The sequence below is a fragment of the Leptosomus discolor genome, chromosome 22 (assembly GCF_034619465.1).
Source record: "Leptosomus discolor isolate bLepDis1 chromosome 22, bLepDis1.hap2, whole genome shotgun sequence".
Lineage (NCBI taxonomy): Eukaryota > Metazoa > Chordata > Aves > Leptosomiformes > Leptosomidae > Leptosomus > Leptosomus discolor.
The window spans coordinates 44360-111527 of NC_141412.1; the positions used below are offsets into that span (position 1 = coordinate 44360).

General features: G+C 53.6%; 6 protein-coding genes and 2 long non-coding RNA genes across 17 annotated transcripts in view; 2 read left to right on the top strand and 6 right to left on the bottom strand.

Annotated features, from left to right (window-relative positions):
- LOC147413915 (uncharacterized) overlaps positions 1–2757 on the bottom strand; it is a 3564-nt gene extending 807 nt beyond the window's left edge. Inside the window, exons 1-3 of one of the 2 annotated variants that reach the window (XR_015184009.1) lie at positions 2729–2757; positions 2077–2272; positions 1879–1979 (exon numbers count right to left, since the gene is read on the bottom strand). This is a non-coding gene — a long non-coding RNA (uncharacterized LOC147413915). Of the gene's footprint in view, positions 1–1878; positions 1980–2076; positions 2305–2728 lie in introns of those variants that run through there. The other variant, XR_015184008.1, reaches the window with a different exon arrangement.
- Positions 2758–8775: 6018 nt separating this feature from the next.
- On the bottom strand, positions 8776–25109 carry C2CD2L (C2CD2 like). Of its 2 annotated transcripts, none has more exons than XM_086476784.1 (14): positions 24864–25109; positions 18897–18992; positions 18308–18427; positions 16627–16737; positions 15664–15777; positions 14935–15052; positions 14644–14767; positions 14026–14090; positions 13305–13432; positions 12842–13013; positions 11973–12074; positions 11216–11349; positions 10421–10703; positions 8776–8996 (listed from the first exon to the last, which is right to left on the bottom strand). In XM_086476784.1, exons 1-14 carry the CDS (start codon positions 25107–25109, stop codon positions 8776–8778), a joined length of 2034 nt encoding a protein of 677 aa, XP_086332910.1. The 2 variants fall into 2 exon arrangements, with proteins under 2 accessions (XP_086332910.1, XP_086332911.1); XM_086476785.1 differs by having other exon boundaries at positions 15664–15780.
- A 1847-nt stretch (positions 25110–26956) lies between these two features.
- DPAGT1 (dolichyl-phosphate N-acetylglucosaminephosphotransferase 1) lies at positions 26957–32876 on the top strand. The gene is made up of 9 exons (XM_086476854.1): positions 26957–27111; positions 27210–27330; positions 27416–27629; positions 28143–28289; positions 28429–28513; positions 28979–29167; positions 29694–29781; positions 30147–30302; positions 31395–32876. Exons 1-9 carry the CDS (start codon positions 26957–26959, stop codon positions 31458–31460), a joined length of 1221 nt encoding a protein of 406 aa, XP_086332980.1. The 3' UTR covers positions 31461–32876.
- Positions 29846–31352, bottom strand: LOC147413916 (uncharacterized). The gene is made up of 3 exons (XR_015184011.1): positions 30951–31352; positions 30263–30338; positions 29846–30157 (listed from the first exon to the last, which is right to left on the bottom strand). It is a non-coding gene; the product is annotated as an uncharacterized LOC147413916 (long non-coding RNA).
- A 1407-nt stretch (positions 32877–34283) lies between the features above and the next one.
- Positions 34284–34739, top strand: H2AX (H2A.X variant histone). The gene has a single exon (XM_086476780.1). It carries the CDS (start codon positions 34308–34310, stop codon positions 34737–34739), a length of 432 nt encoding a protein of 143 aa, XP_086332906.1. The 5' UTR covers positions 34284–34307.
- Positions 34740–35056: 317 nt separating this feature from the next.
- Positions 35057–45722, bottom strand: HMBS (hydroxymethylbilane synthase). Of its 5 annotated transcripts, none has more exons than XM_086476962.1 (14): positions 45694–45717; positions 45554–45607; positions 43633–43705; positions 42894–42943; positions 42739–42794; positions 41506–41583; positions 41105–41182; positions 39692–39767; positions 38867–38980; positions 38316–38354; positions 37268–37387; positions 36978–37031; positions 36330–36416; positions 35057–36105 (listed from the first exon to the last, which is right to left on the bottom strand). In XM_086476962.1, the coding sequence occupies exons 1-14, from the start codon at positions 45715–45717 to the stop codon at positions 35932–35934; spliced, it is 1077 nt and encodes a 358-aa protein (XP_086333088.1). In that variant the 3' UTR covers positions 35057–35931. The 5 variants fall into 5 exon arrangements, with proteins under 5 accessions (XP_086333088.1, XP_086333090.1, XP_086333089.1 ...); XM_086476964.1 differs by lacking the exon at positions 45694–45717 and adding an exon at positions 44175–44468 and having other exon boundaries at positions 45554–45573; XM_086476963.1 differs by lacking the exon at positions 45554–45607 and having other exon boundaries at positions 45694–45722.
- Positions 45723–45914: 192 nt separating this feature from the next.
- Positions 45915–55572, bottom strand: VPS11 (VPS11 core subunit of CORVET and HOPS complexes). 4 transcript variants are annotated; one of them, XM_086476836.1, is made up of 17 exons: positions 55419–55572; positions 54907–55059; positions 54839–54846; positions 54587–54722; positions 53359–53522; positions 53009–53256; positions 52403–52604; positions 51940–52091; positions 50763–50961; positions 50229–50363; positions 49541–49729; positions 49066–49227; positions 48443–48582; positions 47932–48134; positions 47220–47391; positions 46890–47112; positions 45915–46163 (listed from the first exon to the last, which is right to left on the bottom strand). In XM_086476836.1, the coding sequence occupies exons 1-17, from the start codon at positions 55570–55572 to the stop codon at positions 45999–46001; spliced, it is 2805 nt and encodes a 934-aa protein (XP_086332962.1). In that variant the 3' UTR covers positions 45915–45998. The 4 variants fall into 4 exon arrangements, with proteins under 4 accessions (XP_086332962.1, XP_086332963.1, XP_086332959.1 ...); XM_086476837.1 differs by lacking the exon at positions 54839–54846 and having other exon boundaries at positions 51940–52076; positions 54911–55059; XM_086476833.1 differs by lacking the exon at positions 54839–54846 and having other exon boundaries at positions 45916–46163; positions 50229–50372; positions 50775–50961; positions 54911–55059.
- Positions 55573–62641: 7069 nt separating this feature from the next.
- Positions 62642–67168, bottom strand: part of DDX6 (DEAD-box helicase 6) — a 15934-nt gene continuing 11407 nt past the window's right edge. The window contains exons 12-14 of the mRNA XM_086476838.1: positions 66749–66850; positions 65776–65963; positions 62642–64448 (exon numbers count right to left, since the gene is read on the bottom strand). Of these exons, the coding sequence (XP_086332964.1) occupies positions 65788–65963; positions 66749–66850 (278 nt within the window). The 3' untranslated portion in view covers positions 62642–64448; positions 65776–65787. The remainder of the gene's footprint in view (positions 64449–65775; positions 65964–66748; positions 66851–67168) is intronic.

Genomic DNA, 67168 nt, shown 5'->3' on the forward strand with positions numbered 1-67168 from the left:
GCTGGATGGGGGGGTATAGGAAGAAAGGATGGGACAGGGAATGGGAGAGAGAGACAAAGGCAGAAAAGACAGACTGGAAGCAGGGCAAAGGGACAATGAGAAGAAAAAAGGGACAGGGAGCAGGATAGAGATGGAGAAAGAAGCAGGAGGGACAAAAGAGCAGAGAGAGAAAAAGACAAGAGGGACAGAGGAAGAAAAAGAAGGGACAGAAAGCCGGACAGGGAGCCGGACAGGGAGCCAAGAGAAAAAAAGCAGGAAGGAGCAAGAAAGAACTAGAGCGGAAGAAAGGACAAAGAGGAGAGAAAGAGAGGGGTGGCAAGGCAGACAGAAGGGGCAAAATTAAAAAAAAAAAAATCAGTAATGTGCAGCAGGACACGCATAGGGACCACGAAAAAATAAAAGACTGAGGGGAGCGGGAGAGAGGAATAGAGTGGGGAAGATGACTGGGAAGCAGGAGACTAGCTGCACAAAGAAAAACTACTGACGTGGACTGGGATGGAGGGGGGGGCAGTGGCAGACAGGGACAGGGAGCGGGACATACAGATGGAGAGAGAAACTGAAGAATGGGAAGAGGAGAAAAGGTTTAGAAACAGAAAGAAGGTACGTAGGACACGACAAAGAGGCAGAGAAAGAAAAAATTCGGGACTGAAACAAAGGAAGAGCAAAAAGGGCCAAGGAGTTGGATGGATGACGGGGGGGGGGGGGGGGGGGGGCGGGCACGAGGCAACAGCAGGCTGCATGGGGGATATAGCAAGACACAATGGGACAGGCAGTGGGGCAGAGAAAGCCAGAAAAGATAGGGACGAGAAGATGGACAGAATGACAAAGAGATAAAAGGAGACACTGAGCAGGACGGAGATGGAGAAGGAAGCAGGAGGGACAAGAACAGGAAGACAAGAACAGAGGAACAGAGACAGAAAGGGACAGGGATTGGGACAGAAACACGGAGAAAGGAAAATGACTTCTATGGAGCACGACTGTCAGCGAAAGGGATCAGGACAGAGTGACAGCGAGAGAAAAACAGAGGTAGGGAACAGGACAGAGATGGATTTAAAAAACAGGACAGACTAAGAAAAAATACAGACAGCGAGCAGAACAGAGGGATCTCGCGACAAACAATGAGTCCGGAGGCAGGAGCGAGCGACAGAGAGAACAGAAAAGAAAGAGGGGGTGAGGGGAAAGGATAAAGAGAAGGACAGAAAGGAAAGCACAGGGATGTGGAGTAGGACACTGGAATGGAAAAAAAGGCACCCAGAACAGGACAGAGATGGAGAAAATTAAAATACTGACTGGAGGCAGGACAGAAGAGTATTGAGAGAAAGCAAGGGACGAGCAGAAGAACAGAGAAAGGACAAAAAAGAAAGACAGGAGGTATACCAGAAAAGCTAAAGGACAGGCAGACAGAAAATTAAATGACGGGCGGGGGATGGGACAGCAACACAGGGAAGAGGGGGACAGCAAGCAGGACATGCAGGAGAAATAGTGGTGGGGAACTGGCAGGAAGAATGACAGAGAATTCGAGAGGTGGGGAGGACAGGGAACACCACAGAGGGACAGAGACAGAAAAGGAGGATCGGGGAGCAGGGCAGAGAGGTGGAGAGACAAAGAGCAACAGGGACCAGGAGCAAGGGATAAACAGAGGGACAGGGAGCTGGACTCAAGAAACGAGAGAAGAACAGGAGTACGGGTAAGCAGAAAAAATGACAGAGAGGGAAAGACAGAGAGACAGGGAGCCAGGCAGACGGATGGACAACCAACGAGAGAACAACGGAAGAATGAAGGACAGCGCAGCAGACAGACAGAGGCAGGGGAAGGCAGAGATCCGGGAGGGGTGGGGAAGCAGAAGGGGGGGCGAATGCCCAAGGGCCCAGGACTCACCGCAGCTCCTGCTCTTGGTGCCACCCGGAGAAACGTACAGTTCAGACGCTTCTCTTTCCCTCTGCCTCTTCTGTAGCTCCAGTTACTCCGCTGTATTCCACCTAAGAGAGTACAGCTAGTGTCTTATAGGGTTCATAGATACATAGCGTCTCTCTCACACACGCGCACGCAAACGCACACTATGCGGACGTACCGTACCTTCGGATAGAAATGCGGACCCCACGTTAGCGAGGCGGTCTGCCGAGGTCTATTAACGGGGATCGTTCCTCGCTCAAAGAGGTAGCGTTGCTTTATTCTGCGGGTGGAAGCAGCATCCCGCTAGATCCGCTTTGCTTCATTCTTCAGCTAGGTCGCCTTTTTTCCATTCTCTTCAACTTCAGCCGCGCGAGCTAGTCTACAACGACAGCAGCTATTAGACCTTTCCCTTTTCGCACACCCTGCCACACTAACAAGGCAAGCCAGGAACGACGCGAGCGAACCTGAGCCGGATGCGGGCAACGACACCCCCAGAAGAGGAACGGATAACTTCGTCCTCGGGGCCGCCCCAGGAGAGGAGAAAAACGAGCAGCTGCTGTTGACAGTTATCGTTGTTCGCCCCAGGCTGTAACCCTTTCGCGGGCCCGCCCGTCTCCGGGGCTCCCGGCAGTCCCCGTCCACGGGCACCCAGGGCTGCAAAGGCACTCTCGCAACCGAATGGGGTAGGGGCAAGGCCCTGGCCCGCTCCCAGCAGCTCCCGCGCACCACGGCGCCGAGCCCCGCCGTCCCAATACCTCCAGGCGGGCGAGAGACACCCCCGCCCCTGCGACCGCCGAAGGATCTCGCTCGCCGCACCGGTGGTCCCGGCCCTCACCTGCCGCCGACGAAGGGAAGGGTGCTCGGCCCGCCGCCATGCTGCTCCCGGACACTGCGCATGCGTCGGCCGCCGACGGCACACGGGAGAGGCCGCAGGCTGCTCCTCGGACGTGCGCACGCGCGAACGCCGAGCTCTCAATTAACGGGGGGCCGCAGCGAGCACACAGCAGCGCTATTGCGCACGCGCGACGTTTTGTTTCGTCAAGTGGTGGCAGTAGTGCTACTCGGCAGCACTGCGCGTGCGCGGTCTCGCCGCGCCGGCGGCGTTCCGCGGTGGCCGGGCGGCGGCAAGGGCTGCCCCGGCGCGGCCCCGCGCACGGGCTCCATAGCGATGGCCGGGAACCGCACGTCCCGCGGGACGGCGGCCATAAGGAGACGACCCGTCGCCGCAAGGCCCGAAAACGAACATCGCCGCCTGGAAGCCCGGTGCCGGAAGAGTACCGCTCCGGGCTGGTGCTGCTGGCCACCGGCTCCGCGAGTCCCTACCCGGTGGTGAGGCCCGTCTCCTCCGCCCCGGCCTCGCCTTTCCCGTGCCCCTGCCACCACCAGGCCAGGGTTCTTCCTTTACCCGGTTCTCTCTCTTACACACAGCCCCACGTCCATCTCCGAGCCCCTTACGGCCCTTCTGCCACGCAGAACGGGGCAACTACGGCGGTCAGATGGCATCTCACACCACAGGAGCCGTGTGGGAGACGAGCCCGCCCCCCCGCCCCCCCGCCCCCCCCCCCCCGGCCCAGGCAGCAAGGCCAGCGCGTCGGGCCGCCACCACCTCCTTCCCCGCAGGATAAGCCCTTCCCAGAGGGGAAACACACACCCACCGCTTCTCTGGCCTACCTTGACTTTGCAGCTGGAACCGTAGGGCCCGCAACAAAGCGAGAGGACGAGAAACGAGGAAAAGCAGGGCAGGCTAAGGGAGAAGGAAACACCAAAGTGTGCGCCGATGAGGGAGAGGGCAGGGCTCTCCCCGCTCCACTCGGGCACCCCGAGAAACCGTAACTGACCTTCCCAGGGTCCCGTCGCACTCCAGGCTCAAACGAAGGTCCGGGGCTGCCGTCGCTGCCTCGGGAACCCCCTGCCTCCCAGAAGGGCCGGAAAGGCTACAGCCCTTGCTGTGGTCTTACGGACTGCAAAGCCACGTATCCGGATTTGGCAAAAAGGGCTGTTCAGAGAGGACAGTCTTACAAGAGAGGGCTACAAATCAGCTACCTCCTTGAACTTCTAGAAAGCCACAGCTCAACTCAGTGAAGTCAGACTCGGCGTCAGGTTTGGATTTCCATGTGGTTTAATAAGTTAACGGGTTCAGCCATTACACAGCAATGGAATTCTTCAACATTTACAAAGGTGCAAGAACTTCATTCATTTAGTCCAAATTAAGTCATTCGATTCTCATTTCTTAAATAGCTACACAGTTCCTATTTTTGTTCCTTTAAACAATCTGGGGTTAAAATTATCCACCCAGAGAGAAGGCATCAAAGTACAAAAGAGCACGCACAAGGAGGGGCGCTAATTCAAATTCAGCGTGGGTGCTTGGTCCGGTACCTGTACGAGCAAGGAAAGGTGGCGTGGAGCAGTCATGCCTGTAGAAGGAGCTGCGATATCGCAAGTACACAAAGACCTTTTCCAGAAGTTTCACCACCACCGGGATCGTGACCGTGACGCTCACCGAGACCTAGGGGGAGGGAGGGGAGAACAGCGCAAAAGACCCCAAAGCACGCGAACGCCAGACACCCAACGTTCAAGCATCTCACCAGCTACTCGGAAATGACTTCTCCGCAGTCCCGGCAAAAAACGAATCGAGAGAAGCCGAGGAGCGAAGCAGCATCGCCAAAGACAAAAAAGCGACCAAAAAGGTCTGTAAGGGTACGCTTTGCCATGCGCCCGGTTCTAGCCTAGAAACAGCGCGTGCCCGTGGCCCTCTTACATCGGTCTGAAGTTTTCACTACGCTCCCCTCTGCTGCACTGTTTTGTGACTAGCCCTCTACCTGAGTAGCCTCCCCTTGCTCTCCCCTGCTTCAGCCAGTCTGCTTAAAAACCCCATCCTCAACTGCATAAGCAGGGTGAGCGTGCTTGCAGGGGCGAAAGTCAGACTCACTTGCTCAAGCCTGCAGCTGCAGAGGTCCACGTAAGAAATACTCTGTGGACACCACAGAACCTGGTAAGGCCGCTCTCCCGACGCACCGATCGGCCCCGTCGTCCTCAGTCACTTTCAGTCACTTTGCAGCGTGACCGGTTCAGGCATTTGCAGAGCGCGCTCTAATTACGAGCGCGTGCAAACGCACGCGCGTGCATGCAATCCCTCCGCCCTCAAATACGCAACCTTCGAGCACCTTCTCCGAGTATCGGGCCCCGGTCACGCATCCATCACGCTAAAGCCTACAGCACCGCAAAAACACTGAGGTTTTGCAGTTCCCTCCATTTCTTCCCACGCTCGTTTTCTCTCGCCTCGAGAAGATACCCCTCGCAGGCTGATGCCAAGTGTTTTTTCGACGTGGAGGCTCTTAAAAAAACCTTACCGAAACACAGGGAGAGGACGCATCCAGACAGAAATACACTTACAAGCATACTTACATCTAGAGAAATCCGTCATCTTCAGAGAAGTAAAAATACACAGCATAGGTAAATTCTAGTAACTGTTCAGCCAAAATGGCAAAAAAAAAAAATTTAAAAAAACCCAACCAAACAAAACACCCCCATAAACCAAAAGAGAACACCAAACCAAACCCAAAATGTATACTTTGGCTTCATTTACCAGTCCCCGTTTCTACTTGCGTAGCCAGCGGCAAACCGCAGCGTTTGGGACGCAGGCCCTCATAAGCAGGTCGACCTCCTTCAAAAGCCTCCGTGCGTTCAAGCCCGCAGCTCTGCCGCTCCTCTCCCCCCCCGCATTTGGTCAAAGACCGATTTCACAAGGTGCAAATATTGAGCCTACCCTGAGACAGCAACCTGGCAACTGCAGATCGTTCTAGTCTAAAAAGTTCGATGGCGGCCTGCGCCGCGCACTGGGGTCGCTCTGCAGTCCCAGGCATTACAAAATGCCACAGACCCTGCAACGGCACCGAGGTGAGGGCACGGGTATCCAGAAGAAGTTAAACAGGGAAAAGCAGATTTCAAATAGCACTTCTTCTGGCCTAAAGCTAGAAGCACAAGCAGGGATTAAATACAGAACAGATTTCTCTAAGCAACAGTTGTATGGGGGGCAAAATTCCCTGGGACTCGGTCTTCACTCTAGGCCTTTCTGGAGGCCAAAGATCCTCGGTCCGCGAGGCCGGTGAGTAACTCGAGTTCCAGTTTTACTCCTAGCTTTCCCGTCGCCTCCTTCCTCGGAGCCAGACCAAAATATTCCGGTCAAAATCTAGATACGTGTTTGTCGGACGCAAACCTCGCTCGCTTTTTCTGCCTCGCCTACAGCAACAAGGACAACGTTTGCTAGCCCTCGCAGCCCTCCTCGTGTACGCGAGCCCACGACTCGCGCTTCGGAACGACGGGCGGGAGCCTCGGGCATTCGCCGCCAGCCGCTCCACGCCAAGACAGCTCGAGCTGCTCTTGCGGTTTAAAGAAAAAAACGCAGGACCGTAGAACGAGACTCGCGGAAGGTCCCGTGATAAACCCGCAACTGAAAAGCTGCTGGCTCTTCTGAAAGTTCCCCTCCTTTCAAACCAGCATTTCTAACGCAAGGTTTTGCAGCGATCCCGCCAGAGAAGCGACGCTGTCTGGCCTCAGCCAGCACTTTTTATTCAAAGCAACCTTGATGCGGTATTAAAAAAGAACAAAGAAAAAGGGAGCGCCGAGTACCGTTAGCGACAGAGGCAGAGTCGCAGCAGGGACGGCGCAAGAGGGAACGCCAAACCGGAACCAAACCCCAAGGGTCTGGGAACGAGGGCGTGCCCACAAGGGACGGCGCCCCACTGATCCGGCAAAGGGGGGGGCTACGTCAAACCGGCGGCCGTATTGCTAGAGGAGAGACGCAGATCGCCACCTTCCGCCGGCGCTGCAGCAGAAACCGGTCACTTGCATCGAGGAAAATGATTTTCAGTGAGAAAACAGCAAGCGCTCCGACATCCACAGCGCACGGAATCGTGAACAAAGCCACAGTACCATGCGGATTGTGAAAAAAGCAAAGGACAGAAGACATAAAAGAGCTCGGGGGCGACGTAAAGACTCCTGGACCAAAACGAACAGACGGAGAAGAAAGAGGATCCCGGTCAGCCAGCTGGACCAGGCCGATTTCTTACACGCGCCCAACCTCACAGGGATTCGGCAGGAAAAGCGGGAAAGAGTCCCTCCCGCTGGCACGCACCGGCAATCCCAATTCAAGTCCAGGGAGACCCTGGCCTTCCCTGCCTCCAGACGCTTTCAAGAGACGCCCCAAAATTCCCACCCGTAAATCTTTTCGCAGCAGTACGCAGAACGCACTCCAGCCTTTGGAAATGGCAGGCGAGGGCCCTATCGGTCAACAAAGACTCGTGCTTCTGAAGAACGCAAGAGGTTGTTTTATGCACACCGTGAACAGAACAACGGCTTTTTCGGTCAGTCGTGTCCTGCGTTGAGGTGGGGCGACAGCACCCACCTCGGGAGGTACTGTAGCAGGACAGCAGAGCTAGCGAATCCAGTCAGGACTAGGCAATCGCTCTTCAGTGAGGTTTCCCCCCGCCGCTTTGTCCCCACCTCCTTAACTCTACAACCCACAGGAGCTTCCGTTCAAACCAGGCGCGCTGACAGGGCACAAGCGTTTCTCCAAAGAGCGTCACTCTGCTATCCGAAGGGGGCCTCTGGGGACATTCGCAACACGCGCACATCAGGAGATCGCAAACCCGTTCGTCTAGAAGGGCGGCCTCCTCCCGCGCAAGGAGCGGATGCTCCCCTGAGCACCTCTCCCTCTGCAAATGCCCGCTGTCTGAACACGGCGGATCGGATTTGCTATAAAAAAGGAAACACCGGACGCAATCGAGAAAGCCTCCTTCTGCCACAGGACGCCCTTTCGTCAGCGAAAGCACATAAACTCTCGCCTCTTTCCACCACGCGGCTTCAGGCTCCGCGTCAGACCGCCCTTTCGCTAGCATCGCCGCATTCCTTGCCCCCCTTTCCCAGCGTGGTGCCCGTCCTCGGCACGAGAACCGTGAGAGGCCAGGCACTCCGCGGGTCCAGAAGACGGCCCGGGGCCCCGCCATCAACGCCCGCAACCGCCCCCGAGGGAACGGGTTCCGCTCGTGCAACGGCTGGTGCGCGCGCGCCGCACGGCACCCGCCCCGCTCGAGAGCACGGACGCAGCCGGGCGGACGCGTCACAGGGTGGCAGCGCCGACCGGACATTCTTGCAAGGGCCTGGGGTTCTACAAAAACTTGCCCAGTGGTTGAAGCTTCCTCCTTCTTAGAGACTCCTTCCTTCATCAGTATAGCACAGAAAGCAGGCAGCCCTCAGCGCTGTCCGAACCAGAGACCGTTCCAACAGCAGAGACAGGTAGAGAACTGCAGCTCGTTCTCCCGACAGCTCACAGCCCAGGAACGCACGGTCCCGTGCCGCACCTCAGTCACGTTACGGCCTCCGCACCAAGCAGAAGCAACGAGAGCACTTAGATGGCCGGCGACCGCATCATTCTCTCTCGCTGGAAGAGCTGAGCGAGGCTACATCCCACGCTTCTTGGCAACGTAGCTAACCCGGCAGTTTCTCAAACTTTAACTCTGAGGGTTGCCACCTTAGAGTGCCCGCCCCCCCTTTCCAGGAGGCGCCCAGCGATGTCAGGCAGCTACGCAGGCAGTGTCACTTCCGCAGCTCCCGGGACTCCCGCGGGGATTAGCACGCCACCCGGACTTTCCGGGAGGAGCACGGTGGGGTACGACAGTCGGAGAAGGCTAAGCCAAGGCAGACCAGCAGCCTGAGCCCCAGGTTCGCCACCTCCGCTCCCCAAACGGCATAAAAGCACCGGGGTGTCTTCCCTCAGCCAAGGCTGGAAGGAACTGGACTGCAGGTCACAGATACTGCGGAGTGGGAAGACAAGAGGCTAGAAAAGGATCCCTGCGCAATCTTTCCGACGGGCTTCTCCCTCCTTCAGTTCTCACCTGCCGTTGTGCTGTCACTACCTTTGGGTTTGGATTTAGACTTGAAGGAGAAGCGCTTGATGAGGCGGCGGGAGAAACTGCCGGCTTTCTTCCTGGTGGCAGAGTTGGCGGTGACGTTGGACAAGTCGTCGTGTGACTGGCTCAGGCCCGCTTCCTTCTGCTTGCTCCTCCTCCGGAAGAGGAGCTTGGTACCGCTCCGAAGAAAGCTAACTGCAGAGACAGAAAGGAAGGAGACTGAAACCACGATAGTATCCTGCCCTGGCGAGTCTCGGGGCAGTAACGCACCCGGCCTCTCTCTAGATGAAGGGCGAAGACCTCTTCCGCCCAGAGGGGCGGAAGCACGCGGCAGGTCGGCACACCTCAGCTCCCAAACGCACGGCAAAGGCTACGTTCGGGACAGACCGCAATACCAACGAGGGGCTTCAACAAAGCACGCCGTCACGCGTCCCCTCCACGTAAACTTCCTTTCACGCAACAACGTCCTCCCTTCAGCGGAAGCGTGCAGAATTGTAAGAGAAAGCTAAGACTCGTATGAATGGAACACAAGTGAGAACGTCCGCACGTGGAGACGCCGGGAGGCACACGTGACAGGAAAAAGGCCGTCTCGAGAGCGCCCCGATTAACCGGTCAGCAGACCCACAAAACAACTGCCCCGCAGTTTCACAAGATGCCTAGATCTGGAGACAAATAACGGCCGTGGCTCCAGATGACTCCCGCGAGCAGCACAGGATGGAGACACCGATCGCCGTCAGCCCCGGGCGGGTGCAAAAAGGCACATCCAAAACCCACACGCCACACGAAGCCACAACGGTATTTCCTACAGAGGGGGCTTGCTTTCCGTTTTCTTCCTTCTCTTCCCTGCCCGCCAGTTCTCTCAAGAATCTGGGCCACGCACCTTTCTATCCGCTGACACGCAAACAAGGGGCCGCCACAGTTCAAAGCGTACCTGGATGTACCAGTGCAGCCCCCCGAAACTCATCCCGCTCTCGTATTCTGAACAATCGAGATTTTGGCTTGCGCTCGTTTAGTTAAGTTCGTAGCTAACCGAAACCGGCGTGGCTGAAAGCAGACAAATCCCAGGCGTGCCATCCACCTAACTGACGCGAGCCCGGAAAGTCGAGAACAGCAGCTCGGTCGGGGCAGGCTCGCTCCATCATTTAAAAGCGGAGTTTGCGTGGACATCCTACAGTACAACGGGTCACAGGCGCTAGCCGCTTCGATGCTAACGGAGAAAGACGGGGGGCCATCGAGGCCCGCGCGATCCACATTGTCGGGCTGCCTTCACTTCCGCGCCACAGGCAGCCCGATTCAGAGATAGAATCGTTACTTATGGACACACAGCTCATCTGCGGACCAAGAGGCCAGGCAGCGAAAACAGGTTCTCGAGAACACGCAAGCCACACGGGGTTCCCATCTAAAAGAGCACAGAAACCGAAAAGGCCCCAGGAATCGGACACCCTGCTCCAGCGGGAAGCGCGGGAGGGAGATAGGCTCTTCCAGGCTCCAGCAGAAGCCGCTCTTCACCACGCCAAAAGCTGGCCTCGGCCCCCACCCTCGTGCGGGGAACTCCGACGTCGCCGTCTCCTCAAGTACAACAGGCTAACGCGAGCTACCATTCACCAGTTCATCCTTACCTTTGTGATCTTTCAAGCTCCTAGTCTCCAGGGCTCCCGTGGAGCCCGTTTCAGACTCTACGTCTTCCACCGACGGTCTCTCGGAGATGTCCGATCGCGTCGTCTCATCCAGCTCCTGACTGGCCCTTTGTCCCGAAGGCGACGCTTCCAGCAGCTGCGACGATTCGGCAGAATCACGCATCCGGTCAGCTGCGCCCTCCGCCGCAGAATCCCCGTACGCCGTGGCCTCCAGAGACGCAGCATAACCCAGAGAAAGTGCCATTTCATCTTGAGCAATAGGTACCTGGAGGGGGTTAGAAGGTTAGACAGACAGAAGATGGGGTCTCAAGGATCGCATTCATCCCCCTTCTTCCATTCACAGCTACATATGGAGGCGGCAGTTCCCATCACCGACGCTAGACAGCACCGACGCGTTATCGCTACTCTTCTGCCGAAACGTACCGGAACACTGCCGATCCCAAAGCGTTCCGCAGCACCTCCCGCGCTCCCATAGGCAGAGGAGAACTCCTTAGATTCTCCGAGAGGCTCCCAACGGGCTATGGCAGCAGCCTCCCTTTCTGGGGCTGCCCTTTTTGAAATCCCACCGGCAACCGCCCCGCAGACCGGCGAGGGACCTTTGACGCTCCGTGGGAAGCAGCGACAAGCTGCAAGGAAGCAGCAAAAAGGGCTCCGCCGAGCGAGTCTTCTCTGCTGGAACCTTCCCACACCGGTCCCTATGGGACAGGGTGGTTTCACACACACATCCCCAGAAGCAACCTCCCAGACTGGAAATGGAGCGCCCTAACTACCAGACACCTTGGAAACTCCCGAGATGATCAGCGTGCTACGTTTTGTTGGGGTCTTCTTGGCGGGCTTGTTATTCGTCTCCGTCAGCTGCCTGATTGCCGTCTCGGCCACCGGATCCAAGCCGTTGGGCGTATGGCCATCCCCTGAGCACAAGAAAGATACAAACGCTTGACATAGCAACCTTCAGCGCAGACAAGGGGTCGCTCGCCGTTCGCGACGCTCGTAACAGGCAACTACACGTGCACGAAGGTAGAGAACTGAATTTGTAACAGACTCGCCCAAACAAGCCAAAAGGAAGGAAGCTCCCTAGAACTCTCGTCTCTTTTCAGGCACCTGAAAAGTCTGACGTCCCACAAGGCGTATCACTAAAATACCCTTCCCGCTCAACAAAGACTTTCCAAAGACTCCCAAGAGTTTTGGCAGCCTGGGCCACAAACTGTCAAAAAGGCCACAGCGCTCTGTGCGGGAGACAATTAAGAGCCCCGAGTACAGGGCGAGCAAAGCTCTTTGGGTCCAGATAGCCTGGAATGTTCTCGTCAAGCAAGGAAACACCCAGAGTCGCAGACCGGATAGTCAAAGTGGAATTGCTTTTACCTGCCCCCACCCACCACAATCCTTCCGCTCACACCTTCACTTAGGCACTCGGACGCTCTCTTCTGCAGCGAACGCAGATGAGTTCAGCGACCCGCATTCAGACTGCCGCTCTCCAAGAAAGGCTAAGGAACACGTTCGCTCCGGTAAGAGCCTCGGATTTCCGAGCACTTACGGCTACTGCTGGGCAAGGGGCCGCGAGAGCAGCCGCTCTCCAAAAGCACCGTTGTCTTCTTTTCAGTCACTTCCACCTTGGAAGGCGACCTCGATGGTGAATCTCCACGGTGAAAGAGAGGCAGAGACAAGAAGACACCAGTAAGCGGAGACGAAGCTTAGGCAACTTGACTACCGTATCGCGGCCCCCTACCCGCACCTCCAAAAAGCCTCAAGCGTGCGCAGAGAGCCTGCGGAGGCTGCCTCCGTAAGGCTCCGAGGCCACACGGTCCTAAGAAGCCTACTGGAAAAAGACAGGTGAAGCAGCCCCGTCACGAGACCCCATTCATGCTGTTTCCCAGCCCCGCCTCACGGAATATCCAGCACCCACGTTCATCGGGACATCAGATTGCAAGCAGCAACAACTGCTAGCAAGCAAGGTCAACGTGATTTTGGCTCCGCATTCAGTACGTACACCGTAATTTCTTTAGCGGCGAAAAAGAGAGGGGAAGACTGGCAAAACGCTTTAGCCCGTCATCACGCGGAGGCTACGCGGCGGCACACGGTCGCGAGTCGGGACCTCGCGCCATCGAAGGGCGTCAGAGAGGTTCATCCCTCTCTCGCCTCCCCCTAGGCACAGGGCCGCATCAATTCCCTCCCCTAAGGCTACACACGAGTCTCCAGCCAGCCACAAGCCGCTAAGAGAACAGCGACGACGCCCACGTTCCGACCCGGAAGCCAAAAGCAAGGTGCGAATCCGCAACAATCGCAACGTACAATGGCTAAACAGTTTCGCTACCGCCCACGCGAGCGGCCTCGGGAATATCGCGGCCGAGTCTGCGCCCCCATAGCGGTCACCCGTACAAGAAGCCTGTCGCGGGTCAGCCTCACCCAGTTTGCAGTCTGCCTTGGGCCGCGACTGAATTGTGGTGACAGTGGTCACAACGGTGCCATCAGGCATGATGGTCCGGTCCATCTCCACCTTCTTAGTGGGGGTAATGCTGGTTCGCAGAGATGCGGCGTGCTGAGCATTCAGAGATGCAGGAGACTCCTGGAACAGCAGCTACAAAAGAGCAAAGCGCGGCTCAGAGAGACTCCCCTCCTCCCAGACAGAAAGGCAGGCTCACAGGTGACAAAAGCTACTGCTCCGGGCGAGAGGAGCCATCCCCGCTACAATGTCGGCTGAACGGTGGGAGGGTGAGGGACAGAGGGCCGAGCGACTCCTCTCCTCGGTCTGCCGGTCCCCTGCGACAAGCCCAGGCCCAATCACGCTCGCCTCCAGCTAGAGGCTCGCACCGAGAACGCTTCCGGAGCACGTATTTGTTTCGAGCTTATGGAGTTCACATGAGCTCACCTCCAATATAATGGCAGCTTCGGCCGCCAGCGACCGTCCAGCTCCCGGGGCCAGCGAGCAGACCTGTCTCCCAGACGGCTGTTTGCCCAAAGAATCAAGCATCAGCGTGGCATGTGCCAGCAGCACATCTGCGAGAAGGAACAGGAAAACAAAACACACCACGTGACCTTAGCACCTCGGATGCGTCCCAAGTAACCCCTGCTTTTGGGAAGCAGCCCTGTGGGCCAACTAAGCAGATCCCTATGACTCTGGCAGCTCAGGTTCGAGGCTGGTAGGGGGCGGGCAGCGCTCCTCCGCTCCTCTTAACCAATCCAGAAATCGACCCCCTTAAAGCGGCCATTGTGCAGCCTCCCTCAAAACTAGGTGCTGCAGTTAGTCCCCGATCGAGTACAAACAAACTGAGTTAACAGCCTTCTGCCGTGTTTTTCCTATACACGGGGGCAAATCCCCGCATCCCTCTCCCCGCTTCGGAGTAGAGACGGACGGGCCACAGGAACCTCCCAGGTACCAAAAAGGTCATCGTAAGAGCGTTTCACTACGAAGACTCCAGAGTTACTTCATGCAGTCAGACGCTCACGTAAAGTTGGATACGAAAAATCCTCGGCAGAGTACACCACACATCCCGCCGACACAAAACTACTGCGGGCTCAAAGCGCAAGAAGTCCCTTAGGCGTTTTTGTCTCCCGGTCTTACAATCCACCTTACGGCTGCCCGTACTCACTTCCCCCTCCGTCACTGTTCCCCAGCACCTGTAGCTTCAGCTCTTTACTTCTAGGTCCCAACTCCCTGTTGAAACAGGAAAAGACAGGCTGGTACTAGGCAATCTTTGCAAAACGGCCACGGAGCAAACAAATCCATTCCGTATCCTCCCTCCCTGAAGTCCCGCACGCCTCGTCACCTTTTCCGAAGCTCCAGTACACGTGCGCTACTTTGGAGGACGTGACAAGGGGCAGCAAACTACACAGAACAGAACTCCGGTTCACGTCCCCTGCAGGGCTGCGTAGGCTGCCAGGGGAAGTTGAGAGGGCGATCCGTCCGGAAGGCCAAGATTTACACTCCAGGCCTTCCGCATCTGCCGCTCCCACACGCCGTCTGCAATCGGCGCTTACGCCCATCCATTGAAAACAGAGCGGCCAGGGGAGCGGGAAATATGTACACAAGCTGGGGCCAATCGCTGGAATCAGTACCCCAGCACACGGGCAGCACAAACACACGCTGCCCTGCAGCGCAGGCTTCGCCTTTGTGCCGTCCGCATCAGCTACCGCGCCGCGGTAACGACACCCAGAGACCGTGCCGGCCTGCCTCCGCTGTCCCGGCCTGAAGGAGGGCAGACACTTACAGAAAGAGCTCCTCGTTCCACTCCATCTCCGCCGCATCACCGGCGCTGCCGGCCGTCACCGGCCTCGTCCGCTTCTGCTGCGGGGGGCTGTCCAGCTCTGCCACACAGCGTATCTCCCCAGCTCCTGCAACAGAGGGACAGGGTGCGCGCACACGCGCTTGTCAACGGGAGGCAGCGGCTCGGCTGACGCACGCCCCTCTCTTCCACTCAAACCCACACCAAACATCCACGCGCTCCAACCTCACCACCTGCATGCTAGCCCCTGCAGATCAGCAATGTTTTCACGCTTACCTCCCTTCCCCTGGCAGCCCAAGTTCAGCACTCGAAGACTCCGGAGCAACAGCTTAGAACCCAGAGGGGCTGCCGCCACTCTGGACGGGGACTCTCGAGTCAACTTATTGCAGGGTACCTGAGGAATGACGAGAACGAGACCCATGCCTTTATCGTTGACGCAGCCACAGACAGCAGCAAGACACGTGCCATTCGTCCTTGCATCTACTAAGTAGCTCCTCACACCAACATAGGGCAATACCCACAGAACCATCCACAGATGCTGCAGGGCCCCCAAGCTATCAAGCTCTGGCGGGCCCCCATGTTATTTCAGACAGGAAATTTAAGGCAGACAAGAACGAGCTTGCCGGCTGCCAGACGGACAACTGAAGATGACAAAGTGTGGACCATTCCACGCCTATAAAGGCTGCCCTGGACAGAGCCTTGGTGTTCAGAGGAACAGAGAGACTGCCAAGACAGAAAAGCGTCGCCGGCTCCACCTCAACACAACCGGCCCGGCGCTCAGCATTCAAGAAACGAGGTACAAACAGAGCTGCCCTTGGGAGCAGTTTCTAATTATCCCCACTCCCCGTGCCACAGCACCCCAACTCCTACGACAGCGCAGGCCAGGATGCGGCCGTCGACCGCAAGCGAGTCTCAACCTTAGATTCCTGCCTGAGCCTCGGCCCTCAGAAGCGCCCTGGGGCACAGCATTCGAGGCACAAGAATGACACAGGGAGAGCGCCTTACCGCACCAGCTCCAGCGGTGCACGCCTTCAGATTCACCATCATGGCTGGCTGCGTGCTGACAATGGTATCCTCGATCAGATCCTTTATGGTGGACAGATCCACTCTCCCTTCATTCTTCTCTCCGCCAAATCAAGAGGGAATGCAGCAAAGTCATAACAAGGCAGACACATTTTCTCCTTACACAGCTCCAACTGCCTCTTGAACCTCTAAGACGCTACGCGGGCTTTCTCCCCATAATAACCTCCCAGGTACTCTTCCCGTATCCTGTACTCGCTCTCCTCAGTGCTTAAAGCTTCCACGTAACGGCTGCAGGCAAACGTGAGTCGTCTAACTGAGACGAACTAAGCCTCCACATCCGTAGTCTACCCGTTGCAAATTTTGACAACACAGCTTTTACAGTTTCCCACCTCCTCAGCGCTTCGTGAGATGGTACTACTGCACTTTCGGAAGAACAGCCGCGTTGCTACATCTCCTGACGATAAAGCAACAAGGGTGTCAAGAAAGCAAAGAAATCAACCAACCTATTTGGATCAAAGCGCAAGCACACCTGGGTTCAGCTCCTTAAACCTCTAATACCCACAACCTCTCAAAACAAACAAAAAACCCAAACCACCACCACCAACAACAAAAAATACCAAAAAAATGAACCAACCCAGCCCATTTTGCAGCTCTAAATAGACAGAAAGCCTTTTTTGCTACGCGGGCTGCCATTCAGCTGTTATGCCGAACTCGGATGACAGACATCGGTACTGCTTCGGCCCTCTTGAGGACGCACTGTTTTGACCGAGCTGAGCTAGTATCGATTCCAGGGCGAAAGAATCCCCTCCCTTGCCCTAAAAGGCCACGACAGCAAAATTGCCAACCTCTCCCCCTCCACGGCAGCCTTCCTCCCGGCTCGGCGCCATTTCTGCCCCTCCCACCCTTCCTCCGCTCGAGTCCAGCCTCCCACTCTTTGCTGCTCACCTCACGAAGCTGAAGTCTCGGAAGAACCAAAAGGTTCAAGTCTGGTCTGTCCTTGAACGTCCACGACACCAGAAGACCTTCATTCTGTATCTCCTCCAAGTGGATCTCCACCTGGCTCAGAACAAATACCCATAGTCACGAACAGTTTCTGCTTCCTTTAGGTGCTTTTTGCCCCACTTCAAATTCAGCAACTGAAAGGCCCTCACACCAATGCAACAGTAAGAGACAGAAGGTAAGAACGCAAGCGGTCCCGAACCAACAGGAAGAAGCGGCTGCAGAAGCCTCATCGCTCCATAGCAAGACCTGGCTTCCTCACCTCCTTTGGATGCCCAGGCACCGTCAGAGGGAAAAACAACAGGTTATTTCTTTGTTTGAAGAAAAAGCCTGCAGGACAATCCGAAAGAGCGAGTTGGATACTGACGCAGGGTATTTACCGAGCTACATTAATTAGCCATTGCCAAACCTAAGCATGGCCATTTGTAAGTTAGCAATGCATCTCTAGGTCACGCTCAGACTGAAAACTCATCCAGGTCACCAATAGTCTGTAATGGCAAACCAGTCTGTACACCACCCTGTAGTTCGGACGAAAAGTTGCATACCCGTACACCTGAAAGGCATCATTAATGCAACAGACCAACACAAAACCGCACAGGAAGAACTCCTGATCCCGTATCTCTAGCAAAAAACAGAGGAATGAAATTTAACGCAGTTCTAACGTAACCGACAGACCTCCCAGAGACTATGCAAAGACGAAAAGCAAACGCGGTTGCCACCCAAGACTAGATGGGCAGCAGTCACGCTAAATGCCGAGGGGGGGAGCTATTCAAACCGCTGCAAAACAGAGACACAAAACCCATCCAGGATGATCTGATAAACGTCAGTTGAAAACTCTCATAAAGCTTCCGAGAGCAAAGGGGTTCTAGAACAACTTTCCAACTGCAATACCTGCAATACGATAGAACGGCATTGGCTTCCGCTACCACAGAGTTACTTTAATTTCACCACGTCCACCTGTAGAGCGAACGAGCACGCGGTCTCCAAGCAAGATACCGTGTCCAGCATCAAGCCCTTCTTCGCGACGGGAACAAAATCACATTCCAGAGAAGCAACTCCAGTTAGAAAATCACTTCAGTTACCACCCATTACCATTCCACAGAGCTCATGTTCCAGAAGAAGCACCTCCGTTCCAGAAGAAGCATCTCCAATATCCAACACACAGCAAAAGATCTGTATCACACTCTTGTGGGCGCATTAAGGGGAGCACTGACAAGCAAACCGCTCCTCGCCGTGGATTTCTTTTTCACACCAACAACCAGGACACCACCATAACTGTACACGCACACAGGACGCATCTTTCCCTACCCATCATGCCGCAAGGGGAATTGCACTCCGTGGACTTTTTGGTTCTTAAATACTCACTTAAAAACACAGTATAGAACACTGCCCTGCCTCGAATCTCTCTGGGTTTTGTTACAGCTACATTGACACAGCCAAGACCTGTAGAACGAGACTCTGAAAACGGGACTCGGCACGCAGATTTGCCGCCCCGCATCGGTGACGGCACGCGGCTTCTTCCGGCACGCCGAGGCCTTTATTTGCGCTAAATCGGGTCCTCCTTCCTTGATCGGCGTGGGGCTGGCCGAATGAACGAGTGCAACAACTATCTTTTTACAACTGTTACCTGAGCCTGCAGCACAGCCAAAGTGACATGATAGGTGTCCACAGAAACAGCGACTGGGGACTGCTGAGTAACAGAGACGGGGAATTTCACAGCTTCAGCTGAGAGATGGCAGTATAGCACCTAGAGAGAAAAGAAAGGAGATAAGTTTCTATCCTTGGCGAGAGGCGGCCCTGCGATGGCAAAACCTCTGAAAGCAATAGGCAAGGTCGACCCCCCACGGCAGGAAAGTAACATCAGGCTTACTCCCAGATCCAGTTCGCGCTGCCAACCTGCCATTTCAGACTCTGTACGCGAGGCAGTAAAGACGTATCGGCGACAGGAGCTCTCTTCTCCTCTCCACTGTAGAGCCCTGATATTCAGGCTTAGCATCCACGGGCCCCAGCTCCGCCAACACATCTGCCCCCAGGGCTCTCCCAGAGCCACAATCTCACAAGCCTGTTGGCAGGGCTCCGAACTCAACAACAGACCTCGCCCGAAACTTCCCCGGTTCCACCATCCCTATCACGCAGGCCTCAGCAATCTCTGTAGAACGCACCATCAGTCAATGGAGAAAACCCACACCATACGATTCAGAACAGGAAAGCCTTACCATGCTGTGGTCCGACTGTCCCTTGCATGTCACGTGACTTATATTTGCAGCTGGTGGTAACTGAGGACCCTCTTCAAACGTGATCTGCACCGAACTCTAGGAAAAGAGAACTCCGCTAGTTCCCAGCGGTCAAGGTAGCCCGGACAGTTTCAAAGTGGACGAACGGTTCTGACGTGGGACCCCAGACACCCCGGTCCGCTTCCAAGAACCCAGCCAGCACGCAGAACCATCGCACACCGCAATTCTACCCACTTTGGCTTGTCCATACAGAGAAAGGAAACACGGTCTCCAGTCAAGGCTTAGACTCACAAACACTACATTAATTTCAGACAGGCAAGCCCAAACGAAAATGGAAAATCGTTCTGAACAGCAGTGAACTATAAGCCAAGTGCGTTAACCCTTCTTCATTGCAAAAGCTTTGCTATTTCCCCCCCCCCCCCCCCTGTGCTAATTCTGCCCCAAGTAAAACAAAAAACAACAACAACCAAACGAACAAAAAATCAAGAACCACAAAATCCATCCTCAGCAAACGGTACATCAGCTCCTGTGCTCAACTTGTTCTCTTTTTCCACCCTCTCCTGGTTTATTAGATTACAATTTCCACTGCAGATGCATCCCTCTTCTTCGTTTGAGCATTTCCCCAAACCACAGGGCCGGTTCTCTACAGAGAACCCTTCTCAAGGAATACAAGACCAAGATATAGTCGAGAGCATCCCTGCACAAAACCTATCCCTCAAAAATTCCATCCGCTCACACAGGGAAAGAAAGAGAGAGAGAGCGGGCAATCCGAGTACAAGGACACGACCGTTTGCCAAGCTGCTCATGTTTTAGGGACGGGGTGACCGAGAGGGAGGATAAAGGCGCGAAAAAACGCACTCTTTTATCTCAAGGGAACAAGACTGTGTGCCATCACCTCCGTGCAACAGACGGACCGAGCTGACAGGCGGAAGGGGGATGGAAGGGGATCTAGGACACTAATCTGATCGGCACACATACTACAACCTGAAGAGCCACTTGCCCATCAAAAACTAGTCCGGACGCACACCCTCCTCTCAACACAGGCACAAGGCAGCTCTCCCAGGGACGAAACTTCAAAACTGAAAGACTCAATGGAGAAACAATCTCGGTTGGCTCCCTGCTGCTTCATACTAGCGACACCTGCTGTTTCTTCTTCTCGCAAGCCTCCTCCGCCAGAGCAGTGCGCTCCTCACCCACCCAGGTCAGTCCAGAATATCAGATCAGCACTTTCTCTCCGTGACTCCGTGTAGTCTCTCTGACTACATACTCAAGCAGATAGTCATCAGGGGCAAGCTGTCGCCCTGTTCTTCTCGGTAACTCACAGTCTCACCAAACCGGGAGGCACTGGCCCAATTCAAAACATCTCGTTACTCAGCCCGCTCGGAATGAACCGCACACACGAGGTAGCGTGAATCTATGCGTACCCCAAGGCAGGGAGAAAACACAGAGGAAAAATAAAACAAGGAGGGTGGCACGCGCTTGAGAGGCTACTCGATTCCTTCCAAGTCTTTGCTCTGTTTTAAGGCAAGTAACTTGAAGTCCAAACGGGAAATATGAAAAACCAGGTAGCAACACCTAAAAACCTACGGAAAAAAAGTGGCACCTGGTGACTGAAGTCACTCTCTGGAGTACCAGGGATGAGAGCGAGACACGGTCGCTGCCGGCTCCTTCAGATCACACTCCTAGCGCAATTCACCTGAATTCAGACACCTGCGTGCTCTGACCACGAACGTGCTCCTACCACATGCATGATGTTCTCACGTTCACCGTGGTTTGGAAACACAAGGAAACTTGGACAAATCTAGACCCGAACGAGATTGGGATGCATTCTTTTAAAATTCACCCAGCAGAAAGAATCCGCACAGAAAAACAAAACCGCAGGAGGAAACAGACTATCAAGGGGGAAGTGAGAGAGCAGTGTTCCTCCAGGACTAGGACTCTGGAACACTAGCCTCCCTCTGTTATCTTTTTATCACAAACCACGAGACTTCTATCCCAGTTTCGGCATTTTTCTTTCCCTTTCCTAGGACTACACACAACGGAAAATGAGACAGCGCGCCCAGAGGACAGTAAAGACAGCTCTTGAACAGGCAACCAAGACAGGAATCTGCAGTTCTTCCCCAGCCATACCAACAAGCTTGTGGAAGCGGGCTTATAAATCTGAGGACCGAGACCTTCCATCGTTCTGTGTCCGTGCTGAGAGCCTGACATACTCGCAACCATCTGCTCCTCCCCAGTAATTCCAGTATTAAACCCAGCTTTGCAGAGCTGCTTCTGTCAGTCAGTACAGCTAAACCGAAAAAAATGTGACAGCAAAAGAAGCTCAGAATAAGTCTACCCAGGAGAAAGTGAGATCACTCACTTCTAAAGCATAAATCTATCCCCGACTCCCCTTGGGACTTAAAAGGGGAGCAGGGTGGAATCAGACCGGGAGCGGGGAAGGAGCCGCCACCAATCGCGACGAGCGCCATCGGGCCTCACGTCCTTTCCCTCGATCGGACGCAAGCGTAATATCACAGGAGACAGGGACCGGTGGGGAGCTGGCCACAGGGGAGTTCTTTTTATGACAAGGTTAGTGCATTTTCAGCAACAGAATCGCCATCGGTTCTAAATCAAGGTTTACCCGAAAACTACAATGCACCGCAAGAAAGGAGAGGCAGCCAAAAGAAAACACTAATTTTCAGGTGTTTTATCGCCTGACAAAGAGATACGCCAAAAATAACTGCATTATAATAAAGGATAGTGGCAAGTCTAGGCCAAATGTCGCAATGCAGTAACTCTGTCCGGCTCGCAAAGTTTCAATGCAATTGAAATCATTACACGAACGGTTATCTTGAACGACAACTACACATGCCCGTGGCTTTACTTGGATTCAGGGCCCACACTACGTTCTTCGACATCCATCCCCCATCGAAGTCCACACCATTTCTTCCACGTGTCCAAAACAAATTCCATCTTAATTCCAAGGCTCGAGGAGGAAACACTAGCAAAAAGATCCGTTACCTCTTTCCCAGTTAAATGCTATCAGTCACTTTATCCCATTTTGCGAGGACCAGAGGGTCCAAGTGCTGGAACTCTGCAGCTCAAGAGCAGAGCATTAGCAGGAATGGGATGCCTGAGGGGCAGGAAAAAAGAAGGGTCCAAAACGGAATATTTTTCCCAGTTCAGACGTAAGCATCTCCAGGTAACTCCCAGTCTTATCCAGGATCTCACAGAAGACACAGCCCCCCAGGGTAACCGCCAGGCCCCGCTTCAGAGAACAGCTTCAGACCCAGCAACTCACTGCAGCACTGCCGCTTTCTGAGTAGACGAGCTTCAGACAGGGAGCGACCGCAGCAGAAACTGAAGCGCGGCCCCCTGGGGGCCTCTGTCTTATTTCAGCCATCGGCTAATCCTCACCCTAGAGGAGTTCTAAATTCTGGAACTTAGAAATTCAGATCATTTTGTGAGAGCCTGAGGAATTCAGCACTTGACGGAAGAGCACAGCGTATCAAATATGGGCAACTGCTGACGCTCGACCACCACGACCGCGGCATTCCGATGAGGGAGGCGCAGAAGGAGAGGGCGCCTTTCTACGGGGAGGGGCACTTCACAAACGTTCTCACTTCTGTTCGGACCCGCGCCGAGTCCTCGCTCCAAAGAGCAAAGGCCTCTGCCTGTTTGTGCTCCGTCCCAGAGAACGGCCCTCAGCTTTCCCAGCAGGTCTCAAAAAGAGAAGCAGGAGTTGCCATGGCTTGCCCTACGTGAGCCACTGCACTGAGCCAACCGCAGGTGAGCCGCTAAGCGTCACTCAGGGCAGCGGGTCCCCTCAATACAACATGCACCATGTCAGAACAAACTTACTTTCAGTCACAAAAGAAAGAGCTGGCTCCGAGGGTTCAACACGACCAGGACCTGCAGGGTTTCAGCTTCCGTACAGTAAGTCGGCCGAGCGTATCCTGCCACTCGGAAGTTTTCCACAGCAAAAAGGACCGCTTTTTCAGGATGCGGATCTCAGGTTCAACACCATACCTAGCTATTTGCATGACCAGGGAAAGGCGGGGAGGAGAAGGGAAGGAGGGAGAAAGGAATGCAGGCAGGCAGAGGGAAGCGACGGACAACAAAGTCTCTCAGAAAACTCGCCGTTCCCACACAGCCGGGATACCAGCTGAATACCGGGACCAGGTAGTAGCAGCCGTAGCTTTCTTTACAAAACCTGTTAACAGTCTGTGCTCCGAATCCACGTTACCGGGTCTTAGGCAACGTCGTGCATCCTTTCAAAAGGAGTGGCGGACAGTATTTTTAGCCTCTGCCCTACGACGCTTGACACCAGTAAATCAAAAACATTCCCAGTCCGAGGCCGGAAGAGGAACGCAAGGGCGGCTCGTTATGCGCAAATATCCCATTCCGGTCATTTTGCACTTCCTAATGCCAGGAGGCGACCGTCAGCTGAAAAGAATCGGAGCCCTCACTCTGCACTTTGAAGGAGATCATTCGATTAAATCCTTTCAAAAAGGGCTCCGCTCTGCTACAATTAAGGACTTCAGAGCTTCAAGAACACCGCGCTTGACCTACGCAATTAAGACTTGTTCCATCTCGTGCTGTTAATTTCAAGTGTAACTGCTTAACAATCCTCATTAACCCTTCTGCTCTGAAGATGCCAAGCAACGCTATCTACTTTAAGCAGGAAAACAAAAGGCCAAAAGTGAACCGCCCCATACTTGCGGATGAAGTTAAACCCTCCTTTGGTTAAATCGCAAAGGATGCTCATTCAGGTTCTGCAGCCTTTATTCAAATGGCCATATCGCACGGGTACGACTTGCCTGGTAACCGAAAAGGACTTCCCTGAAAAGAGACAGGTACCATGCAGGCGACACAGAACAAAACCAAGCACTTCTTCCTAAGTTGCCTTCCTCTTTATCTCATCCCGGCAAGTTATTATCAGGGGATTACGCTGAGGCAAACAAAAATACAGACAAATGAAAAGCTACAGAAGGTGTGCCGGAAAAACTGCCGTGCAATCATTCCCAAAGGAGCCAAAGGCATAACTTACCTATGGGGTAAGACTTTACGAAGCCCGTTACGACGCTACAACTAACAACGGTTGGGGGCAGAGGGAGGAGTGAATTCTCCCTCCTCCCCACCTTTACCCATCACCCAATTTTTTCACACGGTTGTGCTGCACTGAGAGATCCACTTTTCTGTCCCGCCTCTAGTCCAGAATTTAACCCGCTCCATCAAAAGGGGAAGATACTTTTCCAATCTCGTTGGAAAACTTGAACGCAAGTTCACATCTCATTCTTCAAGACTTTAATTCCCTTTTCTTCAAACACTTTAGCTTTGTGCTGACCTTTTTTAGCTCTTGATTTTCCCAGGCAACTTAACAGAAAGGCTATCTCTTCCTGTTCACGCGACAGAAAAAAAGGAGACCACAACAGACTTCGGACTGTAACCATTGCAGGCAAAAACCCCCGCCTCACAAGGGGGCAAGGCTACTGTGCAATTATATTCAAACGGAATCAGCGAGACGTGTTCTCCTTCACGAGCTCAAGAACCACAGATCGATACGACAGTAATGCTGGGAAGGGAGTAAAGGGAATAAACACCAGAAAATTCGGAAGAGGTTGCTGTGGAAACCTCAGAGCAGCTACCTCAGCCAGTTTCATCAGACCTGCCTCAGGCTCAGGCCCCAAACCGAGCGTGCCGCTACGCTCCTGTCCCGCCGGGCCGGCACAAAGCTGCTCAAAGAGCAGCGCGGGCTCCCCGCTCATCTGCCGGCTCCCTTCGGCCGGGACCCCGCCGTTCCCGACAGCGCCCGGCGGGGAAAGCTCCCCCAGAGCCCAAGAACAAAGGGCAAGCGATCCCGCCCGCCCTGAGGCCGCCGCCGCTCCCCCCTCCGCTCCCGACGACGGGTCCCCCCACCTCACCTTGCCGCGGCGCCCGCCCCCGCCCGCCCGGGCCCCGCCGTACCCCGTGCCGGCGTGCCTGGCTGTTGAGGGCTCGCACCCATGCCCGCTGCCACTGCTCCCGCAGGGACCGGAGGGCGAGCAGCGCGGCGAGCAGCGCCCGGGCCCCGGCCTCCTCCGCCGCCGCCCCGCGCCGCCGCGGCGCCCGCAGGGCCACGGACCGCCAGTACTGAAGCAGCCACGCCGCGACGGTGAGCAGCGAGGCGGCGAAGAGCAGCACCAGCGCGGCCCAGCCCGGATCCGGCCCCATGGCGCCGCGAGTAGAGACTCACGGCGGGCCGGCAGGCATGGCGGCGAGGCCGCCGCCCGGCCCCGGCGCTGCGGCGCCGGCCCAGCCGCTGCCGCCTCCCACCGGGGGAGGGGAAGCCGCTGCACAGCCGTCCTCCTCCCGGCCCCGCAGTGCACGTGGGCCCGGCCCGCCCGCCCCCCCCGCAGCCTGGCTCCAGCGGCGCCCCGCGCCCGCGCCCGCACCGCCGCCGCCCGGGCCCGCGCCCGGCGCCGACCTGTCCCCGCCCGCCTTCTTCCGGCGCTGGAGCGCGGCGAAGCGCGCGCCCCCCCGCGGCCCGGCGGGGGGCCCAAGGAGGACAGGCCCGACCTCCGGCGCGCAGCTTACCGACAGGTTCTCCACGCCTTCTCGTCCCGTGCCTGGGGGCAGGTTGTGCCTCCCCAGGACCGCAGGTCGCTGGCGGCCGTCCGCCCGGCTCGTCGCTGCCGCCGCGAGCCTCCTCCTCTCGGTGGGCTGAAACGGCAGGGCAGCCGCTGTCCGGACGTCGAGCTGCTGCCGGCCTTCCGAGCTGCGGGTACAGAGCTTTTCTTATCACGTCGCGCTCTTTTTCACCGGCAGCGACCTCCCTGCTCACTCACACCACGGCCGCAGGACGCACCACCGAGGCGGAATCCTTCCCTTCGCCTGCTGAGAGCCCGGGCCAGACTCGCCGCGGAGGGCGGAAAACGCGAGTTTCGGCCAGCTCTTTTCACAACAGGCGCGACCCGACGCAGCAGCGGCCGGCCGACGGTGGTTCCTCGCTGCTAGAGCTGTGGAAGGGTGTCTGGCCAGCGCCCCCCCCCCCCCCCCCCCGCCGTTTCCTCCCTCGCAGTAACGGGCACCGGCCTCAAAGTTTACTTAAGGCTCGCTTAGAGTTTACAAAGTCACTTTTGCGGAAGTTCAACAGGCACAGACCAGAGGCGGCCTCTCCCGACGCAGCAGCGGCTCTCTAGGCAGCATGAAAGATGCATCAGAAACCACCTCGGGTCCCCACCCCCCGCTTCAAACGGCCGCAGGGCACGGGAAAGCGCTTCTAGCTGCGGCTGCACCTTAGGACGTTTTATTGGTTTTTTCCAATATCTGAGGAAACACGTGCGGTAACGAAGCCGCCGGCCGCTCCGATGTTGGCCCTGGCGCATCCCGCCGGCACTCGGCGCCCCTCCCCCCCCCCCCCCCGGCGCATCCCGCCGGCGCTCGGCGCCCCCGCCCCGCCCGCTAGCGAGCGCGGAGCTCGGCGCTAGCGCTGACTACGCTGCCCAGACGTCGCCGGCAGCCGCCCGCAAGCGCCGCTTCCTAGACCGGGGCAAAACGCCGCCGGTCTGCTCGGAGAGAGGGAGAGAGGGGGAGCGCCCGCGGCCCCTCGCCCCGCTCCGCCCGGACTTCCCCGCGGGGGGAGGAAATGACGTACCTGGGGTCGGATTAGAGCCGGCGCGCTGTTCGAGACGCACCGAGACGACCATGGCGGTTGCGGGCACTGCGAGGCGGAGTCCGTCGCGGGGCCGGCCCGAGCGCGGCTTTCCGCGCAGAGAGCTCCGCTGCGCGGGGCACACGCCGATCCACGCAGACTCCAGCGCCGGGCACAAGCGCTTACGCACGCCCGCGGCGGGGCCGAAAGCGCTACCGGCCCCGGTCCTGGCCGGCGCCCGAGCAGAACCCCACGCCGACACGCGACTAGTGCCAGCGCCAAAGATGGCGCCCCCCTCGCTGGCAGGCCGGAAGGGGCGCGCGCATCCGGTGCCTCTTTTATAGCGTCCGGCGGGAGGCGTTGGCGGGCGGCGCTCCGCACACGGCCCCGCTCTGTGCCCTTGGCAGGGGCAGCGCCCGCCGCCGCCATGGCGGCCTGGCCGGTTGTGCCCCTCCTCATCAATCTCGGCGGGTCGCTGCTGGGCTTCGTGGCCACGCTCACGCTCATCCCGGCCTTCAAGGACCACTTCCTCGCTGCCCGGCTCTTCGGTGAAGATCTCAACAAGGCCTCACGGCGGCCCGTGTGAGTAGCGCTGCCCCGCCGAACCGTGCGCCGCAGGGCCGGACCGGCCCTGGCCCCGGGACCGGCCGGGCTCACTCCCCGCCTTCCCTTCCTTCCAGCCCCGAAGCACAGGGCGTGATCAGCGGGGCCGTGTTCCTCATCCTCCTCTTCTGCTTCATCCCTGTGCCCTTCCTGAGGTGCTTCGTGGAGGAGCAGTGCGCGGCCTTTCCTCACGATGAGGTGAGGCTTGCCTGGAGCCGTGAGCGTGGCGGGCACGGGCAGGGAGCGACCGACGGTAACCGGGGTCCTGTTCTCTCTCCTGCAGTTCGTGGAGCTCATCGGTGCGCTCCTCGCCATCTGCTGCATGATTTTCCTGGGCTTTGCAGATGACGTTCTGAACCTGCGCTGGCGCCACAAGCTCCTTCTTCCTACCATGGCTTCCCTCCCGCTGCTCATGGTTTACTTCACCAACTTTGGGAACACGACCATTGTGGTACCTAAGCCCTTCCGGGTACTGCTGGGCATGCACTTGGACCTGGGTAAGTTGTGCATCACCAGAAGCTGTCACGCGAGCGGCGAGCGATAGGTGGAAGGGGGCACCTGGCAGCACTCGGTGCTGCCGCGAGAACACAAGAAGGATTGGCTTAAGTAACCGGAGAGAAGGCGCAAATCCACCCACTGAATGTTAGGTGGGAAAGAACGTCCAGAAGCCCAGCACCGGTCACTTTTCCAGCACACAATTGAGCGCCGCCTGTGCACGGCGCTCAGCTGCCGACACCAGAATGACCGAGGGACAGAAACAGAGCGCCGCAGTCTGCCGCCGTGTTACAACGGTCGGCTGCAGTCGCCGTGTCGTACGCACGTGTACGCGCGACTGCCGATGCCCAGGAGAGGGAGCGATTTATTAGTAAGCTACTACCGCTATCAAAAATCACCGAGATCTCTAGGCAGTGGGTTGTTGTACAAAGCAGGAAGCGAGAGCTTTGCTGAATTGGACCAGGGCCTGCCTCTACCTATAAATACTAAAGCGCTTGGCTCGCTCTCATCTGCAGGTATCCTCTACTACGCGTACATGGGCATGCTAGCAGTGTTCTGCACTAACGCCATCAACATTCTCGCGGGAATTAATGGAATTGAAGCAGGGCAGTCTCTGGTGATAGCTGCTTCCATTATCATATTCAACATTGTGGAGTTAAACGGTAAGGAAGGTAACATACGTGTTTGTGGGCGGAAAAAGGAAAGGGAGAGAGAATCCTAGATTTCAATATCTGGTATTGCTAAAAATCAACCAGTCCTGTCTCTTACAACAACCGTGTGGTTTTTTTCTTTTTTCTATAGGGGATTACCGAGACGATCACATTTTTTCTCTCTACTTCATGATTCCCTTTTTTTTTACCACGCTGGGGCTGTTTTACCACAACTGGTAAGAGGATGGACGTTCCGCGGTTCTTCCGAAGCCTCCTTTCCCTTTGCTTTCTCCCTTTCCAAACAAACAAAACTACTTACAGACGTGCAGGTGGGATGCTGGAGCGTAGATAGGCTTCTTGCCAGAACCAGGAGCGCAAAGCATCGCTGCACCGGTAGCTTTGCTTTTCATTAGAACAATTCCAGTCACTCTGGCTCACCCAAATGCACAGAATGTGCCCCCTCGTAGGTCCTGCTAGCCTTTTTTTTCATACCACACTCTCTGCAAGTCAGGTTGTGGTTCCTAGTCCCACAGCTCTTTTAGCATAAATACCTGCAGTTGTTTTTACTATGCAGATCTGCTGCAGTTCCCTCTTGGCCTCTAACCTGCCATGTGGGAACCCGTTCGGTGGTTACGATCAAGTCATTTTCATGGCAACAGCCATCACGACAGACCTTTGCTTTTCTGCCCTGTGGATTGCAGGTACCCATCTCGAGCGTTTGTCGGGGACACCTTCTGCTACTTTGCTGGCATGACCTTCGCCGTGGTGGGGATCTTGGGGCACTTCAGCAAAACAATGCTGCTTTTTTTCATCCCGCAAGTGCTCAACTTCCTCTACTCATTGCCTCAACTCTTCCACGTCATTCCTTGTCCCCGTCACCGGCTGCCGAGGTAACGTACCCGAGTGACCTGTCACGGTACCGCAGATTGTCCCTTTTATCTCCAACACCGGCCGAGAAGGGTGGTGGGAAGTGCTCTTTTTAAAAGCCATCGACCTAAGTTTTACGGTTAAAAGTTAGCTGGCTCGCTCTGCCAGCTACATTCGATTCCTAAAGCAGGGGTTGACAGCAACCGATACAGGCTGCTTTTAATGCTGTTGCAGTAGGGCCGGCTAAGATTTTACAGTAGCGAGGGTTCTGTGACGCTATGCCGTATCAGCGATTGACTCTGCAGACGTTAGATTTTTCTAGTTTATTTGTAAAACTGTACAGCTTTATGCATATATTGGGGAGGAATCTCCTCCTGACTCTGCCCAGGCCGAGGGACTAGGTATTGGCAACTGTGTCGGATTCCTGCTTTTTCCACCACTGGGTTTCTTTCCTTCTCGACCGCTCGGCTAGGCATCTAAGTCTGCCTGCATAGAGATCTCTCTGTCTTCTTGCTCTGTCTGGACTAAAATTTTCATGTTTCTTTTTAGGCTCAATCCTAGTACGGGGAAGCTGGAGATGAGCTATTCCAAATTCAAAACTAAGAGCCTCTCTGCCCTGGGAACAAACATTCTGAAGGTATTATCTGGAAAAGATTCAAGATCCAGACACGTTTTGAGGCGGTGATCAAATGCGAGAGGAAGGGGATGGGAGGGAATGCAGCACTTCTGGGTTCGCTAATTACTTCCTAGTTCAAATCCAGAGGAAAATATTCAGCTTAGTCCGTCGCCATCCCTCGCGGTCACTCGACTGTGTTGATAATCAGTCTTTTGGAATAGCCGCGCGTAGCCGCGTCCCAGGACCATCAAAAGCCTGTCCTGTCCTTTCAGTAGGAGCACGAGCCAGACGTCGGGGGTGGTACAGCGAAAGGGATCTCGAGCAAAGCCAGCCGGTGAGCACCAAACGTACGTGGTGAAATAGCGTGCGGTATTTCTTTTCCCCAGGCAGTCAAGATCTTGCACATAGTAGACGTGAAGAGTGGAACAGATGAAGATGGCGAATACACCGAGTGCAATAATATGACACTTATTAACTTTGTTATAAAGCTGATTGGACCCACCCACGAGCGAAATCTCACTCTCCTGTTGCTACTCATTCAGGTCAGACAAATGGCTCCTCCCGTAGAAAGATGTACTCTGCAATAGAGGCAGATCCAAATCAGTCTCAGGAGTTTCCAGGGAAAAGGGGAACTAAAGCATCATGCTCTTCACACAACAAGCAGCTGAGCTATGGAACTTGAGGAGAATCAGATGTTTGCATAGCTCAGGGAGGAAACAGATTCCTCCCTGTTCATTGAGGGCTAATAAATACGGAGACCCTAGGTTAGCGATACAGCCTTTTTTCCCGGTTCCTCTTTTTCAGTCACACAATAGCACAATCCTGGAGGTATCTCTGGCTGGCGGACTCGCGTAGCTCAGCGGTATCTGGAATCTGAGCAGGGCGCAGGAGCGTTGTGAAGCAACTTAAAGCGCAAGGATAGCACGCCTCACAGATACTACCTCTAATCAGCACTTGAACTCTTGTGCGTAATACGGTAGAAACACTGCTTTTGGAAAGGCCTGTGTCGCATACTTGCCCACAAAAAAAAAAAATTCTTTTTTCATCCTCAGATGAAAAGGTAAGAGACTCTTATTAGGAAAGAGAAGAGCCACTTGGCCAAATTCCCGTTCGAGAGGAAGGGCTTCCAGCAAACAAACCTGGAGACCGAACAGGGCTTAGGCATGACTCCATCAGGGATGGGAGAGTACCTGCCACTTGATTTTCAGCCCGGTTACAGCAGAGCATTCTTGGCAGCGCCTTCTTGTAAAAAGATGCTGAATTGCAGCTTTGACACGAGGTACTTTCAATTACGAACCACAAGGTTTACGTTGTAACATAGGCTCCCTAAGAAGGAAAGAGTTGTTCCCAACCATTCATCTCGTCCGCTCGTTCTCACAATGTGGCCGTGCGCAGGCGCACGCAGCAATCCCCCACAGATAGCTATGATTCTGAGAGAAAAAAAAAAACGAGGACTTTGGCTAGACTTCTGCCTTTCATCTTTCTGTCCCTAAAATATTTAGCCTAAATGGTGTTATTTAGTGAAGCGAGGCATGCTGGAAAGCATAACAAATCCATCTGGAAAGGAGGAAGCTGCCAGCCTGTGAACTACTTGACACTATAACGTTTCCGTTGTCTGTCTGATTTTTACCTAGGTCCTGGGCAGCACGATTGCATTTTCAATCCGATACCAACTAGTGCGCTTGTTTTACGACGTCTGACTGAGCTGCCGGGAGCAGGGGAAAGAGTCGTACCTGCCAGTCAGTTTTCTCCAGTGGCTGACCAAAAGGTTCAACTGGTCTTAATTCCGGCCCTCCGAGAACCTCAGAACACCTGTCAGAACGCAAGCAACTACTCTGCGTGGGCCAGTCTTGACCTGCAGTCATCTTTTTTCTGTGCACAGGCGGCTTTTGTCCAATTCTGCTGACAGAAAAGATTCACTGCTACTCGGACATCATTGTTACTGGGAATACTTTTCAGAGGGGAAGTAAATGCCCAGATGTTTACTGACAGCACTTAGGGAAAGGGGGAAAGATGAAATCTCTACCCATCCAACCAGCACGTTACGGTTCCCCAAGAGAGAAAACAGGAACTTTAATTTCCCTAAGACTATGTACAGCAGAACAAGTAAACCAGAAATCCTCTCCTGGCTTCTCCGATCCTGTCTTTAGTCCACGGACATAGAGGGACGTTCATAAACCATACCCAAAACTCAGAGCTCTCTGAGAATAAAATAACTCATGGTACCCTTTCTCCTTCAGTGCTTTGCCTCAAGAATATTGACACAGCATGAAACTAGGTTATGCAATACATCTCTGTGGCTTTCTATCCTGCTAGGGGGCTGGTCCCTTCTGCAGTAGACTGCCTCCTCTCACACGGCTACGGGGAACGTTCCCACCGAAGGGCTTTTATTTCTGAACATCTGCCGTCCTTCGTGGAATAGGACACATCGGGAACAGGCTAGCAGAGCAAGGATCGTTCTGTACTGGTGTAAGAGAGGACATCCGTAAAAGCCTTAGATTAACACGGAACTAAGACCCTGCAGGCTGCCATTACCTTTTCCTCAAATATAAGTCATTATTTATGTAGCCGTATCTGGCACCACGGTTCACCACAGAATTGCTACCTACCTGGCAGAAAAAAACACGTTAACAGCCATTGGAGTACCAGGTTAAAGAGTCTCCGAGAGATTTACGGGAGCGCAAAGTGAAATGCTGCAACAGCAAAGACAGGGACGCTGAGATGGGTGACATTAGAAGTTGCTGAGTCCGGCACCTTAATAGATGCAAGGCTGCCACACCTCCACGCGCCCAAGTCCGGCCAGTAGTACATTCCCAACAGGCAAAAATGCACACGTCCGGTAACACTGATCGACACAGAAAACACACAGCACTCGCAAACGTGAATGGTACAAATGGCCGAATCCTCTTCCTCCTCCTCTCCAGCCAGCCAGTTCCGAAGTCTGCTAGTAGAGTGCATTCACGTATACGTATACGTGTACTCACACGCAAACATGATGAATCTCTTCAGTAGCTGCCCTTAAGTACTCTGTCCGGTAACTGGCCGCTGGCTTTCATGGCAAGCTGGCTTAGACCTACCTCCAGTAAGCAACCTGCTGGCCCCAATCTCCCCGTATCTGGTCCTGGATACCAAGCCCCACAGCCCATTATCGTGCTTGCTCGCTAGTCTGGCTCGTGCGCTAGCGATCACACACACAGGCATTCCACCTTGGCCCCGGCCCCCAGTCTGCACATGCTCCAGTCTTCCCCTTTGCCGGTACCACATACACACTGGCCCCTTTGACCTGTGGCGGGAAGCCTGTTGCTGGCACTTAGACCTCCAGACATAGATACGCACACAGGGTAGACAGTCCTCTCACCCTGGAAAAAAAATTAGAGTTTAGCGAGGCAAGACAGACTGCAGAGATAAAGGCTACCAATCAGCATCGTGCTCACAGGCAACCACCTTCTTCACCCTGCTCCTCCTTCCATGTTCCCATGGTTTTTCCTCAGTCCAATTTGACCTCTTCCCCACCTTTGGTGCTTCTCTTAAAGAACCCATAATACGTCTCACACGTTCCCACAGTCCCCTAAAAAGGATCTCACGGTAAGTTTTACACATCCCCTGTATGCAACCGTGAGCCAAACACCCCTACAGGCGGGGATCCCCCTCGGTCTGCAGGCATCCCAGGAGCCCCCTCCCCGCCTCGCTCTGGAGGGAAGCCAGGCCAACACCAGGGCCCAGGACCAGTGGCCGGCCTCACTCCTCAAAAATCTCAGGGAGGAGCCCCACCGGGGCGACATCACGCCGGCTCGCTCATGGTAGCGCCCCATCCGTCATCGCTCCTCTGTCCCCTTGGATTACCATGGGCAGCCCTTACTGACATAACCGAAGAGGTGACAGTCAAAGCTCCTTACACAGAGCCGATCTGGAAGCGTTACCGCCTGCTGTCAGGAGTCCTAGCGCTCCTGCAGCAAGCGCTTCCGCTGCCCACGGGTGGATGCGAAGCACGAGGGTGTCTGTGCGACACAGGCCGCTCATCCCGAGCGCGGTCAGCAGAGGCCCACTGCAGCGGCGAGCCCGGCCCCTCCGCTGCCAGCACACCGGCCACAGCTCCCCGACGAACAGACAGGCCCGCCACCGTGCGAGCACCGCGGCAGGGCCCGGCAGAGGCGGTCCGAGCGGCGGCGGCAGTGCCGCACCGCATCCCCCGTTCACACGCCCCTCCCCCCCCCCCCCCCCCCGCCCGCTTACGTACCACACCCCCCCCCCCGGCGGCAGCGAGTACCAACTGCTTCAGCACGGTATGAATTTGGCGCCTTACCTTCTTATTGGCCGGTCTCCGTCGCCAATAGACTCGGGGCAAGCGCGGTGGTATCGCACAGGCAACCAGTCACGAAAAAATTTCTTCCGGCAGGCGCACCAATAGCGAGGCGCAGCGGCGCTGTCCAATGAGCTGAGCCCTACTTTGCGGAAGGTTATAAAAGGGCTGGGTGGGGGGCCTCCCGCCTCACTTCGTCGCAGAGCGCCGGAGCGGGCGGGCCGTGCCGAAAGCGTAGCGAGGCGCCATGTCTGGCCGTGGCAAGAGCGGCGGTAAGGCCCGAGCTAAGGCCAAATCTCGCTCGTCCCGGGCTGGGCTGCAGTTCCCGGTCGGGCGCGTTCACCGGCTGTTGCGGCGCGGGCACTACGCGGAGCGGGTGGGGGCCGGCGCGCCCGTTTACCTGGCGGCCGTGTTGGAGTACCTGACGGCCGAGATCCTGGAGCTGGCGGGCAACGCGGCGCGCGACAACAAGAAGACGCGCATCATCCCCCGTCACCTGCAGCTGGCGGTGCGCAACGACGAGGAGCTCAACAAGCTGCTGGGCGGCGTCACCATCGCGCAGGGCGGCGTTCTGCCCAACATCCAGGCCGTGCTGCTGCCCAAGAAGACCGGCGGCGGCGGCCCGGGCCCCACCAAGGCCGGCAAGAAGAGCAGCGGGCAGCAGTCGCAGGAGTACTAGGGCGGCCGGCCGGCCGCCGCCCCCCCGGCATCACACAAAGGCCCTTTTCAGGGCCACCCCCATTGCTCACCGGGAGAGCTGCGATCCGCGGGGGGGAGGGGGCGCGGCTCTGTCCCGCCGCCGTGCCTGGAGGCGGTGCCGGGCCCCGCCCGCCGGGGCTGGCCGCTTGCCTGGCCGCGGGCGGCGCTGCGGGGCCCGGGAGCGCTGGCGTCCGCAGCGGGCTGACGGCCAGCTGAAGGAACCGGCCCCGCTCAAGTCCAGTCGGGCAAGCTGCGAACAGAGGAGCTGCTCCGTAAAGACTTACACTTACACTGGGGTGCTTATAATTTAACTGTATTTATCTGTTACATTCAGTGGACGTTGCATAGAGAATAAACGATGCTTCGTTTCCAAAGCGGGACCCCGGCAAGGTGCCATTTCAGTGTTTCTGCAAGGCACTGTAACACGTGAGCCCCACAGAGAGGATGGCAGCCCAGCACTGCGTGCAAGGAGCCACAGTAAAAGGAGGGGGCTCCCGGCTAGAGAGAAAGGCACAACAGCCCACATCTGGGCTTCCTCTTCAGTTCCCTGGCGGCTGAGTAGCGCAGATGAATGTCTCAGATCACCCTTGCAGACAAGCGTACAAGGGAAACTAGAGTAGCTGTCCACTTCCTAATTTATTACTGGCCAACTGACAAATGTGCATCTGGCAACTACAAATTTACTTCCTCACCTTCACTGAGACACAAGATGAACATGGCATCTGTGCTGCTTTGCTAGGAGGAACCTGCTATTAAGTAAGTACCTCATAGCAGTCTTCAGCATACTGAGGAGTGAACAGGCCCAAATACTATTAATGACTAAAGTACTTTGGTACTGTCAGCACAGTGCAGCACTTTAGTACCGTCATGGTTGAGTCCCATAATCTGTCATGAGTGCCTAGTTCCTAAATGGAATAGGAGAACACTCACAGATCTTTTTTAAAATATTTTTTAACTCCCTAGCTACAAAAAAATGTTGGAAAAACTTCACAGAGACACTGCAATTTAGAGAAATGCAGAGGGATGAAAACCCTCAACAGCGTAAACTACGCGTTAGTTAGCTTAGTATTTCAAGTTTCTGTGCCCAAACATCGGGTAAGACCGGTGTGAACGCTTAAATAAATCTCTTCCTCCAAAGGAGGATGATAGCGTAGCTGCCAACGCTCGCAGATTTAGCGGGCATCGTTGAGCTGCCTTGCCACGCTAAGGATATGCTTCGCTCCCTTGCTCAGAAGTAAAGCAGCTAGTTCGACACCAAGGTTCTCTGCAGCTTCCTGGGCCCGACCAGGGACATTCTTGGCTGTGATGCCAACATGCTGCACATCGTCGTTTGGTCCATCTTCATCCTGCGAACAGAAACACCTCAACGTAAGGCAGCGGGAAGGAGCGGGAATGAGCGGTTTAAGCCAGATGTGAAAACGGGGCACAGTAATCTGTGGTCCGAGGAGCCTCGAGAACAGTGCGCCGTTACAGTTTTCAAGGAACCAGACCAAAAGTAATCAATCTCAAAAGGTCCGATTCTGTCATTCAGCTTCAGGTTTGGGTTTTGAAGCCACCGTGGTTCACACACCTGTTGGGGATAGTTAACGCTAGTCTGCATAGTCTCCTTCAGGCTATCGGATCCATCCAAACTGTAGACTGCTCCTGTCAGATACAACTTGAAAAGACATACGGAAGGGATTAAAAACACGTTAACAAACCGAAAGCCAACTATCCCCTTCTGAAAAAAACCCACACAACATACAAGCTAAGGCTGGGGGAGAAGGCTTCTGCAGTGCAGTGGGATCAGCAAGAATAGCTGTAAGATGAGTAATCCCTGTTAGGGAAGATGTGACTTCTCAAGGGAAAAGCTGACCTTTTTTCTAGCTTCCCCCCTCCTTAATTGCACTCTGTTGTGTAAAACGACAGATTTTCTGGGGTCGGAAGCGAGACATTCAGCCCTCAGGACAACACTACCTTTAGAGTCGGGGGGGGGTGGGAAGGGAAATCGGGCACTTATTGTAAGGATGTTTTCTAGAAGACTGGGCTTCAGTAGCCAGACCCATTCTCATGCTCCTGCTTCGGACACAAACCCAGAAGGCTCGAGTCAGGAGCCAAGCTGCCCTAGTGGGCTATAAAGGTATCTGCTGGAGTTACCTTCAAGGAAGGATCAGGGAGCATGGAGGCACTGGAATAGGTTTTCAGAAATAATCCCAGATCAATACAAAGTAGGCCTCACCTGGCCATCTTTCAGCACGGTGTTGACGGCGACAGGGACGCTACATCCACCCTCCTAAAACAGAAAGCAGCCGACACTGAGGCCGCTGCCCGACACATTCAAAGCAGAGGCCCCCGAAAAGTTTAGGCCGCACACAACGCCACCTATCTCTTTTCAGACCCTTCTCGATTCAGAAGTAACCTCGACTTGGCACTTTTAGGAAAGCTTAACATTTCCCGTGCTGTGACATCAGGTCAACTAGCAGAGCAGTGTAACCGCTGCAGGCAGAAGAGCAAGGATGCCACACCTACCAGGCGTTTCATAAATGCTCTCTCAGCAATGCAGCATAATACGGTGTCTGCATCATGCAGGGCAGATACCATATTCAGTATCTCTTGGTCTTTGGCACGAACTTCCACCGCTAAGGCACCCTGTAAGAAGAAGAAAAAGAAACATAATAATCTTAGTAACTCCTCAACTTCACGCATCTCTGTGTGCCCTCATCATCGGTCATGAAACAGAACTCAGAGGCTTGGACGCACGTCACCGAGGGAGCAACATTTAAGCGTTTACAGAACTGAATTACAAGTTGCAGAGACGTCCTATAGCAGCTGCTGTAAAGGGAAGATCAGAACTTACTGCAGCCGAACGTTCAAGATCTTGCTGTCACCTCCAGCCATTCTAGAACCTATCTCACTTATGACCCCAACGTCCCTTCCTGATGAGAAGGCTGGATAAATCAAAGCTTGCCAACCGTTTCTCAAGATAAAGATCAAATGCTGAATGAGTGACAGCGACAAAACAATTCTTTCCTAAACTGGAAATGAGATTGAGTAAAAAGAAAAAAAAAAAAACAACACAAAAAAAAACAACCAAAAAAAACCCAAACCCAAAACCACCCAGAGTGTGCTCCGAGGCAGGTGTTTCAGCTCCACCCTGTGGGAGTTAGGACACTGTGCATAAGACATAAGAGAGAAGAAGGGAGCATCGCAGGGCAAAGACACTTCAGTGGCTCCGCACAATTATCCCAGTACAGGGCAACGCTGACCCTGCTAGAGCCTGCCCCGTACCTGCCACGTCACCCCAGCGTAGTCGTGCCACACGCTACCTTTACCGTTTCCTGTTTTTCCGCTTCTGACGGAAATCAGCCCCCACCACACCAGGTGAAAAGAGATTACTACCGTTCTTCCCACAAGCTGGGCCTAAACCAGCATAACGGCCGACAGAAGAGACCAGTGTAGTAGTTCTTTGGCAACCAACACATAGGAAGTATTCGGCACAATTAACTACTCTGACACATCGTACTGCTGCCAGCTTTCAGTGCACAGTACGACTGAAGATACAAAAGTCGTAACGCACCTGTCCAACAGCATACAGACAATCGTCGGGGCTTAGGAGCTGGAAGAAAGTAAAATCAGAGTTAGCGCAAGTTACACTGTTCAGAATATAGGACGCGAGAGCCAAATTCTATTCTCGCCTCTACGTTAACTGATTTTGGGCCTGACCAAAGGAACGTCACCTCCCCCTTCTCGTGCTTCCGTGTTTCCACCCCTAAAGTGAGATAACGCACCTTCTTTCACCTGAACTGTAACGCTTCATGACTTAGCCAACTGGAAAAATCTTAGTCACGCACAGCGCTGCGTTGTTCGACACAATGTTGGGAGATGATCAAACTACAAACTGTTACTGCACCACGGAAAGCTGAACAGCAAAAACTTCCGGATGAAGGAAACAAAACCAACCACCACCACCACCACCAATCCTCCCTGAAGCGCATCAAATCACAACCTAACGTGGCAGGGGATGCAGCAGACTGCGCGCTCATCTTCGACAGGACAGCCGCAAGGTCTGCGAGGCAAGCAGTCGATGGTTCAGGAGAGAATGGTGCGTTCTGCTTTGCTGCTCCTCACCTGGCCGATGCGATTCTCCCAGCCCATTCTCTTCAGCCCAGCAGCAGCCAGGATGATGGCACTGAAGTCTTCCTTCTCATCTAGCTTCTTTAGGCGGGTATTTAAATTCCCTCTCTGCAGAAATGATTAAGCAAGCACAGAAACAGCAGGCAAACGGTCCTAGAACCACCCGACGGTTGCTCGAGTGTGTTGTACAGATTCAAACAGCCTCCAACTGAGAATCAGTCAGAGCACCACCCTAAACGAAGTGTTAAACCTGGACAACTGTTTCATTCAAGAGAATCTCGACAAGCATTACGGAACATTAATTCAAGCACTGACTCTCAAAAGATATGCATGTCATTTAAGTGCATGACAAACACCTGACACCGACTCCTTTTGCACAGCTAAGAACTAGGTTACTAAGACTGAAGGTTTAACGGTGCTTTTTACCACTAGTTCAGCAGCCCACATCGGAACCAAACCCCACCCGGGGCACTGGGAAGCCATCGGCGTTTGAGCGCGCCGCTGCGGTAAACACACAGTAGGCACCCGCCAAGGAGTTTTTCGAACGTTCTTTAACGTACAATTCATCTGCATCCTGAATCTCAGCTAGATTAAGGCTGGCCCCTTCTTGACAGCCTCGTGAGAAAGCAGAGGACAGAATGGGCTATGGTACGCTACGTGCCCCTCTCAGGACAGGTTAGCAGAGGGCAGCCGTTGAGGAAGCAGTTTGTTCTCGTAGGTCAGGTGGTACAGATCAGCCTTGAATCCAGATTTCCCATTAAGTTGCATTTTCCTGTTTGCAGCTTTACCCAGCTCCCACATTTGGCCAGGAAAGGATACAATATCCCTGAATTCTAACTGAGGGAACTTCTTTTTGAGCTGGGCTGCTCTCCGAAGTGAACTGGTTCCAATCACACTGTGGGGAAAATAACATCAATGAAATCCAGAATATTCCTACACTTACCTCCAGCCAGAGATATGTCAGAACTTTAAAGGAAACAAATGACAAATTTTTTTAAATTTTTTTTTTTTAATTGACATGAAGATCCAAGAACCCACCTATGATTTCTATCATCTCCTTAGAAGAAAGAAAAAACACTCTGTGAGGTTTAGCATCAAGCCTGGCTGAAGCTAGATGCAGGCAAGCCACTCCAAAGGAACCAATTTACAGGAGATGCTTCTGGAGGGCAGCCCCTTGCCACCTTCAAGGACTGATGAAACCTCATTTAAAGACCACACTTGTCACAAGGGAAAAAACCAAACCAAACCAAACCAAACCAAACCAAAAAAACACACCCGACCACAAAACAACCCAAAAGAACCTAAACAAACAAACCAACCCCACAACCACCAAGAACAAAACCCAAAACCAACAAAACTCAGGTGCCCCAAACTGAACCAGACATAGGCAGACAAGTGAAGTTACTCAAGTGGAGGGGCTTTGTCAGTAACAGAAAGGCGGTGGGAGGAAAACCTTCAGAAACAGCAGGGTGCATAACTGGAAACCACACAAAACCACCGGTCTGGGCAGTAAGCGTGTCCTTTCGAGAGATGTATGCTATTCACCTTTCTGGGTACCCTGGAACCTAAACCAGAAGTGATTCTCCTGCTCTCTAGGTGTGCAGAAGCGCAAGTCTACGTTTGTGTCACAGCTAGTTTGTTTCTTTAACACAGAAAAAAAAAAAAGCCAGTAGTTAACCTTAATCTGAGTAATTTCACTCACCCGTCTCAGACAAAAGCCTCAATAACCTCTACGAAAAGGCAGATAATTCCAAATGCAAAACTGCTCATGCTCCCAGCAGAACCGTAAGAAAGCAACGCCAAAAAAATAACAAGGAAATCGGAACCGGCTGCGTGAGAACAAGAGCGCGGTTCAGGCCCATGGAAGGTAACATACTGCACCGGACACCCTGTCTCCAGCGTACGCATTCCCCTGCAGTAAGCGCGATACAAAGGAGCAGGAATTCACTCTGCAACTGTGATAAGAAAGGGTCTAACTTGAGAAAACATTGCAACTCAAGGGCAGCTCGAGAGATCCAACCTCACTCGGTGCACAGCTCTCCCGTGAGACAGCGTGGCTCTGTTCAGCAAGCGGGTTCAGCGTAGCGTCTACAGAAAGTTAACGGGAGGCAGCACAAAACCACTACGAGATACAGCAAGAAGCTGTGAGTTGCCGCCGGGAAGTATCAACCAACTTCCCCCCTTCCTTCCATTTTTACACCCGACTGTCTTGCCCTTCCTCTCCTCACTCACCTCTTTTCAGGAAGCAGGCTCAGTGTTTTCCCAGAGTTTTTGGGATGAAAGACAACAGCATCAAGTGGCTCTTCCCTTCTGCAAAATAACACAAGCGCAGAATGGCTGACACCCCATTTAAGGGAAGGCTGTTAAGCTTAGCAGTTCTGCTATCGCTCCCCAGAAGAACCGCCTCTGGCTCCAAAACACCCCCTCACCATCGTAAAAGCAAGAATTTCCAGCAAACCTGCTGGCTATGGAACACTAGGTCAGCTCTAGTGTTTCCACCGTTTCAGAGATTAATCAGAGGATGGTCAAACTCCGAACACCCAGAAGGACCTAAGTGGCTTTTGCCTTCCTACCACTGCCAACACTGCGAAACCCAAGTCCCTCTCCGAACCGAGCCTCGCGGCCACACTTACTTGCAGATGGCGCCGATGGTAAAGCCAGGAGGAAGAGAAGTTGGCAGGTCCTTCAAGGAGTGAACCACAAGGTCAACTCTAGAAATTAGAGGACAGTAATCACTGAACAGATGGTTGACCTCATGCGGTACCCACAGAGGCCCGCAGGTAAATTTTCCACAGAAAAATGTGGATCCACCCCAGGAATTAACTTGGAGAAGAGGGAGCAATTTTGAGATTCTACAGCCAGAATTACTGCAGAATCACTCCAGAAAGGCCGCTTGACCTTTCTCCGTCTCTCTCTTCCCACCTGTAAAATTAAGACAACGCCTTCCTCCCTGCAGCGATGCAAGACACATTACAACGAGAAGGCTGAATGAGGGGAAGACACTGGAGACGTTCGCACGGCGAGTCTCATTGTACCAACACGCAACCGTACGTTGACTGGTATTACCCTCCAAACTGAAAATAACAGCTAGCCAAAGTAAAAGCTCTCTGCTTCGTTTCAAGGCAAACGCACATCATTGTAAATGCTCGAGCCTCCAGTATTTTTTCACCATCTTTACTCAAAAACGCAGTATCTTGTGCCTATGTGTCAGAAATACAGAAGAATATCTCTGGTTTTAAGCCTACTTTACCTAAGACACAAACAGAACTGAAACCCTCCTCAGGATACTGAAAAAAGAATGAAACAAAAAAAAACCACAAACAAACAAAAAAAAACCACACAAAAAAAACACACAAAAAAAAAGGCACTAATCTCTCTCTGCTCCAGCAGGAACCTGAACCCATTTTCTCTGCAGAAAGAAGTAACCCAGAAAGCAGCGCAACACGCCCACGGCCAATTCTCCTGCACGTTTAGCACGCAAGTATCTTAACATGGTAACATTAAACACGTTGTGCAATACGTTAACACCACCAAGCCCAGTATTTTTAAAAGAACATACTGGTAAGCAGGAATTACATTAGATTGCATCCTCTCCAATATGCAGAGAGCACACACACCACAGGAGAAAAAACCCAACTGGGCAAACCAAGCCACACAATAACTCCACTTCAAAACACATGGCCTAAGCCAAGGGTAGAGAGGGGAAAGAAAAAAGGAAAAGACAACGATTTATCAAAGGATTTCTTTCTTAGCCAGAGAGGCAGCAGAACAGAAGGCAACTGGATCACATATGCAGCAAGCGAAAGATGTCCAAAGAGCACCACGAACGAACCCCAGAGGAGGAAGAGAAAGCAACGAGCTCTTACTCGTTTCTTTCAAGTGCATTTTCCAGCTCTTTGGTGAAGAGGCTCTTCTCCCCAATCTACACATAAACAGAGGAACACGAATCACAAAGGAAACATCTGCAAATATATCATCAAATACAGTGACTTCTGGCGTAGAGGAAGGAGAGATCCTTTACCTTGGAAAGCGCAGTGTCCAAGATCTTGTCTCCGGTCGTGGACATGGCAACTGCTCAGAGAGAGAGCACAGGTAAAATGCGAGGCTCGGTCAGAGCTCCTAGCCCTAGGCTGGAAATATCTACATAACGGGTAACGAGCAGTACGACGCCACACTCTGCAGCGTGAACACAGACTCAAGAGGAATATAAAAGCAGCTCACTTCTAGAAATACACTGCGCTCAAGACGAGTGAAATTGACACTTCCTTCACTGTCCTGAAGAACAGAGCTAGGGGAAAGCGGGCAGGTTTTGAGAAGAGCTGACCCTACAGAAATTGCCACGGCCGTTCTCTGGAGGGCCAGTAGACAGGTACTCAGCAGTTCTCTTCAGTGCAAGGCCGGGCTCCCATTATTCCCGTTGAGCGCCTCACGCCCCAGGCAGGACAATGTCCCTAATGCCCAGTGGGATGCGGCCACAGCAACACCAGGTTCTCAAATGGAGCAACGTGACCCCATCTGCATGATATACTCAAGGGCTTCAGTCATCGGGAGCTTATGAAATCCATCTTTCTCCCCTAGAAGAAGCCAGCAGCAGTTGCTCAGCCACACAACCTAACTGACTTCAGACGGCACTCTTAGATAAGGGTGGGGCGAATCCTCCTCCTCCTCGTGACAGCACTCGACACACACCTCTTGCACACAAAGATAAGCGGCTGGCTCCTGCTGCCATCTGCCCCAGGGCAGCATCCAACAAAACTTACCAATCTCAAAGCAGAGGTCAGGGTACAGCTCACGGAGCATCGCGACTACGCTGTCGGTCTGAATCCGGGCCAGCTGCAACGAAGCAGAAAGCAAAGCCCTAAACAAAGAGCACATCGTCCATCCAGTAGCAAGAGAGGACTTTGCCGTTCTTCGGCAGTCTGGCAAGCGCAACCACTACATTCTCTACATCGAAAGCATGAGAAATAAGTAGCCCCAGGTAAAATTGCTCATATGTACAAACTCCCTGAACCACGTGAACTCGTATCACGGCCAGAGCGCTTCACCGAAGAACTTATTCTATCAACTAAGTGGCAGAGTAACATCTCCCCCTGCACAGCGCCACTGTGATCCAAGCACTGACAAGGCAAAGCAAAGCATTTATCGAGCTAGGAAGAGCGACACTAGAGCAGAAGTCTACACACCAGGATTCACGCACTCTACTTCCAGCTGTGTTACTAAGGCCACTAGCTGTCTTCCCAGTCAGAAATTCCACTTCTCTGTATCATCTTGGCGCCCTTATTCATAGACAGCATTTACCTACCTAACTCTGAGCCGCTTGGTTTCGCCTCTGCGGAATGAGACCGCTGAAAGGTGCCTGCTCATCGGCATGCGGGCGGAAAGGTAAGCAAAACCATTCTCCTGTTGCTCAGTGACGAAACAACAAGTCGCATCACGTGCCGGGTACCCTCTGCTTTTTCTAAGAGTATGAATTTTACCAATACTGCAAGTTTTGGGAGAAGTCAGTAAGATCTCACTGTGGCGCTGGAAAAATCTATAGGTGCTGGCAAATATGAGTCACTTATCCTCTGTAAGATCAGAGCTCTATTTCGAGGTTCTACGGACAAAAAAAAAAATTAAAAAAACGTAACAGCCTAAGCCTGCCTGCACAGCAAGAAACAGAACGTAAAGCAGTAAAGAGCAGTAAGAACGTTCCCTCGCATAGGAACAGCGGAAGCAAGTAAAATAAAACCAGAATTACCCTAGCAGAGGGTCACTGCACGCTGCAAGAAGCAGCGGCAGACTCAAGCGACCTCAGGTGGGGTTCAGCTTTTCTCCCACCGATGACCTGCGTAGGCCTGGGGCGATTACCTTTGTTCTCAGGACTGTAGTCTCCCTACGTGTAAAACGAGTACAAGTAGCTGCTTCCCTTCGTGAGGCACCGCGAGAGCCTCGGGTTAGAAAGAGAGGTAGCATGTGCGCACGGCTACGTTCCCTCGCCCCGGTGCCTACACAAAACGCCTTCCCGAAAGCGCGGAATTGTTCCTAGAACGCGCTACCGGCACGAACGAGATCATCCGACCAAAGGCCTGAAGAACGCTTATCTCCGTTGGCGAGCCTGCTCCTCCCTGCCGCGCCCAGCCGGCAAAAGACACCCACCGTATCTCTAGACGCATCCTTTCCCTGGCCTTCGTGGGGGCTGAAGCCACGAGTCGCCCGGGGGTTTAGTGGGGTTGGGGGATCCTTCCCGCCTCCCTAGAAGGGCTGCACAAGCTGAAAACGCCACAGCGAGATCCCGGCTATCCCGGAAGGGCGCTCGCCCCCTCACGCCCCAGTAACTGAACAAAGGCCGCACCGCTTAGAACTGACCGTCCGCCACCTGGGCGCCACGGAAAGCGGCTGCAGAACGTATTCGCGGAGCCCCAGGAGGGGAAGCCGCGGGCGACCGCTCCCCCTGCCGCGGGGGTCTGACTCTCTCGCCGCCCGCAGCTGCGGTGCCGGACCCCGTCCCCTCTGACGCGGCGTTCGCCGAGTCGTTCCTCGCACTGGCGGCCCGGGCGGCTGAACGGCCAGGACCCGGAGGGACGAACGGCTCCGCTCCCACGCAGCGCCGCGCCGCGCCGGCCTCACCTCGGGCTACCCGCGCCTCGGCGGGCCGCGCGTGCCGAGGACGGGAGCTCGCCCCGCGCCCCCGCTGCCTACCTGGCTCCGGCGGGTGCCCACGCGGACCGCTCTGCCGCCCACGCCGTTCTCGCCCTGCGACAACAACCGCGTCAGCACCGTCGCGCGCGCCCTCCCGCGGCCCCGCGCCCGCCGCCAGCCCCCCCAAAACCCCGACTCACGGTGGCCGCGCCCGGCTCGGCCATGATGCCCCCTCGCCCTCAGCGCTCCCCGCACTGCCCCATGGCACCACCCCGCCTCAGGCGTCACGTCCGGCTGCCCACGTGACCGGCGCCCTCCGCCAGCCGGTAACGGCCGCAGCGCTAACGTAGCCCGCCCCCTCCCGAAGGCCCCGCCCCTGCCCTTCCGCCCCGCACTCAACAGTCTGCCCAGCTCGTCGGCTTTATTGAGGGGCCGAAGGACAGAGCGGGGGACGCGGCCGGAGCCCCGCACAGCCGCGGGACGGAGCGGGGAACGCGGCCCGCGGTCAGGTGCTGCGCTTGGCGTGGATAAGCAGGTCCCGCTGCAGGCCGGCCTCGATGGTGGAGGCCGCCTTTCCCGAGGGCAAGTCCGTGATGAGGGTGAGCTTATTGAAGACGCCTCGACCGAAGTAGTCGGCAACAACGGAGAAGCCATCGTTGGAGCACTTGAGCTGCCAGACACAAAGAAGCAGCAGCATCAGCAGCAAAAGCCACCAGCCCCTTTCCCTCCCTGCTGGGCCACAGCCTTTGGCTTAGAGACGCTGCCGCCCGAGGCGCTCCTGGGCCGTTGTAGCTCAGCGCAAGTGCTGTGCGAGCAGCTGCCTCTGCTAAGCTGTTCTGCGCTGCCCGTTCCACCTCTCGTTTCAATCCCACACTTGAGCCGTGCACCGACAACGTAACGAACAATCGCCGTAACCAGGAAAGCGATTGCCTCGGCTAGGCTGTTGTCCGCACGCGTTAACGTGTTCAGCTAACGCTCCATTCTCGACTTTGCCACTTCACCCTTGGGAAACACAATGCAGACGCAACACTTTGGCTGTACCCCAACTGCACTGGCCTGTCCCCATTCCGATTCACATAAATTGTTTTTTCCCTTCTCCTTAATGCGCTCTCTGCAACCTGTTGGCCAGCTGTCACGCTGACCGACAGGTCTCGATCCGTTTCACGTCAGGTGAGAAAAGTTTCTCTTTTGTCTTCGGAGAGCATCAAGGACTCTGTGCCCCTGACATCATGCAGTCACCCTATGGCCCCATGCCTCATCATTATTAGTCGCTGTCAACATAACCTTGTTGAGAAAGTACTTTCACCCTTACCCTTCTCTACCAGCCACTGCAGATCTGTACATGAATCTACACCCTATTTATTTAAACTTGGTAAGACAGGCAACGTTACCCCACCTGATGCTGAAACTGGTCGTGCAGATCTCTCTTCTGCTCCTGGGCTCGGATCATGTCCATCACTTTGCGATTTTCTGGCATGCAGGTAGGACATTCTGAGTCACTCTCAGAGTAGCTTTCAAAGCAATGCTGGTGGAAGGAATGACCGCACAGGAAGTGGACCGAAGGCAGCTCCAGGGCGCTGGTGCAAATGCTGCACTTGGTCTTCTGAAAGATCTTGGGACTGAGAACGAAAGGAGAGAGAAGGGCGAGAAAAAGTGTGGTTTTCTGTAATAAAAGAAAAACAACGGTCCTATCCCGTGGTAGACAAGACTGCATTCAGCCCCGCACCTGGCTTTTAGCTCTTCGATCTCCTGGCGGATCCTTGTAGTTTCTTCTCGGTATTTTTGAATTCTCTGCTCATCCTGCTCTATCTGGCGGCTCTGCTTCTGCAGCTTGTTGACAAGATAATCCTTAATCACAGACAGCGTGGCTGTGGAGTTATGAGCCAGCGTCTGCACAACTGAAAGCAAGAGAGACGTTAGTTTAAACACGAGCAAAAAAAACCTGCAGCTCCACTAACTCCTACGTGGACAGACCGCTTTCCTGTAAAAGGAAGGCCACTTACAGGGAAAGGCACTCAGCATTCTTACTGAATCAGAGAGCTCATTTAAAGACTCTATTTCACTTTGATCTCTTCCAGAAATGGGTGACTGGAAGTACGCTTGGCTAGCTCCGTCCAAAACGGGCAAAGCAAGGATCTAGCGGATCGGCTTCCACTTCAACTTCTCCACCAAGGCACAGCAGGAGCTTCAAGCAAGCCCCTCGCCCCAGCACGCTGACAGAACCGAAAGCGCGTACAGACATCGCTGCGACGGATACCGCAGATCTTTCTTCCTAATTAGGGAGCTGGGACTGGCATTGCTTTTCCCTACAGAGCAGGTTATTACTTCAAATGGCGGGCTCAAACTTCGTTGCTACTTCTCTCCAATTTCTGATCTACAGAGTGCTATAAACTAGCTTCAGCGGGGTTGATTTGGGGGATGCCACCCGTCACTATTACCAAGCAGTGGAGGCATAAGGTTCTTGTTCTCGATGTGTTTCAGCACCGCAGCAATATACTCTTTGCAGTCCTCCTCCTTCCGCGCAAAGTAGCCGAGAGCCTGTTCCCAGAGACAAGCCTCTTGGTCTCCATACAACTCGCACACCTCAATCACCTTCTTGTACTGCTCATTCTGCATGTGGTAGTGCATGATCTGTTGGAAGCTATGCGAGAAAGAGACTCATCAGCCGCAGCAATCCAGCTCTCCTTTCAAGTTGTTACAGGGACCTCAGGTCTTCACCCAGCCATACAATGCCCAGACATTCACACAGGGGCCGACAGGCCTGTCATTCACTCTCTACTTAACTGCCCTGCTCTAACGATAAGATATTTTCAGCTGAGCAATGATCTACAGTGCCCATCTTAAGACACTGAAGAGGTCATTACCAGTGTAAGGCAGGGACATTTATGGCTCAGAAATCCCTGCAGTGGCGGGGAGGGACAGGACCCGACAGACAAAGGCAACACTCACAGTTTGCCCTGCTCGTAGAGGTAGAGGATGCCATCCTTGAAATTGTGCATCTGACATAAGACCAGGGCCTTATCGAAGACCGTTTTGAACCTTCCGCTCTTCAGAAGGGTGAGGGCTTCCTTGTGCAGCTTCTCCTTGATCTACAGAGCAGGGGGAGAGGTTGGGGAGAGCAACACACATACACTAGGAGAACACTTTCAAATAAGACCCAGCAACCGTTAGCAGCTCTTTCAAAGAGGCGGACAGTTTTGCTGTTTGCCCTCTATCGCTTTGAAGCAAACAGGACGTGATTTCTTCCCCTCAAGCAGCCAGCATCCTCAGAGACCGAGGCAAGCACATAGAGCTACTTTTGTGGGAAAGGCATCTGCCCACAGAGGTCGTATTGTCCAGAATCTGTTCTTAAACGACATTCATACAAAACAAGCTCGGCCTCGCTGAAAGGAGTATTCTCCCAGCTAGCAGGCTGCTTTCCCACTTACGAGCCATTCATCCAGCCCCGCGTATGTATTGCCTCATGTTATCGGTACCCATCTGGAAAGGTTATGGGTTGGCAGGAATGCCAACAGGATGCAAAGCCACCACCCAATCTCCCTCTCAAAACACAAAGCTGGAAGAGCTCACACCTGCTCATCTTGTTCATGCGCCCAGTTCTGCAGACGAAGTTCCAGTAAAGTGTCGTAGACACCCTGCGGAGAGTCAGCCTGCACCTCAGTCATGTGCTCCAGAAAAGCCTTCAGTTCTCGGGAGTTGTTTGCGAAGACGGGAATGAACTCCTCCGAATTAGCCTGTAACGCAGCCAAAGTCACACGCCCAGATCAGTCTCAGCCAGGCTGGCGCCTCCCTGCCACGCAGAGCGCTCATTCCCCCAGTCGGTGACACGACGGACATAGCACGGTACGGGACGCCGCCTGTGGCAGGAATCGGTTCTGAGCAATAGCTTTAAGCGGTTTCTTGTCTCTGGGACTACCAGCACGCCAGGACGGGGTTTCTCACGACACCTTTTAGGTATCGGACCAGCACCACAAGGCGCGCAGGAGCACTCGCTTGCCGCAAAGTTGCGACTCGAGGGCAACAACTCTCGGTCAACGCAAACCGTACCTTTTTTCCTTCCAGCATCCCAAGGCCTTCGCTGTCTCCCGCCGGCCGGTAGTCAGTGCAAAGGATCTTCAGCAATTCCGTGGTCTCGTTAGGGACGTGGTGCATCAGGATTTTACCATACCGCTTCATGTTACTCTCTGCCTGATCAAAAGGCAGTTTTCCAATGTAGCGCAAAGCCTCTTGGTAGTTCTGTGGAGGCAGCCAGCAAAACGATCACACGACATGGGCCTCTGCTCTCCACTTCGAGGTTAGGACAGAAAGCATTGAAGGCATGCTGCGAGTATGCCACAAACACCGTTTACTCCGAGTTATCGCCTAGTTCACTAATCCTGCTCGTTTTCCTCCTCGGGGAGGAAGGCCGGCTGCGGCCCAGGAGAAAGAGAGCACGATTTAGACAAATCTCTCACTAAGAACCCTCCCTCCTCTTAAAGGGCACTGGAAAAAGCCACATCTGAAACAGAAGCAGCAAGGCCCTCCGATTTCCACCCCTAGTCTACCGCACAAGCCAAAAGCGGAAAGCCAACGCCCAAGCAGCAGCAGCGGGTGTTGCTACTGCTGCCTCAGCAGTCCTGTCAACACGCTAGCCGCAGGGAAGAGGTCAGTGAAATGGCATTCTCACTAAAGAGGCGGCTAAAGAAGTGGCTTGCTCCCCAGTAAGAACACGGGAGCAATAATAACACCTCCTCACCTTGATGTCCTCCAGCTGGATTTTGAGGTACCATTCATGATGCGCATGCTTCTCTGCCAGGTACACAGCGTGGGAGTAGTAACCCGCTTGACGAAGCACCTTGATGGCCGTTTCCACATCAAAGTGGACCTCGCTCTCGCTCGTCTACAAGAGCAAAAGCAGAAGGATGCTCCCTCAGCACCACTCCCACAGTCCGCAAGCAGCAATCATTTACGTAAGCAGAGGAAAGCCAGAGCAGGGACAACTTGGCACCTGTCATGCAAGTGAAAGGCCACACATGCAGGAAGGAAGTAGTCTAACCGCCTCTCGTTAGCCAGTCACAGTGGCAAAAACCAGCACGCTCCAGACTCAGAGGGCAAACCAGGCAAAGTAGAACGTGACCAAGAGCTTGGAAATAAAGCAGCAAAGGACAGGGATACCGAGGGACAAATCCATTCCTCTCTCTCGCAACAGCCCCACAGGAGCCAATTCACAACATCAGTGCTATCCCTTTTGAGTTACGATAATGACGTAGCAACTTGGCACAATTTCAACTTCCCCCAATACCTTAATGAACTCCTCCAGTTTGGAGCTGTCTTTGAGTTTCGTGTAGCAGTTTAGCAGAAGCGTAGTGTGGTCGGCATTGGCCAGGGACTGCAGGTGGAGCGTCTGCAGATAAGCAGTGAGGTTGTGGATACGCTGAGCGTCCAGGAATTTCCGAATAACGTAAGACGGTTCCAGCTTCCCTATAGTTCTGGGAGGGGAAGAATCACGTTACAAGAGACTGCATACCCAGGAAGTCAAAATAAATCGAGAAATTAACAACTGAGCACGGAGAAGCCTTCACTTCAGCAGGCGTTAACCCACTTGGGACCATTCAGCTACGCATCAGAGGCAACGACTAGTTACGGCGTAAGACCACCCATCCGCACGCACGGTGAAACAACCAACCCTCTACAGAGGCTGCCATCAGGATGACGTTGGCAGCACACAAGGAGTTAATCCTGCTTTCAAGAAGGCAGTCAGAAGACGGACTACGCTCTGACCACAGCTAACTGGGAAGCCCAAAAAAAAAGGGGAACAAGAGCTAAGTTTTCCCTCATTTTGGTCGCATCGCTCAAAGTCAGCTTTAAACGCTCATGCCCACGCAGAGCAGTTCAGCCACAGTTACCCTGACGCTTAACGCAAGTTGACAATAAAACACACGCCGACTCTCGCCAGACGTCAGCGCTCCAAAGTTTCGGTTCTACACCAGCACCACGCTTCGTGGCATTTTGAAGAGACCGAACGTTTAGTTTTTGGAAAGCCCGAAAACAGGCTGCTCCAAGTTTTAAAAAACCCGAGATCTTTTTACAACTGACAGTAAGCTGTTTGAGCTTTTTCGAAGACAACCGCCATACACGGTCAACTCACATCATCCATCTTACCTAGAGCAATCCCTTGTTTATAATGGCCCCACTCCATCCCAGTGTGCCCTCATTATTCATGTTAAAATACAGTCAAAGAGGAGAACTTTATTCTAAGATGTACAAAGCGATTTTCAAGCAACTTTTCCTGAGACTTTTAATCTGAGTGACATGTTTCTCTCTACTGCTAGAATTTTCACCTCAGGTCATGCCTTTTTTTTTTTTTTGGTTTGTTTTGTTTTTAATCCTGGGCCGAAACAGAAATCAAGGCCTCCGTGGCTCCTATCTGTACTACACTGTCACGGCTCCAGAGGACCCCCCCTTACCGGATATACTGCTGGATGGCTCCATCATGGTTCCCCTTGTTATACAGATGATCGCCGTACTGCCGGAAAATCTCTGACAAACCGTCGCTGTCCAAGTGGTGGCTCTTGGCCAGGTTAATGGCCATTTCAAATAAGTTCTTTCTGAACAGCATCTGTTAAATACACGGTAAGAACAAGCAGCGTGAGGGAAATACTGCCCCGCAAGACAAGTTCAAAGGTGTTTCTCCTTTTTGGTGCTGTACACACGCACACACACACACACGCACACACACACATATATATATATATATATGCTCGGGCTTTTAAACACCAAATGCCCTCTAACGCTGGTTAGGCTGAAAAGCTCTATCAGGTCACTCGGTACGTAACTCACCCACCCGAACGGTTCGCTTTTTCAATCTGCAGAGCCAGTACAATCTTGCAGACGTAAGGTAAAGACTAATAACAAAACAGATCTACATGCCTCGAGTTTGGTTTGCGTATCCTTCTCCTGCAGCACGTGAATTTTCCCATCTCTGGTCAGTACATACAGAGAACCCCACTCTGCTAAGACATCCACTATATCATCGAAGATCGAGCTGTATGCAATGAATTTGTTGCACAAGTCATAGATATTCAGGACTTGTTTGTCCGAATTCTGTGCCTCGTTCCCAGCAAACTCTGACCTGGAGAGCAGAAGAACGTTTCAGAGAACAAGGAAAGCGTGACTTGAATTCTTGATACCTGCGCAAACCAGGGATGTCCAGAGAGCAAGACAAACGGGGTTCATTTGGGCGAGCAAACGAAGCGGACCCAGAGGCAAAACACCATGTATCTATACACGAATTCCATCTATGCACTAGGCTGAGACATTCAGAGCACTGGGAAAAAAAAAAACCCTCATTGAGCATGCTTAACTGTGCTACTCTCAGAACGGATTTTAATTGATATAAGGGTCCAGCTGAACCTTAACAACCTCTGACAAAGCTGCAATCGGCCCCAGGAGCGAAGCTTCACAGGGAGCAAGGAAAAAGAGGGAAAGCAGGAAGCTGCAAGAGCGAAAAGAACTCATCTGTTCCGAGGCGCCTACTTTGGAGAAGCCTTTCGGTCCTTGGAGACAATAATGAGGTATCCCCGATACCAGTGAACAATCAGCTTTTGTCCCTCGAAGGCAAAGCATGGGCCGCGTTCGTCCGGTTGATAGAGGTACACACATTCGTTTCCCGCCACAATGAACTGGAGATCCTGGGAGGGGTCGCTGAGAGATGAACAGCGCAATCCACAACCGTGAGTGTCCAGCTCCAGGTGAGGATAGTCTTTCACTGAAAGCATATAAGACTGCAGAGGAAAGGCAAGGTTTTGGGGATCGCTCCGAACGAGACTCTGAAGCCAACGTGATTTGCAAGTCAGAGCCTCGTTTTTTTCCAGTTAACTTCCCACCTGGATGTTCTCTGTGGTCACCACAAACAGATGCGTTGTTTTGCCAGACTGCCGGAAAGCAAGGCCAGTAACCGGGTAACCGCCTTCATGCAGGATCTGGGTCTTACTATGCCGATCTCGAGTGATGTCTCCTTTTGTAAGCACCACGCTCCCATCTGCAAAACCTGGTGAAGGGCACAGACTGAACTGTTACTTCTAGGGCACACCTGAAGCATCATCCAGCGTGAGTTAGGGCAGCCCCAGTCAGAGACACCACCTCGCTCACCAGCAAGGGGTTAGGTAATAGGATTGCCGCAGTTCTCACGTCAAGGGCGTACGTGCCAAACCACCCCCAATTGCTCCCGTTACGGTTCCGAGCTGTCACCCGACTGCACACAGGACATCGCTGTTCGGCGAGGTTCGATCTGCCTTCCAGGCACAAAGTGCATTGGCAGGTTAGTTTTCATTGAGTCTGTCTGTACTTTGTTTTACAAACAGCTTTCTCATCCACCAATTGTTACCATTGTGCTGATGCACTTGCTCATTCAAAACACACTTTGCGCTGTAAGAAGACTAGAGGGAGATTTCCCAAGGGCAAGCCAAACGTGCAGCTTTCACAGCTTGCCGACAGCCCCGGTCCTGCCAGTTGTGCCAGGGTGGAAGGCCACAACGCGCGCACGGAAAGCTTTTGGATTTCAGAACAGGGACCGGCTCACTGAAAGCGCTCGTAACTCACGACGTTACTGCTCTTACCCTGTCACAAGTTGAGCAAGAAACATTACAAAGGAACGGTTAAATTCAAAAAGAGAAATTGGCTTTTTTCTTTGAAAAAAAGGTTTCTATACAGGGCTTGAAAAAAATCTCTCAGTAACATTCAGTATCACAAAACCTACGGGGTTTTTTTGCCTGTACTACAAAGAAAGCTCAATTTAGTACTACGTTCAATAAACGTGTAACCTTACTGTGGCAGGGAAAAATGACACCAACCAAAACTACGTGCTTCCCTTTTAAGTACCAAAGCTATTATTGTAATATATACAGACTCAGGCTAAGTTTATGTATTTATCTTCTCAAGCTCTCTGACAGTGCAAGTCACGTTATCTCTTTGCAAGAACAACATAAAAACTGCGTGAGAAGAAAAACTGTCAGGATGTTCTTTGCCGATTTTTGTGCTATCTAGTCATTTTCCTTACATCGGAGTAAGGACTGTAACATTTTTCTTAAGCTATTACCGTTCAGTTTTACTTACCAATCGCCATGAAATTAAGGTTCTCGTGGACAGTCAGGCAGGACACGACTGTGGGCTTGTTACCTGGTATCGCTGGAAAAATTCGTGTGCAAAGAGGATTTCCACCATCTCGTTTCTCCAGGTTCCAGACTTTAACCTACAAATGACAATGATCTGGCATAAGCAGAACGTGAGGTGTTGGGAGGCCAAGGCCTGGCATCAAACGTAACAGTGCCCAGAATGAGCAAGCTACTTAAGGTAAGAAAGGTCAACCAAGGGAACTGCAGCGGTCTTAAGGAAGACCCCGCTACAAATGTACTTTCCTCTCTTTGTCATTCGACTTACCAAGGGGTTAATACCCTCTTCATCCTCACCGACAGAAACCAAGATACTGTGCTGCTTCAGCTGGTACAGATGCGTTACCCTTAGCTTGTAAGCTTGGAAACTACTGAGTTGCAAGGAGCGGGGCAAAAACCAAATCTGACCTTCCATATGTAGATCACAGTTAAGGCACACAAAGGGAAAAAACCCCGAACCCCCATCTCCAGCCACATCAGAACCAAGCCCCTTAATGCCCGCTGACCGCTGGGGAGACTACAGGGGACACGCCGTTGCAGAGCGACCCGAGAGCACCAGAACACCCCGAGGCCTTTCGTTCCCAGGCCAGGGACAGCGCAGGAACCTGCCGCATCCCCAAGGCTGGAGCTCCCCCAGGCCCGCGCGGGGGCCGCGCCCGCGCCCAACAGCACCAGGGACTCGCCCGCGCCGCAGCTCCCGGACCCGCCGGGCCCCGCCGAGCCCCGCCCGGGCCAAAGCGCCCGGCCCCGCCGCCTCCCGCCGCCGCGCAGGATATCCCCGAACACGAGGCTGCCCCGGCCCGAGTCGCAGACCGCGATGCCCGGGGGCAGCGCAAAGGGCTTCCCGCCGGTCCCGTCCGGCCCCGGCGGCTCCTTCACCATCTCTCTGTCAAAGAAGACGAAGCGGCGCCACTGCAGGTAGGCCGCCATCTTGGGGACCGGCGAGCCCCCTCGCTTCTCACGTGACCTATTTCCCCGCCCCTTCAGGTCACGAGGCAGCGCACGGCGTGGCGCGCTCGCTGCTCCGCACCGCGCATGCGCACGCAGCGCGCAGAGACGCCGGGGACGCTCAGCCGTCGGAGGGGGCGGACGCAGCGGTGGCTTCGGGGCTCTGGGGCCGGAGCGGCGGAGGGTGGCGGCGGCGGCCGCCTCGTACAGGCCCGGGAGGTGCCAGGCGGTCGCCGGAGGAGTCCGCCGCTTCAGCCCCGTCACAGCACGGCTTGCCCGGGGGCCGCATCTGCTAGTGCTGTCCTGCTTTCAGCGCCGCGCTGTTTTCACGCATGCGTGTGCACGCACGCACTCCCACGCACGCAGGGGGCAGGAGAGCCATCGCTGGCGGGTTCGTAGTATGGCGTGACCGTGTTGTCGTTGCCGGGCCCACATCTCCACCCCATTTGATTTCTCCAGCGCTAACTGCCCACGTGCGGCTTTGGCCAGCGGCTCTGCGCTACCTGTGGGGAAGCTGCGCCATGAACAGGGCTCGGGGCGGAACCGTTGCTGCCCAGGGCCGGAGAGATCGGCCCTGGGAGGGGGTGTGGAGCAAGGGCTTGTGCCCCCATTCGTCAGAGCTTTATACCGGCAGCGCCACCCGAGACTATGTGAGCCAGCATTTCCTATGGCTCCCCGCTTCTCTGCTACGTCAAGAGCTCATCTGCCAAAGGGCAGGCATCGGCACTAGCTTGGTTTCACAGCTGTGTCCGTCTTTACCGACGCTGTGTGGCCCAGGAGCACGATCTGACTGAGTTCATTTGCCGTTGTCACCTCTAGGAGCTGAGCAGAGAAGGTGGGGGGAAAGGGAGTGGGGCACGTGTCAAAACCCTGTGCTGAAGTGTCCGAGGAGCCTGAAGCAGCATCAGCTGCTGGCTCTGCCTTGAGACACCCACCTCGATCATGTGCCTGCGTGGTAGGGTCGCCCTGGCCACCAGCTAAGCTCCGGCTACCCTGCAGCAGGAGAGGGGAGAGATCTGGAAGAGCAAAAGCTGAAAACCTGTGGATCAAAATAAAGACAGTTAAACAGGGGAAGCAAAGCTGCACACACAAGCACAGCGAGATAAGGACTTTATTCACTACTTCTGGTGGTTGTTGGCAGGCCCCTTCCTGGAAAGCAGGGCCTCAGCGTGTGTAAGAGTTACAGAATCACACAATGGTAGGAGATGGAAGGGACCTCTGGAGATCATCTGGTCCAACCCACCCCCCTGCTAAAGCAGGTTCACCTAGAGCAGGTCACACAGGAATGCGTCCAGACGGGTTTTGAATATGGCCAGAGAAGGAGACTCTTCAACCGCCCTGGCAGCCTGTTCCAGTGCTCTGCCACCCTCAGAGTAAAGAAGTTCCTCCTCATGTTCAAGCGGAACTTCCTGTGCTCCAGCTTGTGCCCGTTGTCCCTTGTCCTGTTGCTGGGCACCACTGAGAAGAGACTAGCCCCATCCTCCTGACACCCACCCTTTAGATATTTGTAAGTGTTGATAAGGTCCCCTCTCAGTCTCCTCCAGGCTAAAGAGCCCCTGGTCTCTCAGCCTTTCCTCGTACAAGAGATGCTCCAGCCCCCTCATCATCTTCGTAGCCCTCCGCTGGACTCTCTCCAGCCGTTCCCTGTCCCTCTTGAGCTGGGGGGCTCAGAACTGGACACAGCACTCCAGGTGTGCCCTTACCAGGGCAGAGTAGAGGGGGAGGATGACCTCCCTCGACCTGCTGGCCACGCTTTTCTTGATGCATCCCAGGATGCCGTTGGCCTTCTTGGCCACAAGGGCACATTGCTGGCTCATGGTCCTCCCGTTATCCACCAAAACTCTCAGGTCCCTCTCTGCAGAGCTGCTCTCCAGCAGGCCGACCCCCCAGCCTGTACTGGCGTAGGGGGTTATTCCTCCCCAGGTGCAGGACCCAACACTTGACCCTGTTAAACCTCATCTGGTTGCTCTCCGCCCCGCTCTCCAGCCTGTCCAGATCTCGCCGAAGGGCAGCACAACCTGCCACTGTATCTGCCACTCCTCCCAGCTTTGTATCGTCAGCAAATTTGCTGAGGATACGCTCTGTCCCTTCATCTAGGTCATTGATACATATATTGAATAGGACAGGCCCTAGTACTGACTCCTGGGGAACACCACTAGTCACAGGCCTCCAGCTGGACTCGGCCCCCCTGATCACAACCCTCTGCGCTCTGTCCCTCAACCAGTTCTCAACCCACCTCACTGTCCACTCATCTAACCCACACTTCCTAAGCTGCCCTATGAGGATGCGATGGGAGACAGTATCAAAGGCCTTACTAAGGTCAAGGTAGACCACAGCCACCGCCCTCCCCTCATCCACCCAGCCAGTCATTTTATCATAGAAGGCTGTCAGATTGGTCAAGCATGATTTCCTCTTAGTGAATCCATGCTGACCACTCCTGATAATCTTCTTTTCCTCCATGTGCTTGGAGATAACAGCCAGAATGAGCTGTTCCATCACCTTCCCAGGAACTAAGATGAGGCTGACCGGTTGGTAGTTTCCCGGGTCCTCCTTCTTGCCCTTCTTGAAGACTGGAGTTATGTTGGCTATGTAAGAGCTCCTTAGGAAGACGCACAACCCGTAATTGCAAGTGCTGCCCCCCCGCCTCCTTTCTTGCAGCTTTTTTTGCTGAGCACATCATATAGTATGGAATATCCCTTTGGTCAGCTGTCCTGGCTGTGTCCCCTCCCAGGTTCTTGTGCACTGCCAGCCTACTCCCTGGTGGGAGGGCGAGGGGGGAAGAAAGAGAGATGAAAGAAGACCTCAGCACTGTGCAAGTACTGCTTCACAGTGGCCAAAGCCCTGGCACATTACCAACATTGTTTCAGTCACAAATCCAAAACACAGTACAGGCTGTTGTGGAGAACGTGACCTCTGCTCTGGCCAGACCTAGTACAGTCTGGCACGTCTGTAGCCTGGCACAGCGCAGCCCATCAGCCCCGCAGGCAGCCAGGCCTTACAGAGGCAGGTGGGAAGCAGGGGTCGCCGGCCACAGAGGCACAACGCCACTGGATGCTGCTAAAGGGGCACAGGACCACAGCACAGCGTGCAGCCCCTGACAGCACCTTTTGCCTGTCGGTCACGGGGAAGCAGCCGCCCCTGCTCCCGCCAGCCCACCAGCTGCAGGCTCCCGCCCCTCGTTTTGGGCCAGCAGCACAAGGCAGGGCTGGCGCACAGGGGTCCTGCGCAGTCCCAGGCCTGTCCCAGGAGCAGGCTGCAGCAGGAAGGACGGAGGCGCCCAGGTCCGCAGCATCAAGTCCTGCTTTCAGCCTCCGTTTTGGCACTACCTGCTGTGCCGTCCTCTGCACGATGCTGCAGCCAGAGCCGGCTACAGCCTTCCCGGTGATGCCAGTGCATCCCAGCCCTCCAGTAGCACTGGCTTTTTTCCTGCCCCCACCCCGCCAGAAATACTGACACAACCCCGCATGCCGCCTGAGCGCAGTTACTGCAAGTCAGGCTGGCTTTAGCGAAAGAATCCAGCAGATGCAAGAACTCCAGGATCTACCGAATCAGAAACTCTGAATACACAATTACTGCTGCGTACATGCTGGACAATTACCCGTGAGGTTTTCTGACAGCAGCCAGCAAGTTCCAGCCTCAGGCCGGTCTCACACTGTTCCCAGTCACGTAGCCTCGGTCACAGTTTAAGACACTCTTTTCAGAGCTTTCACAGCGCTGCTAGCTTAAGGTCCAAGAAGTGCTCTGAATAGGACAACCCTCTTCCCTCACCCCATGACTTGGAGCTCTCTGATGAAGAGCTACAGCCTCGCTTTTGACGTTTGCCATGAAATTCTCACGCTGCGCTTCGGCCGTAGGCACCAGCTATGTTTTATAAGGCCTCTTCCCGAAGGACACCCCAATAGCTTTTACCTCGCTCCTGGTTTTAACTGCTGGTGGCGCTCAGCCGCTCCGGTTGCAAGAAGAGAACTGACCCTGGGTCGGGAATACAATATTAGTGTATATACTGAAGGACAACAGCTAAGGGAAAGCTGCTGCTAAGCGAGGAAGTAGGAGCGCACCTTTCCCAGACACCTCAGCCGAGACCAGAGGCTGCTCGGGTCAGAAGAGCCCGACACATCCCACGCCCTCTATTTACCTGTGGAAGTGGAATTCACACAGCCATCCTGCCTGGGAAATACAGCACAGGGCTAATTTGGCCGCGCAAGCAGTTGCCAGGTAAAGTACATCCGTCTCGTTGAGACTGCGCAACACGGACCCTGGAAGAGCACGTGCCACCGAGGCTGGAGGGTCCATACGGCAGAGGAACGCCTCTCGCAGCTGCGCACCGCTCTCGTGGGCAGAGGGCCTTGCCGTTTATCAAGGCTGACTCCTCTACTTGAGGCTTCTCTCCCAAGCTCGCTGCGAGCATCTGACGTGTGCCAGGGTTCTCGAGAGAGGTCTGCATGCTTTTCGCTCAGCGCAAGTTCGAAGAAAAAACTGAGACCAAACTGGAGTTCCAGGGAGCTTTTATTGAGTTTCATCAACAAAATCAGGATTTTACCATTCACCTTTCTTTGCACGCGGAACTCGTGAAGCTCTTCACAAGTCAGTGCTGCAACACACATACAGCCAGAGAAAGTACATTCTCAACAAAGTCTGAGCTCCACTGGAGAGTTTGCCAATTACCGATTTAACAGAAAGCCAATTTTCCCCTCCCTCCCCTGAATGTTTTCAAAGGACTAGTCCACGTTGTGTGCTGGTTAACAGTAAGAATACCAACCTCTTGACTAGGGACCAGTGGATTACGATATTCCACCTGAATTGCAAATAATGTCTTTTCTTGAAATAAAAGTTCCAGTTTCTTTCAATAAAGGGAACAGTGACTATTTTCTTCTCCTGACACCCCTTCCCTGTATTATTGGTTAAAATACAGCAAGGCTGTATCTTAATAAGCCCATCCCTCCCCCCACCCCTCCTTACCCTTCCGTAACTTTTGTCTACAGCAGAATTTAACAATGCTTCCAAGTAGGGACATTTTAGCGACACAACGGTGAGCCGAGCAAAACCTACGGGATAATCTGCCAAAGCCTCACTGTGAAGATCAGATGCATGCTCTTGGGCCAGAGACCCGGTTTATTACGAAAAGAAACTGTGACGCACAAAAGATGGACCAGAAGTTCACAGCAATCAGAAAACTGCCTGGGCGGACTACTGTTGCCCAGCCTTTACCACGGCGGCCGTGCTGCCGGAGGCCCTGGGAACAAAACTCACTTCGTCCTCAGGAAGCAACGGCTGCCCGGCCCCAGCGGCATCACAAAGTCCAGCACCACGACACGAGCCGCCGCAACGGCAGCTCGGGAGACGTGGCACGGCACCTCCGTAAGCTCTAGAACAGAAACCGAGGCAGGACAGCCGTCTGCTCAGGTTTGTGCCCTACCCGTCATTCGGAATTAAAAAACCAAAACGGAACAAAGCCAACCGCACACCAAAAGACCCAGGAGCGTGTGAAGCATTTTTAAATCCTCGGAGCAGACACCCTCCCCCATCCCAAGTAAAAATAAAGAACGAAAGATCAGAATGAGATGATTTGATACCAACACGTACACAACATGAATTCATGTTGAGCTTCCCTGTTCTTACCCACAAAAAAAAAAAAGCCGCAGAGGCCAAAGGAAAGATGCTCCCATCTCATTCTGGAAACTGAAACACGTATTTGAGACCAACCCACCCCCCGCCCTTTGGGAAAAGCCCTCCAGCGACTGCGGCGCGCTCCTGAGGGCGCACGCCCAGAGACCAGCCTGCGGCTCCTCTCGAGTTAAGCTGGCTGGAGACTGGCGTCACCCTCTTCACCAGCACTTCGCCCCGCTGTGAAGCTCCGTTTCATTGGATTCGCAGAGGGACGCTTTTAGCCTTCCGAGGGGAAAAGTGCAGAACACATCGGATTCTCACTCACATCCCCTTTGTCAGAGCAAGTATTCGACCCAGGGCTCACCACGGAAGGCTCCGACCACTGCGTAACTGTAAAGGCTGGCACGCGGCCGGCAAAGACAGGAGCTCGCAAGGAATCTCGGGAAGCCAAGATTCACACACGCTCCTTACTCCTGGGTAGGGGAAAAAACAACTAAAAAGGAAAACCCCGAAACAAAAATAAAAAAAGCCCAAACCCACAAAACAAAAAAACTAGGATGATCCTAGTCCGTTGGAGCATCTTTCCGTTTGCAAGACCGCATCTGCTAGAGATAGCCCACTAGCACCAAAAGTAGGCTGCTTCCTTCTTGACAAGAAGCCACCTAAAAACGGTGCCCCTGATAGTTCAGGTAAGTGCCAATCCTCAAGTAGAGGCCAAGTTTAAAGTAATACTTTCAAAAGTTCTGTGCTTCAAGAGGGACCATCGACGCATGGCACCAGGCTAACCTACCACGAGCTCAAGCAGAGCACGCACGTCCGACTCGACATCGCTATCCTGTTCTTGTTACGCGTGCGCGCCCTGCTAGGATACAAAACTTTTATTTACATTTCTCACGTCTTGGTTGCACTAAAACGATCCCTCTTCTGTCTCTCTGGAAAAACATAAGCTGGCTGCAGTACAAGAGCAAGATTTTACTTTTGGTCAAAGTTACCACCCACCAACTCCCACCCCCCACCCCCCGAAAGCCCCCCCCCAAACTGTTTACATTTAGTACCTGCCAGTCAGACGTAAGCTGTGTGGCTCACAGAGTGTCTGTGACCGAGCTCTTGAGTTTGTACTCTAGTGCAGCATTTGCTACAATTACGGAGTCACTGCTGACAAAAGGAAAAAAAAAAAACAAACCCACCCCAAACGCAAAAAAGCCTTTCCATCTTGTAAAGCCGTTGTCAGGAGGCACCTGGCTTCTACTTAGGATCCTCAAGGAAGCGGAGGGGTAAGTCCGCCTTGTAGTTCCGAACGATTTTCCTCCAATTTAAAAAAAGAAAAAGAGGCAAAACAGGGAGAAATTAAGACAATTAATTCCCGCCTCAAAGGTAAGCAAGCGCGGTGTGAGTGCAGCATCTGTATACGCAAGAAACGACTGAGCCAAAGGGACTGCGTTCATCCAGGTGCCTCCTGACAGCGTTGGTGAACAGGCTAAAAGGGAATTTAAAAAGAGTACGGTTTTTGATTTGTCTCACTCCTTTTGCCTGCAGATCAGGCCAAACATCAAGCATGTTGGGAGGGGCACAATTGAAAGCAACACTACTCGACCAGGAAGCGCTTCTCGGCAAAATACGATGCAAAGTGACAGACAGCAACTCATGCCAAAACGGAGGAGACGGCCAGCAGCTTTCTGCAGCTCCTGACTTTAACGGGGGTTTGCCCTCACCTGCTCACGAGTCTGCACAGAGGCCGCTCGGGGCAGAAAACGCACAACGCTGCAGGAAGCACACCAATCCCACAAAGCTCCGGAACTGTCAGTCCATGCACGTAAAGTGGTTTTCTACGGTTCCTCTTGAACCCGAACCTGCGCCTTATGCATGCGCCGCTCAGCAACACCGACACCGCCGGATTTCCCTCACGCCACGGTGGAGCACAGGTCACGGCCCCCTTCAGAGCTTGTCGAGTTCCTGAAGTTTCTACGGGGGAAGTCGAAGAGCGCCTCCCGACAGGCTGAGCTACAGCTTTTGAGGCCCCGCAGCCCCGCAAGTGATCTCTCCCACAGGAGCGGCACCGGACGGTGTTGCTAGCACCAGAGCAAACCCACCCTGACAAGGGACGCTTGTAGAGGCCTGCTCTTCACGGAGGTCAGAGCACTTCTCATCGGTTAGTGTTGCAGAAAACTGAGCCCCTCTCATCGTTAGCTGCTCCCATAATCAGTCTAATCCCTTTAACCCCAGCAACCTTCATCACAAAAGAAAAAGTTATATATGAACCCAAACAGAAAAGAAAAAAAAAAAAAATCATATTTACAAAGTTTGTACAATATACACATCTGATTTTCTATGGGACACACTGCACCAGAGGAAAGAGGGCCATGGCTCTGAAACAAGTCTACATATCAAGTGCTGTAACTACTAATGGAGACTCTTATGGAAACCAGTCTTTAGTGTTCTGCTAGAGCATAGGGCTTTTCTTATGGCTCCTGCAAAGGACGACAGGCTACTCTTTCCTTCTGGAGCTATGATGCTGCACCTAATCAGCCCAGATTTTACGTTGGTTTCATTTTAAATACAGGTATTTACAGTGTGGGTGAACTGCAGATGCATATCAACTCCTCCAATTTAAAAAAAAAAAAAAAATTGACAAAAAAAGTAGTATTACCAATACGTTTCACCTCCCAGCCCTGGGCTTGAGTACTCGGGGAGGAGGAGAAGGGGGAAGAGAGGGGAACTTTGACCTGAAACCAAAAACGGCTGTCGATTCCTTGGGCTGTGTCGGAAAGGTGATATTCTGAATGGTCTCATAGCATAAGGCACTTTGCACGAATAAGTAACAAGCTCTTTAGCTTAAAAACAGAGGAGTAACCAGGGAGAAGTTGAAATGCACTCAGTCGATGGTTGAAGAATGTGAAATAGCAGACAAGCTCGTGTTCATCAAGGCTCTTCTCTTTTCAGGGTTTCTCTTCTTCCCTTGCTGCCCCTCCCGCCCAAAGAAAAAAAAAAATTTAAAACCAGCAGTTAGTGCAACTAATGTTCAATCAGCACACAGTGCAAACAAGTGGAAAAACAAAAAGACATTCCTCCTTTTATCTTCTTTCTTCCTTGCTGCCGAATTTAAAAAGAAAAAAAGGCCGAGCTCTTTAGTCTTCATAGTTCCAAAATGAAAAGACGAAGAAAAACCCACAAAGAGAAGGGTATCCCCAAAGAAACGATGTGTCACAGATCTGGATCAAAGGGCTTCACCTTCTGGCGTGTGTAATCAAAGCCTAAAAAAACACAAACCAAAAAAAACAACCGCTACACCCACAGTTAAATCGATTCTACGCAAAACCAGAACCTAAGTAATGAATCACGCGGACCACGCAGCAGCTCTGCAACAGCAAAGGCCACTCCGAACAGCTCAACTGCAGCCGCCCAGAAGGAGGCGCTGCCAACTCCCTACCGCACGCTTACGGAGCAAGACGGCCTGCTGGTTTCCTGCCCTTTCGGAAGCGGCAAACAGTTCTCGGGCAAGGGCACAGCACTCCCCTTAAGGAAGCCACCAAGAGCCTTTTCCGAGTTCACCACCAGCGGTGTTCTTATTTGTTTGCACAACACGGAGAAAGCTCCGCCAGCAAAGCAGAGGCCGCGAGTCAGCTTGGCCTAACTGGCTAGGGCCACCCCTGAACAACTGCCAAGAGGGGGGACCGGTTCATCTTGACGCTATCTAAGGGTCTGCTTCTGTGGCCGCTTTTTTTTTGTCACCCGAGAAGAATCTCAGCAGCTTTGCTGGGATTCTTTCTAATTCACCATCTCCAAGAAGCCCATGAAAAGAACGCTTTCCAACCCAAACCGTACAGTGTCTGATCTTGCACGATACAGCTTCTTAACTAAAAGCAGATCAAACATCGTCCTGTAGCTATTTTGCCTGACTGCAATCCAGGGCGACTTTTCTTCTTATAAAAGGACGCGACTCAGCAGGCAACGCTCAGAGAGGCCACACTTTGGAGCCTCCGACAGTGAAACATTCTCTTTCAAAGCTCTGGGGAGCAGACGACCTCGAGCGGCAGTAACCAGGAACTACAGTTTTGCTGCCTACTTTGTTTCCTTGCAAGAGTTCTGCGAGCCAAAGGATGCAGAAGATGCCGCACCTTTAGCTTGACCCTGTTCCTTCTAATTGGCGAGGCGCTTATGGGTCCTCTGTCCTCAAAGCTATCCCCTTTCTCTCCTCTCCTTTTTGAGGACCACCTTCCTTTCTGCCCCCGAACAATTTCTCATTTCAGCTAGGCAATACAGAAAGAATTCCTTAGGCTACTAGTAGCCACCCTGGCCTCTCCGAACACCACTCTCCGCTCCCCCGTTTCCCCCACTTTTGGTCTCCTTAGCACACGGTCAGCATTTCAATTAAAACCACGAAAAATTACTCATCCTCCCCTCCCAGCCTCAGCACATCCACAGAATTCCTTGCACGGAGAGTCTATTTATTTCAAACCCTTGTTTTCACATTGAGAGCCTCTTCAGCACACCAGTTTCCCTCTTGCCCTGCTGCGGTAACATTCACTTCTCAGCTCTTCTTTCCCCCCGCACAACCCCTCTAGGCAGGAAGGCACTTACAGACGCACATGTTTACTGTTTCTCGTCTTCTACAGGTTCACTGTGGTATTCTGCCACGTACAGGCTCTTGTCAATGTTGCTCGGTATGGGTTTAATTTCAGTTCCCAACTGCTCCTCAATGCTTTTCAGGTTGAATCGATCATCATAGGTGATCAAGTTGATGGCCAGGCCAAGGTGACCAAAGCGACCTTGACACAAAGTAGGGGGGAGGGGGGGAAAAAAAAAAAGAAAGAAGAGTCTGACCTGAGTAACAGGAGGTTAATGGAAAAAGTCTGCAGACCGTGGAGTTAACAACATCGCTCTCTGATGACAGAAAGCAAATCCAGACCCCACCACAGGTCTGTGCAACCTTCACATTGGTTTTTGGTATGGAGTTTCATATGGCTATAGCAATAAGAAATCCCAGGAGGTTCAAAATGCTCTGACCAAACCCCCTCATTAACTATCAATGAAAAGTCTTCCACTACTGCATTACACACATCCAGCCCCGCTTCAGTAACAGAGTTCTTGAAAAAGCCCAAACTACGAAGTTCAAGTACACAAGTTCCTTTGTTCACTGCCTTTCTTAAGCGTGTATTTTGCTGATGTCTAGACATTAGAAACGTATCTTGGAACACACCAGAAAGACCCCATGCTTAAGACATGCGGAGGCTAAGATTTCAGTGTAGCATTTTCCCAAACTGCAAACAGGAACATCGGTAAGACTCCTGAGATGACAGCAAAATATGCCCTTCCCCCCCCCCCCCCCCCCTTCTTGTTAGACTGTTCAGGCCACTTTCAGAAGAACAGCTCTTTATTGAGGTGTTTGTGAGGATAAGCATCTGAGATGACACCCAAAAATAAATTTCTCAGAAAAATCAAAGCTACCTAAAGTAATTCTCAGATACATTAATAAAAACCAGAAGCCAACTCAAGCCTACGAAGCCTCACGGACATCAGCAAAGTTGTACCTAAAAGATGTTTTCCCTCTCACCTGATCTGCCAATGCGATGGAGATAAGTCTCTGCCAGCTTTGGGAAATCAAAGTTTATCACCACATTCACAGCTTGGATATCAATACCTCGGGTAAACAGATCTGAAAGACAATCCAGGTGATGAAGAAAGTTCATTTCAATGAGCGCAAATGCTGCCAGCATTCAGGGTGGAAAGGTTAACGGTGCTTAACACTGGTGTGCACTAGTTTCCAGGTAGAAGCTTCCCTTGCGTCCAAGCCAGTTTAGGTACAACCCTGTGACGGCCTCTTCTTGCTCTTTATCTGTTATAAGCCCGAGTGATACGAGAAGAATGACCAAAACACCAGATCTGCACACCTGCGCCGAAAAAGCGATTAGCCCGGAGCTAGTTTTTTCCACGTTAGACTAGCTCTGAGCAGGTCGTCTTATCCAAGCATCTC

Excerpts from the sequence above, each read along its gene's own strand:
- C2CD2L (XM_086476785.1), bottom strand. The coding sequence starts at position 25,109 with ATGGGGCCGGATCCGGGCTGGGCCGCGCTGGTGCTGCTCTTCGCCGCC. Across the intron at positions 16,738-18,307 it reads TGGCTGTGCTGCAGGCTCAG|GTGGAGATCCACTTGGAGGA; the intron begins GTAACAGTTGTA and ends GTTCTGAGCCAG. Across the intron at positions 15,053-15,663 it reads GCACCGCTGGAGCTGGTGCG|GTACCCTGCAATAAGTTGAC; the intron begins GTAAGGCGCTCT and ends GTCATTCCTCAG.
- DPAGT1 (XM_086476854.1), top strand. The coding sequence starts at position 26,957 with ATGGCGGCCTGGCCGGTTGTGCCCCTCCTCATCAATCTCGGCGGGTCG. Across the intron at positions 29,168-29,693 it reads CCCCGTCACCGGCTGCCGAG|GCTCAATCCTAGTACGGGGA; the intron begins GTAACGTACCCG and ends GTTTCTTTTTAG. Across the intron at positions 30,303-31,394 it reads TCCTGTTGCTACTCATTCAG|GTCCTGGGCAGCACGATTGC; the intron begins GTCAGACAAATG and ends ATTTTTACCTAG.
- H2AX (XM_086476780.1), top strand. The coding sequence starts at position 34,308 with ATGTCTGGCCGTGGCAAGAGCGGCGGTAAGGCCCGAGCTAAGGCCAAA.
- HMBS (XM_086476962.1), bottom strand. The coding sequence starts at position 45,717 with ATGGCCGAGCCGGGCGCGGCCACC. Across the intron at positions 41,183-41,505 it reads ACCATCGGCGCCATCTGCAA|AAGGGAAGAGCCACTTGATG; the intron begins GTAAGTGTGGCC and ends GTTATTTTGCAG. Across the intron at positions 39,768-41,104 it reads AGCCTGCTTCCTGAAAAGAG|TGTGATTGGAACCAGTTCAC; the intron begins GTGAGTGAGGAG and ends TTTTCCCCACAG.
- VPS11 (XM_086476836.1), bottom strand. The coding sequence starts at position 55,572 with ATGGCGGCCTACCTGCAGTGGCGCCGCTTCGTCTTCTTTGACAGAGAG. Across the intron at positions 50,962-51,939 it reads GCCATCCAGCAGTATATCCG|AACTATAGGGAAGCTGGAAC; the intron begins GTAAGGGGGGGT and ends TTCCCCTCCCAG. Across the intron at positions 47,392-47,931 it reads CCTTATGCCTCCACTGCTTG|TTGTGCAGACGCTGGCTCAT; the intron begins GTAATAGTGACG and ends TCTTGCTTTCAG.